The sequence below is a fragment of the Athene noctua genome, chromosome 4, assembly GCF_965140245.1.
Source record: "Athene noctua chromosome 4, bAthNoc1.hap1.1, whole genome shotgun sequence".
Classification (NCBI taxonomy): Eukaryota; Metazoa; Chordata; class Aves; order Strigiformes; family Strigidae; genus Athene; species Athene noctua.
In genome coordinates this window covers 75,120,571-75,192,659 of record NC_134040.1, presented here as the reverse complement: position 1 = coordinate 75,192,659, position 72,089 = coordinate 75,120,571, and the positions used below count along the sequence as shown (strand labels likewise).

General features: G+C 36.5%; 1 protein-coding gene across 3 annotated transcripts; it reads left to right on the top strand.

The window, feature by feature from the left end:
• Positions 1–38,033: 38,033 nt before the first annotated feature.
• Positions 38,034–64,628, top strand: HPGD (15-hydroxyprostaglandin dehydrogenase). Of its 3 annotated transcripts, none has more exons than XM_074904079.1 (7): positions 38,034–38,160; positions 38,516–38,639; positions 42,603–42,709; positions 53,262–53,358; positions 60,601–60,677; positions 62,679–62,842; positions 63,924–64,628. In XM_074904079.1, the coding sequence occupies exons 1-7, from the start codon at positions 38,068–38,070 to the stop codon at positions 64,057–64,059; spliced, it is 798 nt and encodes a 265-aa protein (XP_074760180.1). In that variant the 5' UTR covers positions 38,034–38,067; the 3' UTR covers positions 64,060–64,628. The 3 variants fall into 3 exon arrangements, with proteins under 3 accessions (XP_074760180.1, XP_074760181.1, XP_074760182.1); XM_074904080.1 differs by having other exon boundaries at positions 60,601–60,681; positions 62,683–62,842; XM_074904081.1 differs by lacking the exons at positions 42,603–42,709; positions 53,262–53,358.
• The last annotated feature ends 7,461 nt before the right edge of the window (positions 64,629–72,089 follow it).

Here is a 72,089-nt window from a genome sequence, read left to right as displayed (position 1 = left end):
TCCAGTATATATGTACATGGAGTTTATTCATATTCCTTATTAATCACATGAATAGCTTTCTCTGACACTTTTCTTCTCTGAAACATGTTAATCGGAGGTTGGCAGACTGCTTGTATGTAACAGCACCAGATTTAGACAAATTTGTTAAGAATGCCAGTGTAAATTAATCAGTTTCAATAAAGTGACTACTGAAATGTACTATTTACAATAATAAATATAAATAAGTAATAAGTAGACAATATAAAGAAATAATGAACTGGAACTGAAATACAGAATCTATAAGACCATGGGTTCAGAGTAATGTTAATATCCCAGTATCCTGATTTTAAAAGACAAAGGAAGTAGCTAGGGAAAGCAAGCATGGGGCAAGCGCAGACTGTATTTTCTCTAAAACTTTCCTGGTCTCAACTATATATACAGTTGTCTACTTCAGCCCATGTTAAATGTTTTAATATAAAACATTCTTTGGCAAAAAGCTCAAAAGATATACAACTCCACTGCATGATCAGCCACCTCCTTATGTTTTAAACTAGATTTATACTAGCTTTATTCATTAGCCCCTAGTTCTTGTCCTATAAGATACAGCAAAGAGGTCTCTCCCACCTCTCCACAATTCTCTCCCTCCTGCCTCGCCACAACTATCTCCAGATAATTATGATTCTGTAAAGCTTTACCATATGGCTATCCAGTCATCTCTCTTTCAGTCCAAAATCATTCAGTTTAATCATCACTCATGCTGAAGCTATTCTATATCTTTGATCATCCTTGTCGTTCTTTGAATCTTTACGATTTCTGCTGTAGGCCTATATTCTGCTGTAGCAAGATGGGGAAAAAAAAAAAAATAAAAAAAAAATAAAAAGAGGACAGTATTCTAGAAGATGAAGAGTATATTTACAAAGTAGCATAAACATTTATTTAGCGTTTGTTCTTTCTTCCTTATTCTTAACATTCCTTTTTGTCCACTGCAGAATGTTAAGCTGATTTTTGACAGAACTGTTTATCATAGCACCAGTTCACTTGTGAGTGGTAATGGCAAAGTTGCAGACTGCCAGTTCACATGTGAAGTTAGGATTGTTTTTCCTCATGTGCATCATGTTGTATATATTTACACCCCTTCATCGCGTAACCACTTAGACTTCTAAGGTCCTTTAGCTGTCTTCAAATGCTCTAGTAAATGATATCATTTAAAAACTCTCTCACCCTCTCATAACATCATCTTCTAAATCATTTATAAATATGTTGATGAGCACAACTGCAGTGGAACTACAATGGTAATCCTCTCTCTATTGTAAGAAAGATAAACATATTCTTTTTCTGGTTGTCTTTTAACCAGTGATTTATCAGTAGGACCTTCCCTTTTATTCTGTGTCTACCTAGTTACCTTAAAAGCCTTTGCACAAATACAGGTAAACTATCAGCCAGATCACCTTTAGTGACAGGTTTCTTTGAAGATCTTCAAGGCTTTGCAATACAGAAGTTCCCTTTAGTGAAGCATACAAGGATTGTATTTATCCAGGTATCTACCCTCAATTAATTTAATACACACTAAGATTCTGGTCCCCTAGGTACGTAAATGTTTAAGTGTTTTGCTCACCTGAGTCATCTATTCAACAGCATGAGGCTTAAATGAGTGAAGTGACATGTATGCTATATCTTTTTCAAGAATGTGCTGCACTCTGATATGAACAGGGGATCTGTTTCTTTCTCCTCTATACTAAATACTGAGGTATAAATGCACCTACAAAAAACCTAAGTTAACACAAGTGTACTGTGCTGTCATGATGCTGCATTACAATGAGTCATTTCTAATAACTAAGCTTCTGTTAGAAAAAGTCAGAATCAGCTCTCATATGAAACATACTTAGTCTCAAGGACTGGAGGTAGAGTACAGTATTGGTAAGAAAGACAACAGTTGGGAAACATTGTGTCAGAAGTGACTCCAGTTGGGTTAAAGCAAGAAGAGGTTATCTTGCCTGAGACTACAGATATATGACAAAATAAAATGAAAAAATAACACAAACTTAAAACCAATATTAAAAAAAAATACACTAGAAAAACTGTAAGCCATTCCCAGCCTAATTTCATCTTGGCAGTTTTGCAGAACAGTGGAGATGATTGGACCAGCACTCCTCATATAGCTCAAGGCTCCAGGAAACAATAAAGTAGTAAGGGATTTAAAAGCTCTATTTTAATTCCCATAGAAGCAAAGAGTCTCAAAGCTCATAACAGCCTTACATTATGTGTAATACTTATGAATATGCTTTGATTCTCCTAAAGTCTTCAGAGTAATTACAGACTATCAGTTTTACATATAGGAAAAAAGCTGTAACATGAGTTTGTAATACAGCAGAGGTAAGAGGCAAGAAATTATGTATTTGGAAATACCAAAAAAGATGTAGTCAGGATGAAGCAGGAGACAGAAATAGGAGACTTTAGAAAAGACTGTCACGGATATTGATTTGGAATGTAAAAAAATGATAGTCGTTAGCAGGATCTTACAAGACATAGGCATAGAAATAGAAATCTTGTCCCATCCTTACAATTCTTGCCAGCTCAAAGCATCCTAGAGAGTATCACAACATTTGAGAGTCAGAAGTTACCTCTAAGGTAGCATTCTGTTTCAGACCACAATACCCTTCGGAGGCAAGTTCCCCCAGTTGTCTCCAATTACTCCTCACTGGTTTGCATTGCAGGGCAGTCTCAGAGTATATTAATTGATTTTCTTTTGTGTGAGACTGAGATACAGTGCAGGACTTTACCTAATGCACTTCTACCTAATAAATACACTTCAGCTGGTAACAGACATTCAGTTTATGCAAGCCTAGAGCTAACATGAAGTAACCTCTCCCCACTGCAAACACATATTGTGTGGGTGCCCTCAGTCACTTGCTACTGGCCAAGGTACACATAGCCAGAATGAGACATCAATAGCTCACACGGAGGAACAGTATGCTATAGCATACAAGTACTATGTTTTACTCAGCCTTTAGAGTAACATACTGCAAAAATATAAAATTAAATAATTACACTTCCATATGCACAGTTGAAGTTTACCTGTATGGTAATACTCAAAATGCATGGATCGAGTTTAATCTGATTAAACCTGCACCCAGAACGAAATAATGCTGAGCTGGGAAAGTAGTTCGGTATGTGCAGCAAATCTCAGTTTTCCACATTTTAATAATCAAATATGATACTGGGCTTGAAGTTAAATTCTTCTCAGTTCAACTTTTGGGTTAGATGAAAGGGTCCCACCTACTTTGGAGCTGAACTTAGATGACAGTTTCAAGCTAAGTCCCTTGAACACCATTTAAGGTTGAGTTTTCAGCTCTTAGTCTCTCATGTTAGACTGAGAAACCACGATACCTTAATACAAGTGTATAGTATTAGGTCAACTAGCACACACCAAAAAAATCTGATTGTATGATCCAGGAAGCCCTCGCAGACCTATAAGTATGCCAGCAGAGTACATCTATCACTCATCCACTATTAGCAAGCTTGGCCAGAAAAATAGCTTCAAAGACAGATTCAAAATTGTACCCAAGCATCTTGTAAATGAAGGTCAAGGCCAAAATGAACATATCCATGAAGGTTTATAATTTAGTCACAGCTAAAAAAACCCTGTAATTTGACATTTTAACAGGTCTTTTCTAAGTATTATTCTGTTTGGTGAACAGATGTTCAGCATAGACTATTTGGTGAAAACATATTTACTCCTTTCAACAAAAAAAAAAAAAAAAAAGACTAATATGGGCAAGTCTGTTTAAATAAGGAATCATCTAGACTATGGAACTCCTGAGGCATCTACAAGATAGATAACATCTAGCTTTTGAATTAAGGGCAATGAGGAAATTGTTTCCACAAAGCAACAGTGAAACATATGGAGTTATTATAGACATCCACATAATAGCTGGGGACATGATAATTACAGTGTCAATCAAGGTGGAACATGATCAGAAACAGAAGAAAGAGAAGGCAAAGATCCAAGTAGAAAATATTAATTTAATTCAAGTGAAGGCTGAAAGAGAGTAAATACAAAAGGAATCTAGATGGACGACAGCAAAGATGAATACTTCAGCAGTAGCAAAAATGAAAATTTTATAGTACAAGAAAGAAGCTCTACAAAAGATCCTGCAGATAATTAGACTAACCACAGAGGGCACCCAAGGGAAGACAGCTCTGCTGACACAACAGGATAACTTGGCAGTGGTCAGAGAAATATGACGTAGCTCTGCACCAACTAGATACTGTGCTCTCTTATGTGTGACGGCGGTGCCTGCGGTCCAATAAATGGACATACATTCAACGCTTTCACTCCCCTGTTTTCTGACTTTCCAATCATCATATTGCTTTTCATGTGCTCTATACTTTTCTAGACTAATCGCCTGGCCTGGTCATCATGCAGTTGGACATGTGAAGGTAGCTTAGGAGCTTCTTTACTACAAGTAAAATGAGCTCTCACTGAAACAGAATGAAATTTTAGAGAAAACGAGAAGGAAAACCTGGCTGCCATGTTTGCTGGTAGGAACTATATCACACAAAGCTTCAGTAGCAGAAAATAGGACAGATGTAATAACAAGGTCTTGTGCTGCTACATTACCATGAATGGCACTTAATGGATTACTGCACAGGATGCTAAAAACATTGATCTCTGTTATGAACTTCAACTCTCCCATGAGCACAAATTAGGTGAATATGTATAAGGATGCACACATAAAAATCCTGCAATGCAAACCTTACAGAAAACTGAGGCCAGATTGAGCAGATTACCAGAGGAGCCCAAATTGCCTGGGCCTGTGGAAAATAACTGTTTTATTACAATACAGACTGTAGGTAGCAGATGAATATGTGCTTTACCGTTTTCATAGTTATAGTAAGACTTCCAAAGAACAAGATCTTGTACTGAGCAGATGATTTATTGATTAGGTAGGTATACCTCAATAAGCAAATCAATTTATTGATGTATCAGACAATTGTTAGAGCACAGATAAATCAGAAATATGTTCTTTTATGATGAAATCTCTAATTAACAACTGTATAAAGCAGTATGCTTTTCCAACATAAGCAACTCTTGTGATTAGTTTTTTCAGAGAAGCTTGGAAAGCTGTTCCACATTATGGGGGGTCCATTTTCTGTTGAACAAGTGAATACATTCCATCATTGTTGAAAAGAATGTTTAAAAGACAAGGGATTCCTATGAGTTACAAAATACCCACAGCTCAATTTTGAACTGATATATTCTTGAAGTCATAGGGAATGAAACGTATTCATTCCAGGTCTGGATACTGATAGTTCCCAAAAAAACTGTTCAGATGCCAGAGCCAATGCTTCTTGAGACTGATACACAACATAAACATTTTTGAAGCAGAGGAATGCATCACTGAGAAGTATTTATTGCTTTCCTAAAAATCTGTTCACATGTAGGACATGAAGAATGACTTTTTCTATGTGACATACATTGCTGTGATTCACAAGGTCTCAGTAAATTTACATGAGAGTAGAATATCCAGAGGTATAAAGAGGGTACTATGCCAAAAGAAGCAGCCAAATGGTTTATACCACACAATATAAAGACCTTCATGACAATCTGAGGCAGGTATTCACAACCAGACTGAGCCAGTGATAAAGACTGAGCTCAGATGAGTGAAGTGGTAACAATCTCTAACCTACACAGGTATAATCAGCAGGTTGTCAGAAGTATGCCTCAGGCCTGATGATGACATTATTTGTCTGAGATATTTTTAATGGGAAATGGCAGAGGTACTGTATTGTGATACTATCTTTTAAAATTAGTCATGTATAATCATCAGAAAACTTCCATTTGGGAGAGGTCTCATACATGAGGCAGAAACTGGCTCAGTCTGCAACACTGGCACATCTGTACAAGCTGTCAACCAAAATCTTGTTAGAAGACCTCTGTCTGGAATGCTACATTCTTAGTCTCACTGCATGTCTGGTGGTGCAACAGCTAGGAAAAGCAATTAGAAAGTATGGAAACCAATGTATCACATCCTATTACCTATGAAGCTTAATTACAAAATGCAGTGGACAGACAAAAGAGCAAGCCATGACAGCTGGAATGGGAGCAGAGGTAAATCAAAAGCAATCCACAGCAATACTGATCCAAGGCTAGGATCTAAAGTGGCATTACAATTAAGAGCTGTCCTTGTGCAGGACTGCCACTTAGCATCACAAAATGCTGACAAATTTCTTGTGCTTTCCCTTCACAATTACTTCTGACAATGAAAGCACAGCGGTGTAGATAAGATAAGCATTATGGACCTGTTATGGTCTCTTTGCTGTGTTTGGCACTGCTTGTATATATTTTAGTTTGCAATGGTTTTGATTCTGTGAAAACAGGTTTTTATTTGCTACGATATGAATTTCTCATAGCTGCATTTAATTGACCTCATAATAGGGAGAAAGAAGATAGTTTTATGTTATTCCTTTTATGTTCTTTTATATGAAAAAGGGAGAAGGGAAGAGGCATAAACACTATTTCACATCTCAGGAAACAAGCTGCTTCCGAGGTCTTACTGAGATCTGGAAATTTTCCATGCCAATAGAACACTTTATAGCACTGAAAGAATATCTGTGATTTCTATGCCTAATGCAATAGTTTAACTGAGTCCACCCCTCCAAAATAGGTTTAATTTTGCCATTTCAGATAAATTTGTAACATTAGGTGGATTCTTCATTAAAATATGTTCTATAAAGAAATAAAACAGATCTTAAAAGAACTGTGATAGTCTTCCTGACATACAAATTCATACGATTTTCTGTCAGTAAACTAAAGAGACAAAGTGCAGTACTTTTATGCTGTGCTTTCATTTTTTTCATGTTGTCACAGCTATCTTAGACTAAACAAAACTGTTCTATTTTAAAGTAAGAGACCTTGTATATTTAAAGAAATAACAGAGATTTTAGAATATTTGCTTTTAAGGAGATACAAATATTAAATAAATATAATAAAAGATAAATACTTACTTAATTTTTTAAAAAATCCTATGTTGGCTATATGTTTATTTAAACACTCATACACAGCAAAGTTGTTAACTATTTTAAATAATTAATGCCCCCATTATTTTATTGTCCAACATAGTGTTTTATTTTGTTTCCAGTTCCACATATTATTTATGAGGAATAAGGGCATACTCTTTATGCATCTACATTTCCCCTTCAGTGACACAAATTTAATAAATCATAACATGAGGGATAAATACATTTTTAACCACTGCAGTGAACTGAAGGTCTATACTTTGAAGTACCAATGTCAAACTCCACATTGGTGTCCTGGTTCAGCTAGGACAGGGTTAAGTTTCTCCCAAGCAGGGGAAAGGGATCTCCAGCCAGGTTATTCATACCATGCTGACATCAGGTCCAGCGTGGCAGCGTGGGAAGCTTTCCTTTGTGGCTTTTGTCGTGGGAAGCATGCGTGGTGGTCTGGCTGTGTTCACTGCGGTATTTCTCTGTATATCTTTTGTCTTGTTTACTGTTATTACTGTTTATTGTTGTTCTTATTGCTATTGTTGTTGTTCAGATTGTTTTATTACACTGTTGTATTAAATCTTTCCTTATTTCAATCCCAGGGTTTGTGCTTAACTTCCAACCCTGACCAGCTGTGTGTGGGGGAGGGACAATGGCAACGTGGTCTCCGGTCCCCGCAGGGCCTAAACTACCACAATTGGCTTTAGTGAGATTCCAAAAAATGGATTCAGGAAATCTAGTGAAGTGTGTTGATTGGTTTTGTATTAGCTGGTCTCAATTCTACAATCTGTCTTAACATGAAATTGCAAACAGGTATCAGCAGGTCTCTTCCTCAGTGGTGTTTGTGTCACCTTTCTTGGGAGGACCATGATCATACAAATATCTAGTAAATTACTTCTGCTGAATCAAGAGTACATAAACTAAATATCATTACCACACGTGTACATCCAACTGTCTATTTATGGTGCAGAATATTGACACATACAGGAAAGTTAACCTTTTCTAACAATGAATGACTGCAAACATTAAGAAGAATTATTTTATATCAATTAACCTAGGCAATTCTACTATTGTTCATAGCTTTTGTCTCTCCCTTCTATCCTCACATTCAAAACATTTCCCTGCAAGTTCATCTCCCTGTTTTAACTTCAAAATAGTTTATATCTTACTGTATATTCTGTAGCGGTTTAGACCATGCTCCTGTATTTTCTTCATCATCATCAATACCATCATCACTATTATGCATAAGGCTAGATTAGTTACAGATCAGAATACACATATGAAAATGGCATTAATTCAGATACTATGACTGCAAATAATGGTATAATATACATATATGTTCCCAAAGGACTTCAATTTATAAGTAAACATTATACAAGAGTAGTTTCATTCAACTGAACAGAAACTGCTTACCTACTTTAAAAACATCTAAATGTTTGCAAGATCTGATTTTTAGAAGATTTCTCTGAAAGAGGAAAAGCTTTGTGTACTAACTATATATTAAGAGTTTTGTTTTTCAGGCAAAAAAGTTTCTGACCCGCTAGGATTACTTGACAAACCAATCACAGTTTTCCAGTTTATAAATAAAACTGATTTCCAAGTTGTTTGAGATTTGGAGACAAAATAAGCACTAAGTCCTACATTTCCCTAATATTCTCATAGCACTTTAGGCATGTGTAATGAGTGTTTGACAAGAGTCAACATAAGAACAAAAGATTTGCTTCAGAATTTATTGTACCACATGCATTTTAAATGTCAATACCCTGTGAAAAAAATTTTACCATAAGGGTTTAAGCCAAATTCTACCTAAAGAAGTGTAAATCTGGTATCTCTTTATTGAACTCAATGGATATGTTCTAGATTTAAACAACTGCAAATAGTAATAGAGTTCAGCTTCATATCTCCAGTCACAATCAGACATTTTAAGGAGCAGAGTAGGATATTCTGCAGACTATTTATATATAGTTTTCCTTTGGAAGGAAATATTTATGGCAGTTACACTGTCAGCTGGAAAAAGAACGGTCATTTATTCTTACCTTGCAAAATTAGGCCGATAGCTTTGCTGCAGAGGATGAACACAGGACTGAGTCACGTTTACAGTATGCTGGGTGTGGCTGCAAAAGAATGAAATATTCTTTACCTTCACAATATTTGTTGTTACTTGGGGGGGGGGGGGGGGGAGGGGGGAGGGAATATGGGTGATTTTATCAGTGAATGGGTGTGTTCCCAGCAAATTAGGTGGGTAAGCCAGATGAATAGTTCTATATGAACTTTTGGTACCAGAATGGTAGGTAGTAGCAAAGACAAACAAATAGTCTGATAAGGAATCACTGTAAAATTTGAAGTTATAGAAAACCCCTTAGAATATACACTAATTTTGAAAGTCCCTAAAACATCCCAGGGAGGTACGTGATTTTCACAACAAGCATTTTTTCCAGGTTCCTGACAACCTAGTTGCTGAGTGCAAGGACAGGTAGATCACATACTTACAGTTACCATATTTGTCCATCTATAACTTCCAGGTTACCCAGTAATATCCAGTGCAGTTCAGCAGCCATGTGGATTAAACATGCATCTCTATAGCATATGTGAAAGCTTACAGCAGAGCATTTTTGCTCTTGCCTCTGATCTACAACAGCGTTGGGCTTTTCCTTCCCAGCATCTGCTGGCCCCTGTTTTCATACAGCCTGCCCCTTCCACCTCAACCTTCCCACTCCCCGATTTCCACGTCTTACTTTCCCTGTGACTACAGACGTGCTTCTGTCAGTACCCCACCACTTCTTTCCCCTTAGAGAACTTACTTGAACTATGTGGCTTCTCAAAGATCAGAACTTTCAAATGCATGGATTACTAAACACAATTATTTACTCATGAAAATAACACCCTGTGCTTGTGCATGTTAAGAACAGTTATCCTTACCACCTTCAAAGTCAATTCCTGCATCTCAGCTTGGAGCCACAGGGGCTCCCCCAGCGTCCATCAGGGCAGGGCCTGGCAGGCAGGGCCCCCCCGCTGCCCCAGCCCCCGGCATCAGGCAGGGCCTGGTGGGCAGGAAGGCAGCCGCTGGGTCAGGCCTCAGTCCCAGGCCCACGGATGCGCTGGCTTTGGCAGTGGCAATCACTTAGGCTGGGCCCTGTGGCAGGCACAGGCCCAAAGTGGCTCCTGAGGCCCTGTCATGGCCTCCCCACAGACCCCTGGGGCCACCTCTCCCCACATGCCTGGCAGGACAGGGCTTCTGGTTACACACGCAGGGGTGAGGCACTCCCAAAAAGGGGATCATGGTGAGCTGAAGAACCATTCTCATTTAGCCCCAGTGCCACCGGGTCTGGTAAGTGGTGAAGGTCTCCCCTGTCAAGACAACATACAAACACAGCCCCTCAGTGGGAAAGCAGCATCGGGCAGGGATGGAAGTCTCCAGAGGCATATGGAAGCCACAAGGCAGTTACAGAAAGTGACTCCTACCTTGAAAACAAATATATATATTTTTTTAAAAGTAATATCAGTGTTAGGTCTATTCCTTATTCCTCCCGGAAGTCTCCAGAGGCTTATGGAAGCCACAAGACAGTTACAGAAAGTGACTCCTACCTTGAAAACAAATATATATGTATTTTTTTAAGTAATATCAGTGTTAGGTCTATTCCTTATTCCTCCCGCAACCTCCAGTGGCTGTGGTGTACTGGTGAGGTGGGACCTGCTTTGCAGTCTCAGAGAAGTCCTAGCAGCAAGTAATCCAGTTGCTGGTGACTACTTGGGCTTCTGGGAGTTTTTGGTCTAAATATCACTACTGATCTGTCTAACCTACCCTAAACTGAAATACTATTGATACTAAGATACTAAGAATACTAAGATACTAAGAAATGTTTAATGTATCTTGTGCATGTATCTGAACAGAGCCTTCTCCATCAATCTGCCTTTTAAAAATCTGTTCAAAATCGTAAACTGCTAAGCAACTCTCTAAACGTGTTGTGGACCTGAAAAGAGCTTTTTCTCTGTGTCAGGATTTAACAGCAGGCACATTTGTGAAATTGATACACAGAGCACAAGGTGCTGGAGTTACAGCTTGTTCTTCCAGATCTCAGGGAAGAACAGGAAGCTCTTAAAAGTTTGTCTCTCTAACATTTCCCTTATTAGCACACTTGTTCTATATTTGGTTTGTATTAGACTCTGCCAGTAAACACCTTTCAGCATGATTCCTAGCAATAAATTACCTTGTGAATTGGAATACTTAGGATGGATTTTAAAGTGGAGGCTGCCTTTTACTGATTCAACTGAAGGTAATTTTCAGCCCACATAGTGAACATGGCCCAGAGAAATGCCTGCATGTCAAAATTCAGACCTGATGCTTTTCAGCTGAAGTTCTGTAATTTAGTTCCGCTGTGAAGCTTCTCACTTCTCATGTGAGGAAGTATAAGGGCACATGTGAGGGGAAACTCAGGCTACTACAGCTTCAAGACTCTCTTATTTACATTAAGCTCTCACTTCCAACAAACACTGCCAGGACACATGAATCCCTCAGAGCTCTTCCCAGAGGATTCTAGCCACACATTGCAGCAGAATCGCAAATTTTCAGTTCTCTTCTTATTAATTCTATTTAATCACACTCTCTCACCCACACACAAAAAAAGACAGACAAAACATTGTGCACCAGTCAACTTTGATGCAATGAAAAATTTCTTCTAGAGACCAAAAAAATTATTTCCAGGAACGCAGTTCACAATCTATTTCCATGGCACATTCAGGAATATAAGACAGCAAGCACCACAATATGTGCTGAATATTTAACCTACTGTCAGTGAAGGAACAGGAGCTATTCTGGACGAGTTCCTCCTTCTGCTTAAGACTGTGTTTCCCTCAGGTTCTCCTTGATTTCTTTTCTGCCTTCAATATCCCTCCTTGTCCCATTTTAAGAGCAGAATTGTAATTCCATCATTAAAGTAGTACATTTTCTAAAAAAGCAACTCCATTAAGGTCTGTGAGAAAACTTTCTGTATCTTCATGATGTGTGATAAATGCTGAATGTACTGCAGTTAACCGGAAGTTCCTTTGGGTAATCATCTGCATTTTTAAAAAAGCATATAAAATTTTCAAAAGTACAGTAATAAAATGAACTTCTAGAAAGCATTTATGGCTTCAAGGACATCTGCAACCCTGAAATAAAGAGTGGAAGGAGGTACATGACTAGAGACTCTTCCCTCATTTGTGTTGGATGATGCTAGCCAGTCTACAGTAGAGAAAAGACAAACATTACTTACATGCTGTCAACATCCCACCTTTGCTTCATTTATCTTTGTGGACTGTCAAGTGTCAGACAGAAGTCACAGTGTAGCACTGGGATTACATGAGGTGTCATCTCAGCAGCTGGAGAATTGGTGGCTTCATGTCTTGGGGAAATGGTCTTCCTTCACCTCTGTAAATTCACATCTGTACCTATGTGTACTAGAAACTCCAAATCCCCAGAGGAGTTGTACACTGTCTTTCAATTTACTGCTCAACAAATGCTCATTCAATGAAGACTGAGCAATTCAAACTGATTTTCACCTCCCATCTTTCCTTTGCTACCTTTCTTCTGCTCTCCCACTCTCCCACTCTGCTCCCAGTTTCTCTAAGAACGAGATTTAGTCAGGTGATAAAGCAAAGCATTTTAAATTAAAAGCATTTAAACTTCTAAGGTTTTCCATTTCAAAAGATTACAGGTAACTTTTGCTGTTGAGTTTATTTTTACATGTTCAAAATATGTGTACAAAGCTATCAAAACAACTATCAATATGACTAACAAGTTGTCAGAAAAAAAGCAGGACAACATGCAATACTGTCAATGCATTTCTTTTTATTTTTGACATGAAGTTCCATGGAAACAAGACAATATGAATGTGTTGTCAGGGTATATTTTTCTGACTGTTTAGTTTCTCCTAATAGCTCTTGAACACTTTGGCAGATTTTAAACAAATCTGGTGGTGGTTTCCATGAAAATAGATGGCCAGGGAGAAAATCCAGATCACGCAGTTTTAAAACACTGAGAAAAGATGAAGAGTCAGTTCAGACATTATTAAACACAAACAAATCTGCATGGGAGAGACATCTTATAAATATGCCTGTCATAGAAAAAGTTGTTCTCATTTTTAGAAACCAAGACAAGTCAAATGTGTCAAATGTGCACACATTTCTAGCAAAACAGGCTAGTCCTTGTGATCGTTGAGCTATCTGGACCAAGGAACCACAATATATTTGAAAGTCAAAAAAAAAATACCACTTCTTTGTGAAAACAAGCTTTTTGAAAATAAGTTATTCCTTGCTGGACAAATCAAGCATTTTTACTTGCTGTCACTCTAAAAATTATGTTGATCCTTGTAAGAATTTAAATTTATTTTGCTTCTTTAACCATTTGTTTATGCCCAACCTAATGTTTGCTGGATTGATTCACTGGACTGTAAATTATCTAGGGCAACACAATTAAAATTTTAGAAAGTGCTAGTCAGCTCCGAGTTACAAAAAAATAACCAAGACCTCAGTGTTATGTTGATTCAGGAAAAGCTAGTAACTAAAAGGCTTTAACCTTTATTTTCTTCCAGGAAGACATTTTATTTTATCTAACTATACTGTTCTTAATAGACCTTATCTTAGCTTTATGTCAGGTGTTTGCCCCTACATCTCTGTTCTCTGCAAAAGTAAAGACATCTTAGAAAATCTTCAACAGCTGGGTTTATTTTTCCTCAGGATAATGCTGTCAGCAGAGCAGAGGTTTACCTGCAGGGAAAATGTTACAACATATGGCAATACATCTCATATGAGTCTACTACATAAAAGTCAGGTGCTCTTAAGATCATATCCCCTAATGTTCTTCTACAATATAACTTGGGCAGAGCTCTAAATGTTTCATTAGTGACAGCCAGTAAATAATCTACTATAAGGGATGTAATTTTCAAAGTTTCTTTACTTTCTCTTTGCAAATATCATAACAAATCTTGATGACAGTTTTTATAGCTGACACCTCACAAAATCCGTATTGCAAAAATAATTTGCTGGTTTAAAAAAAAAATCTACTTATTATCTATAAATACCAATGAAACCCTGGGTTCCGGTGAATTTATGGTCAGGTCACCCACAGATTAATGGGCTTTAAGACTAGAAGGGACTATTAAGATCATTTGTTATGACCTGATACATACGGCAGATCGGTAGCAGTTCAGCAAGTAAATGCTGCATCAAGTCAGCAACTTGCATCAAGTCAGCAACTTGCTCTTCAATCAGAATATATCATTGTACAGAAGAAATCAACTTGTACCAGTAAAATTTTAGGGGTTAATGGGAACATGTGCTGGAAAGAGAGCCTGGAAGACAACCTTTATGCCTGGATCCTTGCTAATAAAAGCAATACAACATCAAACTCATTCAGTAAATCACATTTTTTAAAAAAAAAAAAAAAAAGAAGCTGGTTCTAGATAAATACACCTACAGGGCTAGCCTTTTTGCTTCTTTTGGGCTATCCATGCTCACTCAGAGATGCAAATCCCTTTGCTTCAGGTGCAGGTGTATGCTGGTCATCTTTGCAGGATGAATACTTGAAGAACACTTTATTAATAGTTAGCAATATTCTTTTAACATCCAGTCCAAGATTTTTCAGGGTCAGCCTATATCTGTTTGTTCTTATGCCATCATTGTTCTTTAACTTAAACAGATCTGTTCCCTTGTGGTGTTTATCCCTGAGGAGAGCAATCTTATCCCCTCTCAGCCTTCCTTTTGCAAAGTTAAACAAGTCACACCCTTCCACCTCCTCTCATTAGTCGGTTCTCCATTTCTCCTGTCACCCTAGTAGCCTCTCTGTAAATGAAGTAGTTTCAGTTCATTTTTTTACATGTCTGTGAGTGGAGTTTTGACTGCCCCAGATGACTGCACACCAAGGCCTAGCACCATCGACACATTCCTTCGCTCTCCTCCTGTAATTCTCCTGGTGGGAAATTTTTCAAAGTCACATTTGCCTTTTTTCATGGCTCCATCTCATTAGCAATTTACACCCGTTACATAATCATCAATAATGCCGTATATTTCTCCTCCTTAACTACTTCCAACTAAGATGCAAACTTACAGCAAATCTTTTTGCTATCAGCCCCTAGATCATGTGCTCATAATCTTGATGAAACTCCATATAGATGATATTCTGGACCAAATTTCTTCTGGACAGATCAAACAGTAGCAAGAGACACACATGCATGGGTAAGAACAGTTAAAGATGAAAGCATGGAATTAAATTACTAAATCTTCTAATTTAACCACAACAGGATTAAGCGTAATGCTTGCTCATACAATAATAAGCATTTAGAGAAAGAGAAAGAAAGAAAGAAAGAAAGAAAGAAAGAAAGAAAGAGAAAGAAAGAAAACAACTTAGCAACATTCAAGTGCAGAGAAATATAAACAAATATTGTAAATCAATCTACAGTGGCTAGATTCTTTTTTTCTGGTAAAATGTTTTAGGTTTTGTAGGGTTTTTGTTAAATACCAAAATACTGAATAGAGTGAATTTATTAAAACTCTCTGTGCTTTCATACCTTAGAAATAAGGAAAGGATATAAAGAAATACAATTTTTACTTCCCCAAATTTGAACATATGAATAGCAAACACCAGCCTGTGTAGAGAAGGCTGTTTGAGATTAAAGGTGTGAAAGTTATGTCACAACTTGCTGAGTATTTGTATCTCCCACCTCTTAAGTGAACATCCTTAGCAGTGGAAGATGCGCTCAACTTATCCTTGCCAACAGTGCAGTGAAATGGGAATCAAGGATAGTATTCTATCCAAAACTGCAGTGAAATGGGAATCAAGGCACCTCATTCTATAGTGAATGTCCCAGTGACCAAATAGAGTCACTCTTCTCCTTCCTGTTTTTTGTGTCTCACAGTTTTTTTCTGCAGTCTGTAACAGAAGTAGTTAAGACAACCAGCTGTCACACAGGTAGTCAGGGTGCTCTTTCAGGAGGCAAAGGACATGATTTCAAAATCTCTCAGACAGAACAGAACACCAAAGCCCTGAGTCTATGTCTGAACAGTCTAGCTGCCTGGCAAAAGGAAACATGAACTTTCACTGGTTTTGTGAATACACTCCTTCTTTTCTTTTACTTTTCTGACAAAACCTGAAAAGCATTCCTTTTGAGCAGTGCTTTGCTGAGAAATGGGGGAAGCTCATTGCAGTACAGCAAACAACAAAACATATTTTGATTCAATAGAAAACATATTTTTCTTTGAGTTTTCTGGTTCAGCAGCCAAAAGAGAAAACTTATTTTTTGTTTCCTTTTCCATATCTTAGTCACCACAACTTCTTGCAGCTGCATATTTTGACACTTTGACAAAAACTTCCAGGTCTGCCCAATGGCCGAGGAATGACTCTCTCACTTGGAAGCACTCTGAGGCATGGTGACACATAGCTGCTTTTTAAAGGGGAACTCCAAGCTTGAGTCTGAGCTAAGTTTTCCCTTAATTTTTAGATCCTTATGTGTATAACAGGGAAAGAAGCATTCTGCAGTGCCTTGTTTCTTATATTAAAATGCTCACTGCTATCACCAGGGAATACTGGCCTCTGATTATGCCTGGAATTTTGTTATTATGCTATTACCTATTATGGAGTTATACCTCAGGCACAGCCTTCAGCTCTTTCAAAAACTGCAGCTGATCAGCTAGAATTTGCCCAACAGCAATTTAAAAACAAGAAGATGTTTACTTGTACATTCATGCAAATTTAAGGGCAAAATACATACCACATAAAGATGACTGCTTTTGCTAGCTTATACTAGCTGAAGTTTACACATTCAGTCTCCCAGATCAAATCCTGAATGTTTTCTTCAGTTTATTCACATCACTGAAGAAACATTTTGCATTTACATCAACCACACCATCTGTGTCACCATGGCTTTTTGTTCAAAGCCTTTTTGTTTAGAACTGTCACATCAATGTGTCTGGCTTGTTTAATATGCAACTTTTCAGTCCCTTTGGCTGTGGTCTGGGATGCCTTCAACCCAAAATATATCTTCTAGCATCAGACATGCCCCAAAGAAACACACTCCTAACTTCCTCAAAGAGGGACACTGCTTTCTTTTTTGAAATATTCATTATGAACATTTTCTCAAGCAGCACGAACTGTGTTTTCAATATTAGACAGTTTAGTTCCTGTTATTTTCTGTACAGTTCTTCAAGGTCTTGGAGGTTATCTGCCCTTTGTCCTAATTAAGAGAATGTGCTTTTGCAAGCAAATAGATTTGGCTAGAGATGTAAAGCTGAAGTCAGTTCAGTCTTTTTTTAAGAACTTGGGGTATATATGATTTTTAAATTCTTATCCATTGCATATTAAATCTGAATTCTCAGCAGAGTAATGCCAGCCTGTCAAAGTAGTGACTAAATTTTTATTAACAGAAAGTTTAAATTTCCTAAAGAATGTTTCACGAGGTAAATTTTTTTCAGACCAAATAATTCCTTTGATTTATGTAAGAACAGTGCAGGCCTGAAGAAGAGTTTTCAATTACACTATTCCGCAGTGATTTTGTAGTTGGCTTTTAATGATAATATTCTTTATTTAGGACTTCTATTTCCTGAAACATTTTTATAATTGTGGTTGTTATTTTCATTTTCACAATGAGAGGGTATGTATGAATTTACTTTGACTTGACAGCATGAAATTACATGATGCAGTGCATACAATCAAGTATATGATTGTGTCAAAACCAGAAAAAGAGCTACTAGGTTAGAGTTAGCGGAACACATCTTTTTAGGCCATTTTCATGGTCTCATCCACAGGATTAAAAAGAAGAGGCATATGTTGCTTAATATACACCAAAAAAAAGTTCAGTATGGGTTTTGTAGCAAAATTCAAAGTCTATTTCTGTCTGATGCAGATACTGTCCTGAATACACATAGATTTCAGTGATGTCTGACAGGTTTTTTTTGACATTTTTTTCCCTCGCATTGCTGCTTCCTGATGAAAGAAAGGAAGTATCGACTGATGCATCAGTGTTTTGGCTCCTGAATGCACAGAAATGCCAGTTTGCTAGAAGACCACTTTGGATTTTAAAGCAATATCATCCACCTGGAAAACAGGTCTACAATACATCTTAGGAAACCTCTATTTTGTCATGCTAGAAGTTAACATTTTGCACTGCCTATTAAGTTTTATTGTTATGTTCAGAAACCTCATAGAAGCTTCTCAGGATCAATCATTCATGCCACTGTGCTTTTCCACAGACACTGCTGAGAGCATGTTGCTCATCTGCTGCAAACGCACCACCTGGTAAACTGTTCTTTTAGGACCTATTCTTCTTACCATACATTTTATTTATTTGATTCAAGAGGCAGTACCATCCTACGTACAGTTGTTGGCATGGTAGGTGGTAAGTTGTACTCTGCCAACATCATCTCTGTACAGTAGTGCTTTTCTCATGGCACCACATAGCCAAAAGAGATTATGGGGAACCTGTCACTGGAGGCAGCAGCAGCAGCAACAACAAAGCATCTAATGTCTCTGCTACTCCCAAGAAGAAAGCATAACTGTGGTCAGCATCCACACGCATTACAAGGCCAAGATCATGGCTCCGGGGTGTTTGCAATGATACTTTTGCTGCCTCTGAAAAGACTTGCTAAGGTCTGTTGAGCCACGCTGCTGGAATGAGCTGATGAAATCATAAGAAGCAGCAGTAAGTGTTATATTCAGATTGGCTAGCAGACACAGTTCTTGCCTCTGTTTCACCTGAAGTAACCTTCAGGGCATATTTGTTCTGTGATTGTTTTTAATTTGTTTTAGCATGTCTAATGTCCCCACCCTTTTGGATCACAATCAAAACATCTGCACAGCTGGCAAATGGCCATTGTGCCATTTGATAGTGTTGGTTTCAAAAGCTGCCAGACTTTAACAAGTGGAGATGGTCTCTACCAAGTAATATGTCATTTGATCTCCTAGTAGGAAACTCTTCCGGCTAGGTGCTGTGAAAAAAACCCCCACATTCTTGCCAGAACTGAAAGCAGACTGCTGTTACAGAATTAACTGGTAATCTCTGGGAAATGGCCAGCAACTGTTGAGACTTTGGAGAAGTTATCTCAGGTGATCCTAGACTGAGATGCTTTTCTTCTTCCACATCTTTAACGTTCTCAAGGTGACAGAATGTGCCTCAAGGTCAGCATTTGGCTTAGGCTAATTCATATCCACTGATTCTTGGGATTCATGTTGCAAAACTTCCAGATTAGCTGTTCCACTTAGCAAGCTTCCAGAAGTAAAGGACTTCTTTCTTTTTCTCCTCCTGAAGTACTTACTGCTCAGAGGAACGCTGCCTGTGAACAGCTTGTACTGCCATTCCTAGAACCATAAACACAGCTCGTGGCTTTGGGAACTGTCAAGTTGCCAAATCAAGCAGCAATATTGCATTATCAGAGGTAGTTCTTTTTCTTTCTTGAGACTAGGAAAATTAATAAGTCCCAATCCTCTTTTTCATCGTTCAAAAAGTAGACTTATGTATGCTATCAGCCTGCTCTTCCAGAGAATCCTCTTCAGTGACTGTTGCTTCTACTTCTGTTCCTCTGGGCAGTCCCTTCCCTGCACAACTGTAAACAGGCAGAGTTTCAAGTGGACAAACTTACAATTACAGTAAGGGGCAGATTTCAAGCATATCTCAGTTTGCTACAGTTGAACCATGTGTATCATCAGTGTGAACTCACACAGTCGACAGACACATGCAATAACATGTAACAGAAGCAGAACTTGCTGAAATCAAACCAGAATGAACTAGGAAAGCCACAATGGTACCAAATAGGCAACATGCTTTTCACTTAGCTTGAGCATGCTACTGGAAATTTTTCTGAAGCCAATACAAAATATGTGGCTTTAGTTTACCAGTATTTTCTGTGGAAAAATGCCGTTTATGAAAACTTTGGACCAACTTTAGTGAAAGCTTCTTGCAATGTGCAGAATAGAGTCATAAAAACTGAGGTATCTGACCTTCACAGTATTCTCTGCCTGCCTGAAAAATCTATCCTCTATTCAGGGGTGATACAACGATGTTAGCATTTAGGAACAAACTGAAGAGCTAAAATCATCCTAAAAACACATAGAAGAATAGTCACTTGATTGTACTTGTACAGTAAAAAATCTATATAGCAACTATTGGCATATAGTCACCACAGCTAAATTAAATGCTAGTTAATGAATCCATTAAGTAAACTGAAATGAGTAACAGACTCTCATGTGCCAGAGGCAACATTTTTTCAAATATTTCATCTTCCAAATACAAATATATCTTCTTGGAGTTATCCTGAGGTAGTAATTCATTTCATACTCCGTAGCTGTAAACATCCTGGTATGACAGACAAAATATTTAAATTATTTTTGATTTATCACCTTATCTTATTCCATGGCTAGGATGCCTTTAGCATGAGTTGCTCTGAGGTGAGAGAGCACTAGGCTTAATCTATGATTACTTCACAATGGATTGAGAATTAATCATTTATGTGATCTCAAACATTTCACACTACCATGAACTCATTAACTCCTTGTCTCCACCTATACATTTGTATGACACACATTCACATGCACATATGTGCTCTGTCACCTCAGCATACTTCTTGGATTGTTAAGACTATCAACAGAATGTGACAGTCTTCATGTCACACAGAAACTCATTTACTTGCAGGAAATCTCCATTTGTTGCATTAAGGCAGACTTGTTATGTTTTCACTGCTGCTCCAGAAAATCTGGGTTTCTTAAATGCCCTATATCATATCTGTCAATGGGTGTCCGAGATTCCTTAAAGCATCTATAATGATGTAGATGCCTATGTTTAAGCAGAAGAATCCTTCATATTATTTCTAAACTGAAGTAAAGGGTATATTACAGAGTAGAGTAAGGGTCAAATTTTTAGTTCAGTACTTGACCTTTGAGCAATAACTATTTTGATGGTTTTTGTCAAGAAGTGTTAGGGAACAGAACATAACCAGAAGAGCCACTGTTCAAAAGTCAGGGTAGTGGCCTTCTTTATTAGTACATGTAGACGAAACCCATGAAATACTTTCTGTCATCTCTGAACAAAAGAAAAAAAAAGAGTCATAAGGGGCAAATCTGATTTTTGTTTGCCAGTGACTGTACTAAAGACAATTTATAAACATACAAAGTTCTTACAATTTGAATATGAAGGTGATATTTTCTGACGTTTTTGGACAGTATAGTTTCTTAAAACATCTGGGCATAAGGCACAAATATATTTCTCTTTGGAAATTTGGAAGAAATGGACATTTAGTTGTAACTTTTCCATCACATGATACTCCACCTGTATTTCACCTTTATGATTTACTAAATTGTGGCTACGCATACTGTTTGTTTATTTTCTCATTTTCTATATTGTTGTCTCTAGTTCTGATTTTCTTATTCTAGATTAATTCTGGCTCCATGTGCCTTTCATAATTACAGCGTTGAAAATTCAGTTGGATTCTCTGACAAAAAAATGCTGTCTGATTCCAGAAAAACAGGGAGAACAGCTGTCTCAAAGTAGGCTGAAATTCAGCTGTATTTATTTACCTCATTTTTTCAAAAAAAACACCCTTTTTAAACACTAGTCACAACTAGTTAATATCATGATAACTGACATCTCCTGCTGATACAACTTATTGGTTGAATGAAAACAATCCCAAATAATAATTCAATGGACTCTCAGTTCTTTCTACTTTACTTCTGCATCTATCCCTCTTATTTAATTCTGTGCTCTTCCTGAAGACTGTTTTAGCAATATCTAGATGGAATAATTAATCCCCAGTTATGACAAGATGGATTTTCTAATTGGAGTTGATAATTTCAGGATTTGTTTTATTCCCCACATGGTGAGAAAGCAGCCTTTGAAAGGAATTACTTAGTTTAGAGTTTAAATGAACCATGTTGGTATATAGTTTAACTTAAAAGCTTAAAAACAAATAAACAAAAATACCTCACATAAGCCTGGCCACTTCTGCAGCTACATAAAATGGTCATTTCGTTTGAAATACCCAGGCACACATCAGGAAGCACTATTTAAAGTGCCCTAGTTCCAAAAGAAGGGCAGTCCCCCATACCAAAACAGTATCACCATACAGCCTCACAACTTTGAGATTAAGACACTTTCTAGGGAGATGTGGATTTCAGTTCATTCATTTTGTGGAAAGTCTTGAACACCTTAGCCCCATATTCTGTGGGAATGCTCTAATCATTCAGGTATTCCACTAAACAGAAGACAGCTCATCTCTCCTACCTACCCTGTAAATTTAAAGAAAATGGCCAAAATAACCATATTTTGTCTGAAGTTAATGCGAAGCAGGACAGGTAAATACTTGGGCAGAGAAATGTCAATTTTCAGACCATCGATTAGATTTATGTTTCCAACTGCTATCAATCTTAATCCTAACAAGATGGCAGTCACTGAAAAGACTAGAATCTTCTGCATTAGAGTTTTACTGCCAAAAATACAGTCCCTAACACTGTCCAGCAGGGCTTTTGAGAATTACAGTCTTGGATTTAGATGTTTAAACCATCTACAGGTCCACTTTTGGTACTTTAATATTTTTGTGGATCTTGAAGTGAAACTCCCTGAGCCTTGATTTGGACTAGAATGATTCTAATACTACGAGAAACCACAGAGCTCTACTATGGGAAAGTTTCCACTACCTTTGACCCCCATGTTATCTACGGTCAGGCATGCCAAGAGTTACTGGTGCTAGTAGTACTGTATCAGCTACGATGAGGACTGCTTCCTCACTAACAGTGGTTAAAAGATGTAGGGCAAAAGGCTAGTATAGACACATCTCTGATTGCTTAGGCTGATTATTTGTTCTCAGAGCAGTAGAAGGAATCTATACAATGAATTTGTGCAATAATTTAAAAGTGTTAAGCAAAATGTTTTCCCAATTACTGATATTTTTTCAAACTTTGCTGATTTTTCCAGTGCTCTCTGCCTTTTCAGTTTGCTTTCTTGTGTTAGCTCTGCCTGATTAGTCGTATACCTAAGTCAATCAGCATGAAATAATTCATATGTGTCTTAGCTTCATTGGATTACATTTAGTCATGCAGTATTTGATTTGTCTTGATTCCTAGATTCCTAGTGTATGATTTTGAATTTGCACATAGTTACTCTCTAAATTTTTGACATCTTTGCTGGCTGTTGAGACATCCTGCCTTGAACTGTCTCTGCCCCAGATGCCAGATGTGGTTAGTAACTTAGAGCTAGAGCCCAGAAACTAAAAAAAGGCCAAAACAGATATGGAAAAAGAACCTACAGTGGTGCCAAGATCCAGCCTCACTTTTCATTTGTAGAAGGTACTCTGAAAACTTTGAGTAAACAAATGCTCCATCCACAGGCCCAGCACTGAAAAAAAAATCACCTCAGAAAAACTGCCAAAAGGAAACCTGAAGGCTCCAGACTAGCAGTACAATTTGCACTTACTAGCCACCTTTGATTCAACAAATAGAGTCGACTTTTGTGCCTTACACCTGGGAAGCCCCTACATAACCAATATCAAGAGAACATATTTCTACCCTACAGAAGATAGACATGAATTAAATGAAAAGGAATAACCAGGTTTACTTGTAAAAGCAAAAAGTCCAAAATAAAATAAATAAATATATTCAGGAATAGACTATCCAATGACAATAAGAGGCATTGCACTATTCTCCTTCTTCTTTATGAAGAATATTCATTCTTTTACATAATTCAAGTAGGTCAATATGCATTACAGAGGCAGAGAATATTTTTAGCATATTCTTAATGTCTTGTGATATTTTCACAAAATATAAAGTTACATTTATGAAAGTCTGTTCCAACCAATGCTATTCTCTTCCTTCATCCCCTATAAAATATTGGTTGTCTGTTGTTTTAAACCATTCTATAAACTCTGGTTGAATTGTCTTTAGTGTGGGATCATGATCATACAAGATTCTCAGTCCTTAAAAGCATAAGAGCCACTAAATACCTCCAGCTTGTCTGAAATTAATTTAGAATCACACAGAAACTGAATTTATAGGCTCGATCTTAATCTCAGGAAATCCAGGAGGAGAAAAAACAAAAACTCTTACTGTAAAAGTGCTAAAAGTATCACATATCAAAATTCTTTCTTCTCATTTAAACAAGAATAATTTTATTTAAGGTATAGAATCAGATAAGTTCATTAAAATGCACTTTGAGATACACATATATGCTTTTCTTGGCACTGAACTCTATCAGCCCCACCTAATGTCACCTAAGCCAGGAAGAAAAACATAAATTCACTCTGTAAATACTGTTGCCCTTTTGCCAGGTTGTACCAGTTTGGGGAGTTTGTAATGGGATAATTTATCTTTCAAATTTAAATTAGTGACATGAAGAACCGGACTATTTCCTAGGTATAGAAAGGTATGCAGGCTATGTATATGTGTACACACACACAAAAATATTTTGATTGTTAAATGAGAGAAGGACAGAATAGCATATACCTAAATTAGGTGAAAAAAATTCAGGCATTCTTCAAAAATAATCTGTTTTCTCTTGAAAAATGTTCTGAAAAATGTGTGGAATAGTTTTAGTTAACTTAGTAGTCCTTATAGTACTGCCATAATACCAAAAACATGACTGTACTCATTCTGAACAAAGATCCATATATTCTAAAATCCTGCCTTTGATGGTAACCAGAACAGAACAGAACACATATACATTGTAATTTTTCCACATTTTGCTCTCACCTTCAGTGATGGTAATTTGGAGTCTAATTAACATAAATTTGATCAATCATTTTTTGAACCCTTGTAAAATTACCATGACATCCTATGTCAATGGGTTCCACATTGTGCATGTTGTAATGATTCCACCACCATTAACATCTGTCTTTTAAATAACCAAATATTCCCTTCCAGTTAGGCACTGATGCTGAGAAGGGGTGCTGGAGCCAAATGGACACCCAAAGCACAGGGCTCAGCCCTATGTGGTGCTTAGCACTCTTACTCAAAAGCTCTAGCAGAAAAGTTTCCCCTTTAGAAAACACACACCTCATTCTCTCCATGAACTGTATAGAAAGTTTATGTATAGAATGCCTCACTTAAGTGATCTGAACCAACCAGCTGGGACTAGGTGCCTCATATCTTGGCAATGCTTCCCTTACTTGGAGGTGGTTGAACAACCATTCTGTATATTGGTCACTAACTGTAGATTTATACACGATAGATATATATATGCATGACAATGCCAATTGGCATCATGAGCCTGAGAAAGAAGTTCTGTTGTTGTGGATTTCTTTCATTTCAGTGCTGGATTATGAATATCTTCAGATCACCAGAACACTTTAATTAAACTCTGTTGAAGACTTCTGCTGCAATACTGTAAATTACCTTATTGATTTTGCTGTCTCAGCTGCTTAGAAATGGATTACGTAGTTCTTTACACCTAGATTGTGTTTCACAAGCCAACATAAAATTTGCTTCCAAAGCTGGAAGGATGATGCTTTTGTCATCCTGGTATATCTAATAAATGTTTGTACAGCACACACTTCAGTTTCTTGTGTGAGCTTCATGATTTAAAGAAAAAGAAAAAGCAATAATTGGAAGACATTAAAAATTATGGGGGGATTGAATAGGTGGTTTCACTCGTAGGAATGCAGCCTAGTAATATTATCTCTATTTGTTCTCCAGGCAGAAAATCTGCCTAATTGCATTTGTCTTACAAGACTGAAAAAACCCTGACTAGAATGGCTGAGAATTTGAGGTTGAATTTTATGGCAAATTCTCACATTTCACAATGACTTTTATCACTACAAAGGAATTCATAGTCACAATTATTCATGGAATATGAAATTGGAAATTCTAGGAAAAAAACTTCCAGGAAACCAAATTATATCACTAAATACTATATATAACAGAAACTACACTACAGCATAACACAACTAATAGAATATAAAAGCCCAAATAAACAATAACAAAGCAAATTCACATTCATTTTGCCAAAAAAAAAAAATCTTATTATTACTAATGAATTAAGAACAGTCTTGTTCTAACGATTCTTTTCTTTGAAACTTGTCAAAATAAATATGGTTCCATAAGAGATTTGGGCTTTCGTAATACTGAAACATTGAACATCCCTACTTATAGAGAAGAGTCACTTGAAACATGGTGTGGTATAGGGAACTAGAAAGGTGGAATGATCCAGTATGATTCACTTCACATTTAAAAAATACTTAGGTTGTCACCAGCACTCATTCTAGTCTTACATGGTTGACAGATTTTTGGTGCAATATTTCCCTGTTTTCATTATCATATTCTTATTTTGGATTTTTAACTTCCCAGTTTCCTGGATTTTTTTTTCACTTGTCTGTTGAAAAAACTAAGTGATCCTTAATGTCTCAAACTGTTGTTTGAATAACTGCTGTTATTCAGTAATGTTACAGAGCATGAAGTAATACAAATAGTAGCAATATTTCTCTAAACTGATAAAGCATTTCACATATTTAGACAATTTTGTTTAATAGTATAATGCTAAGGTATTGACAATCACCATTTCGAGAAATTAACTTCAGTCACATAAGGATGAAGGTCTAGATCCATAAAAAAGATGTTTGTATCTCGGTAGTTATGTATATGTTTCATTTCTATAGAACTATTAACTCTGTCAACAACAGTGCATTATAAAATTCAGGGGGAAAATTAGGTACCCCAATAAAGAGTCTGCCTAGCTTGATACAAGATTGTTTAACTTATTCACTGTACACATTTCTAAATAAGTTCAAAGGCAGTAAGTAGGAAACAATAGGAGGAAGGTATTTTCTGTATCCCTGCCTTTATACTTCACTTTTTATCTCGCCTAATGAAATTTCATTGTTGCCCTGTGTCACAAGAACGCTAGAAGCTATTAAGCTCTAAAATAGCTTAAATTTAGGAGGGCAAACAACACCTCTCAAAAGAAGGATTTGAACCTTCCCCTCTCTCCGATAGGAAAAAGAAAAGAACCACAGATAAGGCAAATATTTTGTCATGGAATTATTTTGAAAATAGGAGTTGCACAACAACAAAATCTGGCAAGAGAGGTGTTGCCATAGTAGTATGAACAAAGCCCAAATCCGTATCTGTGCCCGCTGTTCATGTCACAGCATATAGGACCAGTTGGGAGACTGGAAGCTTTAATACTTGTACTAGATAGACAAAGTTTAACACAGTTTATGCTTTACACATTAACACTGTCAGTGAGATTATTTTCCTGGTAAAAACAAAAACATCCAAAGGGTGCAGCAACTGAGCACTTGTTTGAAAACTACTGAAGTCCTCTTGCACGTGTAGCTCTGCATGACACGGCCAAAGTACACAAGGCATGCAGCTGGGGGAGAAATACACTCTATCTGTGTTTAAATCTACAAAAGGTCACAAGAATTAGGAACTGGTCCTATAGTTCATTAACTCTTTGAATATATCAGATAACATATTTAATCCATATAAGCATGACTAACAATGTCCTTACCTGTTCATATATGTTCATCTTCTCCAAGGCAACCACTGCTTCATAATCTCAATGTCGATATATTCCTTACTTACCACCATCAAAACCAATGTTCCTGGGTTTAAATGGAATATCCATGTTAAACTAACTTTCATTCAAATGTCTTTATGTACATTAGTTCCATTTTCATGTTATCTTGATTTATTTTAATTTTTAAAATTTTAATCCTCATCCTTCTAAGACACTCTTACATACACTTTTAGCATTAAACATCATCTTCAGAATGTTGAATTAAATTAAATGTTTAGGAAATGTAATACTATTACGTCATGCATTTTATCCCCAAAAGAGTTTCTTGATTTATTTGTTCAGACTCATCCAGACTTCTCAGTGCTGCAGTGAAATATTAACCAACACAAAGAAGAACTGGAAAGTAAAAAATAATTATCAATGATGTATTAAAAAATAAACATTTTTATCATCTTTAATACATATGAAAATTGAGTTAGCTGTCATAAAACACATGTTGGTGTCATGGAGAAAAATATCCTTTGTAAGATGTTATTTATAGTCACTGCAGAGCCCTTTCACACAGTTCCTGTGTGAAATCATAGGACATAGTATTGGGGCTCAGAAGTAGAAATGAACAGGAAAGTGGAGCATCTTCTTTGCAGGACAAGGTAATGACTCTTTAATTGTTCCAAACCAATGGAACAATGTGGACTATGAACTTCCAACGCTTCCTTTCCCTTCTTGTGGGAACTCCATGACAGAGCAGAGCTAATTGAAATTCCTGACTACCATTCAATGGACAACCAAATAAACCTTACTAGTCTCAGTTCTTACTTAACTTGTCTTTACCTGCAGTTTTCTAACTTGAAGAAAACATATGATATAAAATTTCTTACTTTTGATATGGGATAATTATAAAAAATTTTAACTGGACTAATTCTAAGGAGAAAGATGAGACGTCTTAGATTGTGCTACCAACTCTGTTTATAGTTACCCAGATAATAATTTCTAAACAAATGGTTTATGTTATCTTTCATGAAGATCTATAATTGTGAAAGTTAAAAATAAAATAATCTTTTTTAGAAACACTAAATTTGAAGAAAATAGTTTGTGCACTGCAGTAATTTCAGTGCATGAATAAAATCAAATCTTTTCTGGAAATCTTTTTTATTGTCCCCAGTTCATAGACCTACATGACCTTAATCTTTTCATACCATTTGTTTTATGAATGTGCATATATGAGATGAAATAAGGTTAAACTGTTTTTGCTGCCAGTTGCTATCTGATTTACCTCAAGATGGAAATAATCCAATAATTGTTGAAGTTTTTATAATTCTGTACTGTAACTACTAATTGGAAAACATGAAAACATTAAAACCAGAATATCAGTTACTCTTCTGTCAGAAACTGTCTGATTCGACTTGCATGGAGGTGCACAGTATGCAGTAGGGACATAACTGGACAATATGCACATTGCAAATCAAAGCAGATTTCTAAGTGAGGAAACCTCATAGGGAGTTTTCATGTAATCCAGCATATCTTGTTATTAGTGGGGTTTCTTCACCATTATAATCAATTACTTTTCTAGTTTCAAGTAAGGGCATTGATCTGTTGAACACCTTTTAGTTGCTGTGATGCATATTCAAAGGTTCCTTGTGCAGTTGTATTACTTCAGTAAAAGCCGTTTTCTGAAAAGGGGGCGAAGTGATCTGCTTTCCTTCTTTGTTTCTGCAAAGTGATCCTAGGTTGCTCTGCAAATATAAATGCATAATGTTACATTAATGGGCTGTAGGGATAAATTGTGCCTGTTTATAGAATTATTTATGGCTTTAACTCTTTTGTAACCTGGAAGTATTTATAGCCTACCCATACCTGTATTCATATTAAACATTAAACAAAAAGTATTTACATGTATTTTAATCTACTGTGTGGTGATTTAGCTTGATAACATTACAAGTGGATATTCACAGAATCACAAAATGTTAGGTTGGCAGGGACCTCTGGAGATCATCAAGTCCAACCACCCCGCTCAAAGCTTCATCCATTTAAATTTTTGCCATATTCAAGGATGGAGACTCCAACAAGCTCTTGGGGCAACACGTTTCAGTGTTCACACTCACAGGAAAGAAGTGGGTTTTTTGGTGTTTAAGTGGGATATCCTGAATTCCAATGTTTGCCCACTGCCAACTGTTCTGTCACTGGGCACAGCCGACTTTGGCTGTTTCTTCTTTACACCCTCCTATCAGGTACTTGCACATATTGATGAGATCTCCCTCCTCAGCCTTCTCTTCTCCAGGCTGAACAGTCCCAGCTCTTGCAGCATCTCCTCATATGTTCGTTGCTCCAGTCCCTTAATTGTCGTAGTGGCTCTTTGCTGAACATGATCCAGTACATCCATGTCTTTCTTGCAGCAGGGAATCCAGAACTGGACCTAGCACATCAGATGCATCTCACCAGGGCTGAGCAAAGGGGCAGGACCACCCCCCTTGACAGGTGATGCTCTGCCTAATGTAGCCGAGGAGGCTGTTTGCCTTCTCTGTTGCAAGGGCACAGTGCTGGCACATGTTCAGCTTTTTGTCCACCATTATTAAAATCACTGTGAAAAAACAGCTTCATAGTCAACTGCAATGGAACTTTATGTTAGACTGAACCTGTTCTTAACATGGTGTGTTATGTGTCTCCCTTTGAATAGGACATTCTAAAATTCCAGGTCCTCATTTATTCCACACTAATTCCTTATTAGGTTTTCTGTGTTATTCAAATTGACATAATGGTGACCTTATTGAATATCTAAGTATGTTACCGTATTTGATGTGGCTGTGGATTCTGGTTTTATATGATTTCTGAAATGTCTTGGAAGACTTATTTATATGACTGCACATAAAAATTTTTGCAACACATTATAGGTTTACTGTCCCAACAAAACTATGCCAGAAGGTTTCAAGTTTCATAACATAGTCAAAGATATAATTTTTCCAGTAGCAAAAAAGGCTTTCAGATGCCTTTAATTCTGAAAATAGATACGTTTATTTCTGTTTGCATAGCAGAAATACAAAATGAAAGAGAAAGATCTAGTTATTTATATTATCTCAGAGGAATGTACTTACTAGCAAGATTTCCAGATATCCTAGAATGTAATGGCCAATTTGAACTTAGCTTAATAATTACACTGAGGATTTCAGTCTCTTCCAAATGGTAATATGAAGTAAACACTATTATATAAACAGGAACTAATTTGTAGGTCTCAGCAAATGAACTCAGCATGTGCAGATGATGCCTCTACATAGATTTGTACCAAATATTTTGGTTAGAACTTTTAATATGGACAGAAGAACAAATGTGGCTGCATTCATAAAAAATAAAGGTGCCTATACCAGCATAACATGCTCCTTTTACCAAGCTGCATAGGTGAGTATATGAAAATCCTGAATGTGCCTTTGTAAGTCAAGATTCATCTAAGGATCTCAACTAGAAAGCCTGTAATACATTATTCTCAATTGACTAGCAAATTCAGTTTATTCTGTTGTTGTAAGATTTTAAATTATCAGAAATATTATCCAGTAATTGACTGTAAACGTCTAGTAGTTAAAATAATTCACAAACAGATTTTAGGTATTAGCTATTGTCTTCCCTTTGACATAGAACTATATTATACAATTTTACAGATTTTTTTAAATAGCTTCTGTTATTTGTAATATCTACATTTAAGGTTTGACCATGCCTGAAATATGTGTTGTTCTTGTATTTTCACCAACTAGTATCAGCAGTTACATTTTCTTAAGAAACTGAGAAATTGATTCTTGTAGTTTTATATAAATATTTTTGTTGCTGTTACTCAGTCTCTGATTCAATTTCATATATTCCATAACACTAAGTTTAAAAAATAATTTTAAACCAGGAAATTCTTGTAAACAAAAATGCCATGGTGTTGACATTTGAGATTTTCAACTCATTTCTTAATTTCATCTTAAGTGATAAGTGTCATTTCTAGTAAGTGCATCACTTATCAGCTCTTTTTTTCCTTTTTCATACCTTTTATTTGAGTTTTGGTTCACTTTCCCTTATTATTTCTAAACGTCACCGCATCATTCCTCTGACCAGATGGTCATCTATAGTACCTTACAAGTATTCTGTAGCACTTCCAGGTTTTTGCACACAAGACAATTGTGGAAGTTCTCTGACTTCCCTAAAACATACATATAACAATCACTCTGCAGCACAAAATACTCTGCCTGACCTCAGAAAATCTCTGTGTGTGGTATTTTTTTCCTAAAACAGAACACACAGAAACTGATACACCTAGGCAGTGATTATGTGTAGAGAAAAAGAAAGGAGGGAGCCAAAACATTAGCTTGAAAGATAACCATCATCTTCAGAATCACCTATAGAAATCTGAAGAGCAGAATAAGGAGGATTCACTGGAATCTTGGCTTCTTGCTAATTCATTATTTTTCAAAGTTGAAATGAGGGTTTTCTGGGATTTCTCTCTCTTTTTTTAGGTTTTTACTTTTAAAAAGTTAAAACATAATCAAAACCGTATTCCTTCTTTCTTCAACTGGATATTAGTCAAAGAAAGCACATTAGTAGTATTTATCAAATGACATAATGAATAAGACCCCAGAATTTCAACAAATATCAAAAGGCATGAGTTTTATCTATGTGGTTATAATCCTTTAAAGAAGTAGGCAATCCAGCTGCACTAGAATTACACAGTTCTAAGAAATACAAGTTACTTTAATGGGTGTCTGGTCTGATTTTAATTGATCAGACTAGCTTTTTAAGCAGCCTTCTACAGTTTGAATTTAAGCTTACGACAATTTCTTTCCAAATATATAGATACTTGCACTGCTTGATGAGTTGATAATCAAATGAATAGGGTAGCCAGTCAGTCCTTCATAGAGTGTGTTGCCAAAGTTGCAAGAGGCATGGGAGGGGTTCACATATTTTTGTTTTGTTTTTACTGCCAGCTGCCATACTGCTGTGGTGTTTAAAGACAGTGCCAAATACAGGGTTTTAAAGGTTCTCCTATAATTATATCAGATAGAGAAAGGGCAGGGCATGCTTTAACACTGAATCCTTCCTTATTCATTTAGAGCCTGGCTCAAGCCTTGAGAAGTTTAACACCTTGCAGAACTGCCTTCCTAGCAAGGCCTTTACTGCCCTGGCCATGCATACTTGTGCTCATGTTCTCATTCTTCCAATAGACTATAATTTTTCAAAATGTGATACTGGTTCTGAGGCATAGAATTAACCCTATATTCCATAAATTATCTAGTAACTTTTAAAAAGTGATTTAAGTAATAATATTTATATCCTCAGTGAACACTGCGTTACCTTCATTGCTCTGAGTTTGTTTTTTCTTTTAAAGCATTAAGTATCTAGGGTGAAATACTAACAGCTTATTATTCCCCAGTTATTTGACCTATATGCAAGACAATGGATTGAAAAATTTACCAATGTGATGCCTAAGATACAGCTTGTGGTAATGCTGAGCATGGCAGTAGGAATTTGATCAAGGAAAGTCATGTGGAAAGCTAGAAAGACTCTCTGAATAGGTATACAAAACCAGATTCCTAAATCCCCTCATCCTTAGATACCAAGGCAGCAATTTCCTACCCCTCTTCAGTAGATATTTTTGAGTAGATAATTTTATTTACTCCAAAATTACTACTCTTTCAGTCATAGTAGATGTTTCCAAAGTGACAGGAAGCTCTCTAATTCTTAGCATTCCTTCTTCTCTAATGCCAGTGAAAGGCAATCTAAAAACCAGTCATCACCTTTCTTGCCTCTCCTTTACTGTAACATCCTCCCACACGCTCTGACAAATCTTTTGACAAAAACTGCATACTTTCTAGGCATTCTTAGAAATCTGGAAATTGCACTGTAATAGTTTCTCATTCCGTTTTTGAAAGTCTCCACTGAATTCCCTTTTCTACTTCATAAAGCAAAGTGATCTAGTCTTCACTTTATGATCCTACTTAAGCTACTAAACCAAGCCTTTTTATTCTCATATAGTGCTAAGGCATTAATTTCAATTTCTATTCTGACAATACTACTGACCTCAATTGGTATTTCTCATCTTTTCAAAAAACACATTATGCTTTCTCCTATACTACCTGCTATTTTTTAAAAAGACACACAACCACAAGGCTGTTTGTTTTAGTGGCTTCCTCCAAATCTCACCATGGAACTCCTGACTTCTCAAACAGCTCATATAGTATGAGCTCTGGTAATAGTTGTTTCATAACTATTTTCTTATACGTTGCCTTGATGTATCCTGTGTTCTCTTATTTTCCTCAAGTACATGACACTTTTGCACATGCATTGCTGTTGTCCTGGTGAGCGAAATAATCTAGCCACTGACCTAGCATGAGCTGATATGATGTTGTGTTATAAAAATGCATTTTGGCAAATCTCTGAGCCTGTTGTTCATTCAGTTTCTTGTCCTCTAAGTTAGTTTGACATTTCTGGCAGCCAGTCTTTCTGTCTTGAATTATCTTGTATACACAGCTAGGTATAGTATCTGAAATAAAGCATAGCTCCATAACCTCATCTTCTTATGCAGTAATTCCTGCCTTTCTAACTTAGTACATACAGAGAGATCATACAGACATTGCATTATGAAAAAAACCTCTTGGACATGGAAAACGGTCTTATACTTGATGAATACTTACATTTCTTGTTGAGGAAGGTTTGGTCACAGCACGTTAAGTACGTGACCTGAAATCAGTCTTTTAATTACCCCATGCAAAGCTAGACATTTGGGTCATTTCTCTCGCTTTGTTTTCCACCCACTCTTCTCACTTGAAGTTGGAGATATGCACTAAACCACATACCAAAGTACACATGCTGCATAACTGTGTTTGGATGCCCTCCTAAATGTGTTGCCTGATAATCCATTCACAGGTGTGATATCACTTATTTAGCTTCCACAACAACTTGAATAACACCTTGTAGAGTATGAAGAGATGGTAACAAAAATGAGGCAATGGGTTACTTTTTGAAAAACTATTTTTGAATGAACAGGGTAACCTATGTCTGTGAGAGATCATATTCCTGTCTCCTTTTCAAAAACAGATTAAAACCACCTGGAGTCTCTTCATGCTTTGATTGCACTGTGCTCTTTGTGGAACAGTGAAGCATAAGCCATGTGCTGTGCAAAAGAATAAATGTAAGTAACTGGAGGGAAATGGAAGAGAAAGCACTACAGCCATAAAAGGAAAACAAAAAAGACATTGTATTGCTAGCCAGAAGGTCTACTAGAAAACAGTCAAGGAAATCACATTCTGAACACAAATAACATGCAAATATTAATATGCATTTGGCATTGCACTGTTAGCAGGGGGGTGTGAGTGAAAGATTTAATCTGCTTCAGCATCTAAACCATTATTTAGTATTACTGTTATTTCTTAACTTTGAACAGAAAGTGCAGATTACCTGTATGGAACTACTTGTCTCTCAAAGCACCCAAATCGTAAATTCATAAAACATAAATTTATGGAGTCATTTAATGTCTTTTCACACATGTGATTTAAGGTAATATTTGTTTGTGATATTTTTGAGCCTAGTTAACATACTGGATAACCCCTAGGGTGTTAGTGCACCTTTCAGTGAAAAAATCATAAATGTGATATGAATTGGTTTGACTCTACCATTCAATAATGCAACATCATTTTTAACTATCTCACATTTGCTTAAATGAGCGTATCAGCTTCTCTCATAGACACAATAAGGTCCCCAAGGAATATGCTCAGTCTTCTGTAAGCTGGCCACTTAGGAAGATAGATCCTTTATAGTATGTTATTGCCTACAGTGACAGCTCTTCTAAGTTTTATGTGGAGTACTGCTTTTTCTTAAGAATAGATTATGTGAAAAGGTAGACCACTGAAACATTAAAAAGTGGAATTTCTCATGCTTCTATGAAAACTTTCATGAAAATTGAAGGCAAGGTTCAAAAACCATCAATTTCTGAATCACAGGGAAAAAATATTTCATAACTACACACCCTCACCCCTCCCACCCCCACCCCCCCAAAGTTTCAGCAAGAAGTCTGAGATGCTAACTCTAGATTTCTAACATCATCTACAAAGAGCTTTCTCCAGTGGGCAACACTTTATCTTTTATGCAGCTGGTCATATTACAGACTTGGGGTGGTAAAAGACTATTTTGCAACAAAGTTCATAAGAGTACCTCTAGTGAGTTTAGCAAATCCAGTGCGGTTTGAAGGAGCAGAGCACACACATCCCTTACAGCCAAGCCATCTTTGCTGGCCCCAGGGGGAAGTCACAGAGCCATCTTTCTATTACTTCCTCCTGGATTTGGAGGATTGGCACATACTGTTCTAGCTAGGAACACTGTCTCTAATATCAAATATATTTTGCCAAGGTTATGGGTATTGACATGGAGACTTTTTTTTGCCATCTTGCAAGACGTGTTATTTAGCTTCTTGAAACGAATAATGGAAAGAGAGCATTTGGTCAATAAAAACCGAGTTAGAAATCCTGGGTTAGTTTATCGCAGTACTTTTAAATTATTTCAACCTGTGATACCGAGGATTCTATTCAACCGAGCTGAATTTTGGGACACAGATTTATAAGATTTGTTTTACGGAAACAGCGTGTGCACTCAGATCTTAAAGCATTCCAGTGTCTCTGAAGAGTCCAGATTGTTCTTAACATTCACGCCAAGTTATCAACAGTTTAGAAAACCGTTGCCAAAGGTCATTCCAACTACAGCTGTTTGGAACTACGGAGGGGTTTATTGATCTTTGCCTTTGCATAGCACTTTAAAAATAAAGACCATGACAGATGTTGATCATGACTTGGCCAAAGGTTGTGGGGACGGAGTGGGGGAGTGGTGTTGAGTTTATCAGGGTTGGGTTGAGGGTGAAAGACTTCACTGTAATGCTATTGTTAGGTCCCTGTGTGGTAATATTGTTCTCATGATGTGCCTTTGACCTGGCACTGTACTTATCTCTCAACAAATTAGGGAAGCTGGCTCAGCTGATTGAGAAAGAGCTCGTTAGGCATGGCAGATTAGGTGGCACAAATTTCACAGCTCCAAAGCAATCTGGAGCCCTCCCAGAAATACAGGTATCACAGTCAAACAAATCACTAATCCCAGAGGCCAGCTCTGACTGCTTTTATGAAGCACTGTGAATCATGATCTTTAGGAATACTAAATGGCTGCTATCCAATTTAGCAGCTGGATTATATTAGTTCACATTTTTAAGGACAAAGGTTATAATAACAAGATCTTGTGTTACTCAATTAGGTAACATAGTTACCTTAATGGTTCTGTAACAGTTTGCTGGTGTTAGGAGTGATATAATTTGTTTCTTCTAGGTAATACAAAAGAAAGGAATTCCATACATGAAGGCAGTCTAGTAGAGAACAAGCAGCTGGGATAAGAAGACAGCGCAAAATAGGCACACTGTTTCTGAGAAGCAAGGCAAAATGGCAACAGACATTGATAGAGACGAAGTCTGAGTCAGAGTACTTCAGGGCCCTGAAAGCACAAGCAAAAAGTTTAAACCTGATGTACCAGGCAAAAGAAAACAGAGAACCCAGAAGAGAAGTGTGTGTGTCAATACACACACTCGCATACATGACGTACATATGTTTATAGATCTTAGGGCTGGAACGATGGATTTTTCTTATCTACCCAACACCCCGCAATGTCATGTTTTGTATAGGATAACGTTTGTGAATCTGGTAACAGGTCAATGAAGAAGAAAATTTATTTTAGCTTTTAGATCATTAAGGTTGCACTTTTTTTTCTACTGTATGGTGATACATCTGAGTACTGATAAATTTTAGTTGCATATAATTCACATTACGTAGCAGAATTTGGCTTATAAGCTGTAAAAGCAGTTACAAGTATTTTGAAACACAAACTACAGTGTCTACAGACCTGAAGATTTCTAGAAAGCACTTATCTTGATATATCTAAAGCTCACAATGTTTGTAAGTTCATAAAGTTCATAATGGCTGCTTTTTCATGCAAACACGTTCTACTTACTGGCAGAATGAGAGAGAGGAGGCTGGTGGGGGATTTTGCAGCGTGAAAAAAGGCTTTATGTTTGTTTTTTTCGAGGCTGAACTTTCCTTCAATTCCTCACGCTGCTGCTCACGCAACTGGGGCCAACCAAAACGCACACAGCCTCAGGAGCTGCCAAGAGCCCTTATCAAAGCTTATAGCAGCTTCTCACGCGATTTGTGGAGGCGCAGAGGCTCGTCGCCCCTCCGAGGGGAGCCGTAGCTGTCCCGGGACCCCTTCCCGGGGGCTGCCGGGCGGGGCCCGGTCTTCGCCGGACTGTCCGGGAGGCTGACAAGGGGCTGAAGCTGGGCTCCCCTCTGGCCCTCGGTCTCTGGGGTTCACCCAGGCACTCGGGAGAAGGCTTTAATGACCTGCTCCACCCCTGCTCCCCCCGCCCAGGCTCCGGGAGGCTCTAGGTCACACGAGAGGGGAGCGGGGGGGAATGAGCCGCAGCGGCGGCGGCAGGAGGAGGAGGAGGAGGGAAAGAGGGAGGGCAGGAGGGAGGGAGCGAAGGAGGGAGGGAACCGGGCAGGTGACACCGCACTAGGTTGCTCCGGCTCGGCGGGCGCGGAGCCGGCGGCGGCAGCGCGGCGACATGCACGTCAATGGCAAGGTGGCTCTGGTCACCGGCGGGGCGCAGGGCATCGGCAGAGCTTTCGTCCAGGCGCTGCTGGGCAAGGGCGCCAAGGTGAGCCCCGGGGGGAGCCACCTCCCCTCCCCTCCGCCTCCCGTCGCTCCCCTCCGGCCGGCACCGCGGGTGCGGGGGGGCCGCGGTCCCCCGGGCTCGGCTCGGCTGGGCTCGGCTGACCGTCGGGCCGGCCGGCCGTCTGTCTGTGTCTGTCTGTCCGTCCGGCCGCCTGTCTGTGTCTGTCTGTGTCTGTCTGTGTCTGTCTGTGTCTGTCTGTCCGTCCGGCCGCCTGTCTGTGTCTGTCTGTGTCTGTCTGTGTCTGTCTGTCCGGCCGGCCGCCTGTCTGTGTCTGTCTGTGTCTGTCTGTGTCTGTCTGTCCGGCCGGCGCTCAGGCTCTCCCTCCCTCCCCGCTCAGGTAGCGCTGCTGGACCGCAACTCCGAGGCTGGGCAGGAGAGCAAGGCGGCCCTAGACGAGCAGTTCGAAGCGCAGCGGGCGGTGTTCATCCAGTGCGACGTTACGGACCAGGAGCAGCTGAAAGGTAAGAGGGAAACTGTCAGCGCTGTGCTCCGGCTTAACATGCAGCAACCTGAAAGAGCCCGGGCTGCTGCCCCAATAAGTGTGCAATTAAGGTTTCTGGAGGACAGCCTACTCCCAATCGCTTCTGACAGTGACTCAAAAAGGGTTTGTTTCTGAACCTGCAGATGTGAAATGTTACTACCAGCATGTGTGTATTTCACCGTATTACTTGGCACGTTGTAAAGAAAAGCCAAAGAAATCATTTCCATTGAGTGCTGTATGTTATATTTTTGCATGAAAGCTTCTGCAGAAGATAATTGTTATTTTATGAGTAATATATATAAACTTTAAAGCACGGACTTGCTTTTTATGAGGCTTCAGTACAGACTCCAAGCTGCATTCCCTCATCACAGGAGTAATAAATTCTGCTCAGGGTTGCAGTGCTCTTTCCATACAGCACACTGACTTTCAGCATGTGCTGCTGTAGCTGAAAGCAGAATTGGCAAAAGATGGCACACTGCTTTATCGTGGTGTTCAATATGGGTTGATAACACCTCACTCACATTTTGCAGATACAGGGAATGGCAAGGAGCTTCTCTCATGTTTTCACTTAGTGAATAAATCGCGTTCCCTACTGAGTTCTTAGAGTATCGTATAATGTTGACGTACCCATCACAATATTTCACAACAGGCACATCACTTCATCAAAGTTTAATTATTAAGTGATACATTCATAGGTAGTTACTCAGATTCAGATTTTGACATCACTTTTATCAGTACCCTTTCCCCAGATTCATTTGTGTCAGGCTAGATGTGAACATTTTTAGTTCTGCTTTTATTCGCTACACTTCACTGGCAGCTTTCTCAACAGCAGTAACAGAGCATATCCATTCCTGGTTTACAAAACATTGCAGCTCATCCAGAATTCAGCAATATTGTGCACTGCTCCAAGCTAGCATGATTATGCCTAATTCCAAAGCTTTGCATTGGTCTGTATGTAAGAAAGATGCTGGACTTCAAATTTGAGATTGCTCTAATCAGCAACGTTTTTATCAGCTAGGCAGATTATTGACTTTTTCTCCAAGTGGGAGGAGTAAGCAGCAAGAAAAAGCATCCTAGGGGTAGGAATTGCATGTGCTGCAGTATGGGTGTTACCCTAGTGTGCTTTCACTCCCATGATTCCTCCTATTTCTAGTGCCAGGCTAGTGCAGGACCAACAGGGTGTGCACTGGGAGCTGGAGGAAGCAAGACAGGTCAGCAAGGGAGGTTTTGGAACCAAGTTAGTAGGAAAAGAGCAATCAGGATAGGATAGGAATGGGCTTTCACAAGGTACAAGAGCAACAGCGTGCAGCTGCTGCTTATGCTTCTCTGATACCGCATTATTCCCACTACAGCTTTCTTAGCATAAATTTTCAATCACGTCTTACAATCCTTTGGTGTTTCTGGGGGCATTTTACTGTCTTATTTTCCTATTTTTTCATTTGTAATTGCAAGCCACCTCTTAATAAAGTTAGATGAATTTCACTCCTAGTGTTTAAAGTTTTTAGTGGATGCATCAAGTCCTGTACTTGCTTATTATGTTAAAGGTCATGCGCATGAATGAAGTTCCTTCTCATTTTAACTTTAGCCCTTTCGGTATGGAACAAGTCACAGCACTGGAACTAGTATCTGTAGGTACATAATGCTTATGGGTGGGAACTCAGCTGCTTCATCTACATTCAAGTCTTGCTCGTGCTTTTTTCTCTGGTGGCTCTTTCACGTAGACTCACACAAAAATCTATCTTGTTCCCCTTTTGAAAAACTACCATACATTTATTTTTGCTTTCTATGAATATTTAGGAAGCTCACATATAACTGGTGTTTGTACTTACTTTCAACTGGTTTTCTTACCTCTCCTTTAAAATGAATCCTCCTCTTAACTTTTCATTTTTCTTCATTTATCTGCTTTTAATTTTTATGATTCCATAAGCACTAACTAGTGTGCAATGTAAAGACAGAATTATTCTACAATTTGAAAAGAGAACAAGTCATTTTACACTGATGTGTGGGTGATAACTTTATTAAGAATTTATAATGAGATTCTTCTTTTTGTGGATAAGTAATAGATGGGATTACTGTGGGCAGGTAAACTTTTACCAGAAATATTCCAAATTTTATAATCTTTATTTTAACACAGATATGCAAACAGCTATAAAAAAATAGAAAATTACAATTAGTCAGGACTGTGCATATTTAATAAATAATTGCAAAAGTACTATAATCAATGGTGGTTTTTGAAGGCAAAAGATTCTATTAAGACTGGGGTTTATGAAAGATGCTATTCAAAGAAAGCTTACAAGGGAATCAGAGAGACAGTTTCCAAAATTTAGAAGCTAATTGAGAACCCCAGTCGTATTTATTTTCCTCATTGAAACTAAGTTAAATAATCAGTTCTGCTCCTAATAAAGCCAAAGATTTTCATTTGCCCTTGCTGCTGCAGCACTGGAAAGATGAGAAGTGATTGAAGAGTTAAGTTGTGAAACCTAAGAATGAATTAGCAACAAACATTTAAAAAGCCAAAAAGGCAGACAGCCAAAAATAGAGGCTTTAGTAATATTAAAATATTCTCGTGTAGAATAAGATTATTAGAAAAATCTATACAATAAAGGCAGTTGGACAAATTAAACCTTTCCCATCAGCTGCCCAGTTCTTGTTCTGATGACAAGATGATGACTGTGATGGACCTGCAGCATTCAAGTGAAGAAAAGGCTGTAAGAGTACTGACCACCTGGTGCAGGAAAAAAACTTTGTAAACTCCTGCAACTGCTGCAAAAAGAGGTAGATGTCTTAAAGCTGCCGCTATGCTCCTGACTGACACTAATAGCTAAAGATTAAAGATCAGAGAATTAAGATGGTCCTGGGATCACCTTTTAGTGAAGTGGTTTCATTAAGGTCTGTCAAGCATAATTTCAGTATACCTGAAATACTCTAGAATTTTTGTCAGTCACCAAATGATGTTTTTTAAAACAATATGGGGAGGGGGTGGTGGTGGTGGTGTCTTACCTAATAATAAATATTTAGTGACGAGCAACAATATTTGGAGGTTAAAACAAACAAGCTATATATACATGTTAGATAATGTCTGCAGTCATGGAAAATCTTAATCTGGAATGAGCAGCTGGAGGTCATCTCATCCAACTATGCTGTCAAAGCAGGGCCAGCCTAAATGAGTTTCCTCATCACTATGACGTCATCATGTTTTTTGATACACATCAAACTGAGTTGAACACTGTCACCTGGGAGAACACAATGTCATTGTAGAAGTTTCCCAGTTCTTTATTTTGAAATTCTTCGGAAGACGGGTCATTATTTTCATCAACAGAAGGAGGAAGATTTTAATTTGAGAACACATTATTAAAGATACCTGATGAGTAGGATGTATAACAGTTTATTCATAAATGGAAAAATTTAAACAAGAACTATGATGAATTATTTGTAGTTGAAAGGTTCCTATTAGTTATATCACTGAATAAGAATTGTGTTCTTAGGTTAAATTCAGACTCAACAAAGAAAATTGTTGTGAACACATGAAGCTTTTTTTAATTTATTTAAAATAGATGGTGCTAAATCTTGAATTCACTAGCTGTATCAAACTGTTTCAAATCAAGATGTAAATGCTTAATTTATATAATTAGAGTGCCAAACATCCCATCTTATACAAAATGTATGGGTGCTAAGAACTTTCATTCGCTCCTGTTATCAGGTGTTCTAAAACTGAATGAAAATGCAACTATGGTATCTTAATCCTTCCAGTTTTCCTGAATATGTTTAATACTGGTGAATAGTTAGATAAAGAATTTAATTGCGTGTTGCTCATTAATGGTTAAGAAAACACTGAAGACATTTTGGTAGACTAATAAAGCGTTTGTTTGTATGTACGCATTATATTTTTTATATCTTACTCTCCACAAGTACTAAGAAATTTCACCTTTGGATCTTACCATAGGTGCTTTCAAAAAAGTAATTGAACATTTTGGACGGCTGGATATTGTGGTTAATAATGCTGGAGTGAACAATGAGAAAGACTGGGAAAGCACTATACAAATTAACTTGGTAAGCATTATCTCCTTTCAGTATGTAATGCTGGAATACACATACCCTTGACTTTTACAGATTGTGCCACATGACAGAACATTAATTACTGTATTGGTAAGTACAGCTATTGAAACAATAACCACGTAACTGCATATATACTAACCAATAAACGTAGAGGTACTCAGGTTAACACCAGACAACATTCTCTTTCTATAAAACCCGGTGAAATCCCAGGTAGGTATAACAATTTGGTACCCAAAGCAGTAGAGCTGCATCTATAGGAGGGCAGTCTGTTTGTATGAATGTTTTAGATTTTGGTTATTGTGAGACTCAGCTGGCCTGTGCTAGAGAATAAGTTGGCATTTGTTGATATTACAAGAAAACGTGTTCAACCAAGAGCTCCACATTTTCTTCACCAATAAAGCAAGCATACAATCTGAGCTTCTAATATATGCTGTTTCACCATCATCACTGATAGGAGCACACCACTTAAGAGTACTTACTTGCTAAAACCCAGTACATTCAACAAGCTTGTAAAATTTATTTTCAAACAGACTATTACCATTTCTTTGATACTTTCTGGTATCTCATCAGGTGAGACCACAACATCTGTTTCCCAGTTGAATTATTTTTCTTTTAAACTCCACTGGAAAGACTGACTTCCTAGGTTAATAAAATTCTGACCAGCTTGTATTCTACCACCTGTAAAGTTCTAATTTGACAGTGATTCAGCAAGTCACCCCTATGACCAAAATGTGACAAAGTGTTATAACCTAGATCTGCAAAGAAGTAGCAGAAGAAAGACTGGAAGAGTGCAATATGGAGTTTTTTCCAGTCAGTCATTTGGAATTTGTCAACACAACAAGAAAGCTCAGGATAAGAAAGTTAGAACTTTGTTCTTGTCATAAGTTTTAAGGACAAAGATACCCTAGTCTTTGAATAATAATGCCTCCATGAGAACAAACTAACAAAAAAACAGCCAGGGCAAGTAATACAAGCTGCATATGAGACAAGTTATAGAAAAATTAATGGGAAAATATGTATTTTGGAAAAAAAGAAGTTAGATTTATTAATACTTTTTATTGACCTTTTATATCTATCCAAGGTCAAACTTGCTTATTCTTGGAAAGGATTTGACTGAGATCACTGACAAATTTTCACAATAAGAGTTATACATTTGTTCAACTTCCTTTGGCTTTTCTTCACATCATCTTCAAGATTTAACTACACATATTTCTTCCTTCTTTAATTTCTAAAATATTCTGACAAATTAAATATCAGAAAACTTCATATTGTGAAGTAACAGGCATGTGACATCCTCAGCGTTATGCAGCATCTGTATCTATTAGTACAGATCCCTTGAATTAAAAAGAAGACTTTATCTGTGTTCTAGATTACTTATTCATCTTTATATTTGTGTCTGGTTTAACACAGGGTATAAATTACTGTAGGCAGCATCCACCTGTCAAATTTGCAAGCACAGAGAATTAGTCATCACTAGAAAATTGAAGTCCATTTGAGAAATACATTTGTCTGTGATTCATCTTTACATTTAGCTCAAAAAATGAAGACACATCTGATCAGCAAATCTTGAAAATATTTAATGTCCAGATAAATATCGTGACAAGAGTGATGTCCAAACAATTTTTCAAGGCCAAGAGCTTCAAACAGTAGGCATTGAGAACCTACTTCTACCATTATTTTTGTCTTATCACTAGTGATTGAGCTGAAGCAGACCATAGGCGGGTTTGAAGCATCTCAAGTAACAGGAAAACTGGAATCAAAGTCTTAGAAATCTATATGCTTAACTATCAAGCTACTGTCCCTAAAAATTGGGAAGGCGAAAAAAAAAAAAAGGAAGATTATATAGTTTATATATTGCTGTATAGGTAAGTTCACCATAAATGTCCTAATGACTTATTCATAGTTGAAAATTTAAAATTTTCATTAATACATAATGGTGACTAGAATAAGAGTAGAAGTACAGCCATGTGGATTAAATCAAAGACATGCTAAGATCCAGATATCCTCATTTATCTTTTGATTTGAATATTCTTACCCTGTCTAACCTTGAGTCAAATAACTAGCTTATTTCTATAGGGAATTTCTATTTAGTTACTATAATTTCCATAAAACAAGATATAACATGTTGTATTTTTTGCTTTTTAATTAGAACGGTGGAAGAATGATGGCTGCTGAATGTAATATGTTATATTGATCGGTTTCATAAAATAGTTTTTACTTCTTGTAGATAAACAGGCAAAATATGTAAGAAATACATGATTGTAAAAGGTCTCTATTTCCTCGATATAAGACATTTTAAGTATCCTTTGTATTATCAATAAGAACAGGAATAACTTATATGGCCATCCATTTTGATACATACTACGCACATATTTTCTATTTTTAAAAAAGGGGAAAAACCCCCTCTATTCCAGTCTTCATCTTAGTGATATCATTTATATATTGATACAACAAATATTCCCTGCCCCAGTTTAAAGTACAAAGTACAAAAGTAGAGCAGTACAGAGCAAGATAAATCAGAACAAACACATACGGGGTGTGTTCTTTATGGCTGAAACAGTTCACGGAACCAGTTGGTCTTCAGGAAAGTTTTTAAAGGAGTGCAAGGAAGTTCCCTGGTAGCACTGCTTGAGAAAGCAGGAGGAACAGAAAAGAAGAAGCAGGTTTAAAGAGCTGGACTTCATTTAGAAGTAAAAACAGTTCCTACCTCTATCCATTACAGTTTCCTGAGAGCAAGAAAAGACAGCTTGATAAAGATGGGTGGGAAAAAGAGGAGTATCAAACACTAAAAAGAGATTTCTGTTGTAGTGCGTTCCCCTGGTTTGCTGTATTTTGTGCTAACATCGTCCACCTTTTCATTACTTTATTAATATTTCTACTAACTTTTTTTTAGTTAATTCCATCCATTCCTCACCTCAAAACTCCAAAGCTGATAGTGCTGACTTGGTCAATATCAGCTTGATCAATGACAGCTTCAACCACTCATATTCCTACAAATGTACACTCTCATTATTTCGGTATACAAAAAAAGATCTTGTCAATCATACAGGAATTCCATTTTAAATGGATATTATCAATGTAGTTGCAACAGTCCATCACACACACCCATACCCATGCACAGAATAGCACAAGGACATATGACACATACGTTCTTATCAAGAGTTCTACTTACAGTCCTCCAGCATAACAAGAACAGTGTTTCTTGTATTAAACTTCATCAGAACTTATGCCTAAGGAATCCAGAAATTTTATAATCTGACTTTTTTCTCTTCAAGTCCCTAAAGAAAGAAAAGTGCCCACATTTTTACGAGCCTTGAACATATACATTAATTAAACACAATCTGGTGTTCTAAGAAGCTTCCCTAATTTTATCTTGTGTTGATGATATGGGCTTTCTGAAACCACTGTAATTACAGTGGGTGTTGTAATTACAATATCTTTTGTAATTACAATATCTTTTCTCTTTACTTAGCACATTTTATACTAAGACAATCCCAAAATTTACTTGGAGGTTCCTTTTTTTTACTCGTATCAGAGGTTTCTGAAAACTGACATAGATTGCAGTAGACAGTTATATGTAGCATTCCTGGTACTGCATGTAATTACATTTTAATTATTACCTGAATCAAAAGTACAGAAGCACTTCACATAACATTTTGACTATCATACTGTTTTCTTATTTCAACAAATTATTTATTTTGTAGGTATACTTAAACCAATTCCTGAAATGAAACTTGACAGGAAAATCACAATTATCTCCTGTTTATGTGATGGCTTTGCACATTTTAATACATTATTCTGACAAAACTTTAAATTGCAGGCCATAACGTGAGCATGCCAAAAAACAAAACCCCAGCCATATGGGATCCAATTATTTAAGTGTATTTAAGAGCAAAGTAGAATTCAAATACACATGTAAAATGTGTTCAGGTGCATGACAGTCTCATCCTTCATTACTAGACAAAATGTGACAATACCAAACAATTCGAAGTTTTTACATTTTTCATGGGTTTCGTAATTTATTTCCAAAAATTACAAAGGTAACAATTTTCTGTGAATTTAGAAAAGTCTTTTTAAAAAATGAAGTCTACATAACTTAGGGTTTGCCCCTGCAAAATATTTTGATTGGTACTACAGAGAAGAGAATACAACACCGTGTGTATATGCATAGCTCCGTTCAGTAGAGCTCATGGTGAAATAAAGGTTCCAGCAACTAACAAACTTTGCAAAATCAATTCATTTTCTCATCAGTAAGGAACTATTCTTCAAAAGGCCAATTAATATCTCAGGAGAAACCAGAAGGGCAACTAGGCAAACTTCAGAAGTGATTAATTTTATTTTGGGGGGGGGGATAAAGACTTCATGATCATCACAAGGCTGTTTCATTGTGCAAGCCATAAAAGGGATCCCTTGGAAGTATGCTGGAACCTCCTATTCCATGCACCTTGCTCTTCTTTCCCAGTGTACCACAAGAAATGATAAGGACTGAACTTTCATCCCAAAATAATGTGACCAGGACACATGGATAGTTTCAGCAGCTGGGAGTTACCACCAGGTCCCACAGTACAAACTGAGGCAAGTACTGTTCCTTAATGTTACCAACATAGAAACAAAACCAAACAAATGGTGCTATCTGCAGAAGATAAAATGGCAAGGTAACTAGTTTACCCAGATTGCATTCTAAGACAACCAGAAATACACTACCTCTATTGTTCAGTGGCTTAGTTGCTTATTCTTCAGCATAATTTGATGTCAGAAAGAGGATTAAGTGCCTAAGGACAGATGTGGCCATCAAAAAGTGAGAAGTACCACTTACCTTGAAATCAGTGGCATGAGGGTCAATCCTCCAAGTGTATAAAGCAGACTGTAAGTATAATTACTTTTGTTGTTCATATTGCACTAGGAAGGACACAGACTTGCCTTAATCGCACAGTAAGTCAGTGAACTTACTAGCTTACAGTTTTAAGGTATGTTTACAGTAAGCAGTGTTGAAGTACGATGAAAAGCAAATTTCTTTGAACTAAGAACTACTTAAGCCCAGCTACTCACTATTCCTATGTCCTTCAGAAATGGGGGGGGGGGGGGGGGGGAGTAAAGAAAAGTGCAGAGTGAAAAACTAAAACCTAGTATCTCGCTCCCGCATTGTACAAAAGCTTCTGATTTCTAGCAGATGATCAAATCCTGCTGCACATTCCTTTCTCCTTTCTTCCACTCCCTCGCTAGGCTTTTTGTTTTCCACTGGAAATTCAAACTCAGGAGCCTGAAATTTCATTTCATATAGCAAGTAAACTGACCTATACATAGGAATACCAAGGAACTTGCATGCTTGCTACAACCAGTCTGCTTCCTAGAAAATCTACATTAAAGACAAAATCAGTCCCACCTCCCTGTCTAGCAACAAATTTTTATTTTTTTTTTTACTTGTCTTACGCAGTTCGTAAATTACTTTGAAATGTTTCCTTATAGATAGCCATCAATTTACAACATCACAGTATGAAAGTCAAATGGTCTTGGGTCAAATTCCAGCTCTGTGCTAACCTGCATTTATGAAACCACAAGTCAATGGCTCTTTCATTTCTCTTTTTGTTTGGTATTCCTAGCACTGAACTAGATTAGCTCAGAAACCTACATAAAGTGCTAGAACTGATTACTGATTGCCATTTTGTTCTCTTGGAAGGATTAATATTGCCTTTTCACCTTGATAAAAATAGGGTAGTATTCTTCAGCGCTGAAGAAATGCAGACATGGTTTCTCAGCATAAGGAGATATCAGAAGTATCAGACAAGAGGTGGCAAGGGAAACCTTATCAAATGCATATAAGAAACTGTCAGTTGGAACACCTGCCTTGAAACACTAGAAAAAAAGCACTGTGTACTAAATTACTTTCAAAGCAATTGTCACTTGCAAAGGATGATGATTAATGATGTTCTGGGCACCATCACTGAAGAACACTTCTTTTTTTTTTAATAGATCAAGCTAAAATGAAACACAGAATATGAAAATTGAATTACAGTGTAATGTCGGGATACAAGAACATTGTATAACGCTGGTTCCTAACACTAGAAAAAAATTAATTAAGTCTCTATGAAGACTTGGAGTCTTACTAGAATCAGAGTATCAATATATGATTTCTTTTAGAACAATAAAATTAAAACTATACAGCCGTGGGATGTATAGAAGTGTCAAGAATCATAGATTTTGTAAGTTTTGTTTCTGCTTTTGACACTGATAGCTACATTGCCATTTAACGATTTGTTATATAAGTTACTGCTAACTGATAGGATACTTACAAAAGCAACTGTAAATGTTTTGAGTATTTGTACAATTATTTTGCTGTCAGACACTAAGTTTTGGGTGTATTACTGTATGGTACTTCAGAATGTCTGATCTCCTCTAATTCAAATCTGTAATTTATGGAAGCTAATGCTAGGAGATATTCCCATACTCACCATTATAACTTCATTGGAAAGATTCCTAAATTTTCTACTGACAGTTGAAGAGTAAAATTGCCTTTTCGGGGAGCACAGTCAGACCTGCAGTGCACCTTGATGGTCCATCTTCATTATGTGCTATAATAAAACACCATGTTTTGGTAAGAAAACAAACAGCAGTATCACTAAGATCATCATTTTTTCAACAGCTAGGAGGACAACTGTTTAGATTACTTTCTGATTTTAATGATACTAGTTTTCAATAGCCAGGAACAAAAAAAAAATAGGTGAGAGTCAGCTGTCCCAGTTTTCCCTTTACCTGCATTTAATTGCTAATTTGAGTACTTTCCTACTGTTTGTTCTCGACATGTTTATGGACAACATCCATGCAGCTAAATGCAGTTGTAAACAAAGGAACTGCAAAGAATTCAATTCTAAAATGCAACATGCTTTCATGCAAGTTAAGTCTCTCAGTATATTTTCATCTTAAAACAAGTCAGATGATTTTCTTAATTAGGTATTTTTAACTTGCCTAGAATTTCTATTTGCGATAGACAAACTATGAAATATTGTTGGTCAAAAGCATGAAATTAAATCATTATTATTATTAAAAATATACATGCAGAACTATATAATCTGAAGACACCTTTAGTTTCTGTCAGTTTATTGAAAGGCAAATTACAGGCATTTTTCATCATATCCCAAAACCAGGAAACCAGGCTGCACAAATTGCAGCATTCTTGGCCTGTCTTACTTTCTATTATGTATTTCATGGTATAGTGAAGTAACAGCTGATAAGCTTTCTTCTAGAGTTCAGACTAAGTATACTGATGTCAACAAATAGGAATCCCAAGCCACATTTCATATGAGGGATGCAATTAATGCACCTGCAAAGCTGGATTTCATAACAAAACCAAAACCCACTATGCTATTGTTGTTTGGAAAACAATAGTTGAAAGACTATTGCTCTTTGGAAAATCTCTTTCCCGTTTGAGTGTTTGGCACCCAGATATGATAGCCAGCTTTGCTTTATCAGCTCAGCTAGATAAACAGGCTCAACTGGAAAGTGCCACTAAGACTTCTAATCACACACCATATGACTTTTGTACTACAGTAAGTTCAGTCATTGCCGTTTTTCCTTGAAGAACTATGGAGACAACCTTTTCTCCTGAAGAGAGGGGAATTCTGGCAAGAGAATGGGAGATCTATCACACGATGCCTTTCATTTGAAGTACCACCTGCTGAGTGTGCAGACAGCTAGGTTCTTCTCACCCTGTATATCTGGTTCAGAGTTTATCTCTAGAATAATTATGTTATCAGCCCAAACATCATAAATAGCCATGTCACCCGAGATCAGCTACACTCAATGAGAAGATTTTTGCAAGGATAACCGCAGGTGTAAGGGCAATATCTGAATGAAAGTCTGCATTTATTCTGAAGAACTCTCACAGTATCTACATAAAGGAGAAGGCTTCCCCACTTGAAAAAATGCTCAGTTAATGGAGTCTAGACGTAAAAAAGAGCAGTACCGTGACTTTGATAGGAGAGTCAAGCTATCCGCTTTTTCCTTGTCTTATAATTGTGGTTTGGCCAAGGACTCATCTAGCTCTATTGTCTCTTCAAACTGGAGGAATAGAAAAATCCTCAAGGAGCCCCAAGCTACTTCATTCTCCAACTGATTTCCTCTAATCATCCTATGTGAAATTTTCTGTTCAGTGGGCTGGAGCCACTGCTCCAGATCATGACAGGACCTGCACCTGCTCCCACAGACAGCATTAACCCCTTCCTTTCTAGATGTCTTTTGTACAGACAATCATATGTATATATTGAAAAAACACCACCCACCCTTAAGCACAAGTCTAGTTTCAGTTCAGTTGCTGATGAGTTTATGTTCAGAAAGAGCATACACACAGCAACACTACCAGGCATTAACAATCTTGTTTTTCAATAAATCCTTTAAAATTTACATGTGACAATCAACATTAAACAGCACTAGATAACATTTATAACAGCTCTGCTACTTTCTAGGACATGCAAGAGAAATCATATTTAGTTTTGTATTTTTCAAACCACTGAAGATAGTTCTTTGGAAACTTTCTGTTAAAATGTTTAATCAATAACATTCTTTTGATATTAATCCAAATATTTTTTAAAAGCATGTTACCTGAAACAAAATTTCCTAAGAGAGAAACAGAAATTTTTTTTAATGAGAATTTTAAAAGAAAAATTTAAAATATTATTTCAGAATTTTAAAATATTCATATTTTATTATTTTTACACTATTCCAGGAAATATGTATATTGAAAACATATTAATAGTGAAAATATCACATAAAATGCAACTATAGAAAATTTTAAAAGCTGATTCATTATCAAAATTTGGAAACAAACTTGGTAATGATGTCTCAGGTTGTTTTATCTGTCAATGGGCAGCTTAACTTCATGTTACTTGGAAAATGAACAAGCAATATTAATAAAGCAAAACATCCAGTCTTCCAAATCTAATTCCCGTTAAAACCACCAAGCCTGAAGGGTAACTGAAACTGAATTAGAAGTTTTACTCTATGTTTTTAACATGTATGTCTAAAAAAATCAGCTAATAAAAGTGAAATGTAATACTCATCTTAAAATTATTCCAATTTTGGTTTGGGAATTTAGAAAAATACTTAATCTTCTGATTTTACATACTTTTTCTATCCAGGACAACTAGACATTATCCATTAGGTTTTAGGCTTATACAGCATTTCCACTGTGGTTTTTTATTACTTTGGGAAATTTCCGTCTCCATGATTCACAGTTTTGTAGACCTTCCCTGGTCAAAAATCTCAGTGAAATAATTACACACAGATGTGGGAATATTTGTAGAACCACTTGATCTTTGGAACTTTAAAATTTATTTGTGTCAAATAAACAGCATTAAACAGTAACAAAATACAAATGGAGTTCTCATTTAAAAGCTGAAATACTATTTTCCTAAGAATAAAAATGACTCAGTAAATTTGTTCATTTTAAGTAAAAAACTGTAAACCGAATGTGAACTGATTATGGGGAGATCTAAAAAAAATCAGTAAATAATTATGAAACTCATCACTAATGCAGTAATATTGCAACATTTTGCTAAAGTTAGTATCTTCCACTAGGAGCATTTTCTGCTGCCTTTCTGTTATAACTTGTTAAAATCACAGGTAAAGTGACTTACTCTTTGGGAGAGCCTCTCTGGATTGATTCAGGAGGCTGGTAACCGCAGGCTTGCTGTACCTTTAGGCATCTTAATTTAAATGTCTGAAGTTCAGTGACAGGAATCCCAGCAGAACTTCTGACTGCAATAGGCTTCAAAAACAGATCTTAAGGAATCAAGATTGTAGAGGTCTCAATAAAATTTCTTCCTCAAAGTTATTTCTTTTTTTAAAAAAAATAATAAATAAAAAAAAGAAAATCACTTGTTGCAGCTAATATTATGCAAACAACATTTCACATCTCATAGAATGCTCTTCTATCTTATCTGTATTTGTCTGTTTGGGCTAACTTTCATTTGAGAGGAATGGTAACACTCCAGTAGCTTCAGTCAGAAAAGAATACAAATATTTAATATCCTGGGATCAGAAATATGTCACATAACTTAATCCTAAAAAGTGTGAATTTCTCGTGCCTTGAGCCAAAAGGAGTTATAAGTATTAGCATTATCTTCAGATTCAGTCTGTACATTTTTTATAACGTAAAGCAGTGTGTCTCAGCAAAAATGCTGGGACTTGGATGAGTTAATCTACCACTTATACCCTTAAACTATGTGTTTCATCTATAAATTATTTATTTATTTTATATTTGATTTCCTTCACAGCTCATATTTTACATTGTAACATTTCAGTTTGATTATTGATATCTTAATAATAACAATAATTAAGCTGCTTTTATTTCTATCCATTGCAGTTGTGCTTCTGAAGTTATTGAGCTGTATTACTGTGGAGTGTCCTCTGTGTTTGTAATCTTCAAAGTGTAAATAAGATCACTGGCAAAACAATACAGTTCTAGGCAACACAAGAAAAGCAAGTTTCAGTTTTTAGGAGATCAAAAGAAAGATATTTTTAATATAATTATCCCTTTCCCTCCCTATATCAGACATCTGTGATTAGAGGAACCTACCTCGGCCTAGAATACATGAGAAAAGGAAATGGAGGTGATGGAGGAGTAATCATTAATATCTCATCCTTGGCAGGTGAGAATATAAACACTTTCTACTCACTGGTTTGTTTCTAAAATAAATGAATCACACTGATCAGTCATACTTTTTATCCTTTCTTATGGCTCTTCCCTGTTTATTCCCACTTTGACCTGGTTTTCATCGTAGCAACAGAAATAATATCACAGGACAACTGTCATTTGCTTTTTTAAACTCAGTTCAGTGACAAATTCAGTTATTTTCCTATCAGTCTCATATTTAATAATCTTGAGCATTATGTCAGTAGGTTTTTTTCAGGTTTCAATACTGCCCACATCGAAGAAAACTTAACTAGCCTCAATTCATTATGCTTATTCAACACTATTCAATAACACTGCTGAACTAAAATATTACATACACTGCACTGTATGTAAAAAAACAAGTCTAATGTATAGACCTAATCTGAATTCAGGTTTACTTTAAATCTGATTATTTGTATATTATAGAGTATTTATCGGGTATCAAATTTGGAAAAGCAGATCATCTTTTTTCGCAGAAAGTGAGGAAGCAGTAGCAGGTCCTCCATTCAACTCCTTAGGAGCACAGCTGTAGGAATATTTAAGATTAGACTACACCTACTTTATTAATGAAGATTGTCACACACCAAGTCCTCTCAGATGTGATCCACCTCTGCTTGAGAAGCCATAAAATTAACGCTCATGTTTCACTGAGGTCAAGCAAACATGTTCACATACTTATCTATGTTATAACTCTATTTCAATTTACTGGCATAAAAATAGAATTATATGGCCTCTAATTCAGGGTTATTGCTGCTCAGTTGTAAGACAGAATTCTATACCCTTTCCTGTAGGTACGCTTAATGTTGCGGTGGCTGGGCTTAGAGCAAAAAAGCATAGGTGAAGGAGAACTGGTAAATAATGTCACCTGACACCCTTCCTCAAAAAAATTGGAAGGGTTTGTTCTCTCTTACTACTGTCATCGTCTGAGAAAAATAAAACACATGCTAGCTTACATTTGGATTGTCAGTAATTTCTTTCATACAGCATACCAAATTATACTAATTTTATTCCAGGGTATTCCTATGTGTTTTAACAATGAAAAGCCAGTAAAACAGCAGTGGCCATAGTTCCTGATTATGGATAGGGGTGAACGTTCTGACTATTAAGTTCTCTTGTGAACTTTGGCTTTTGTGATGAGAAGTCCACCCCGTTGATATAATGCGTGTGGATCTTGAGGATCTGACTTAATACATGCACATATCCCATACTGGTGAGGGGTTCTATTAAAAGTCTCCACGTGCCTTTAAGTCAGCACTTGCAATACTGCCTACTGATGCTAGTAAGTTTATCTCTGTTGGCTCAGATGGACATTGTATCGGGACCAAATTAACCCAAACGAAACTGCTATTGCAGGACAAGAGTTCATCAACCCAAGTAAAAGATTAAACATTTTCACAGAACTGCTGATGCCCATGCAGTGCTTAAGAAAGGGCAGAGGTAGCAAGTGGTTTGATTCCTTTGCTAACTAGTCTCAGATGAACACAAAATTATTTTATGACCTAACAGCTTGGCTGTTCTCAGTTTGTTACGAGCTTATAAGTGACATTTTAATTATTTGATTAAAATTTGCATTTATTTACTTTTTTAACATTAACATTTTGCCATAATATCTGTCAAAACCAAAGTGTTCTTTGCTTTGTTTGCTTTTACGTGGCTTGTATTTAGCAATTGCTTCCAAGGTCATAAGGAAAAACACATTATAAAAACTGACATACGCTAATTTATATTGTTTATTTATTTACTACTATTTGTGCTTTGTAACTCTAACTCTCCTTTCCAGTCTGAAGGTCCAAGTCCTGCGGTTTGTTCCATATATAACAGATAAACTACCATTGACTTGTTTAACATCCTCTTCTAGTGTTTTCTCAGAGCTAGCTTCTGTTGATCATTAAACTTCTGAGTGGTTTTGATCTCCCTGTCCAAGTGCTCTATAAGATTTTATCAGATACACTCTTCAGATAGCATATAATCTTGTGTCTTGCTGAACAGCAAGATTAATTATATTTAGTTCTTACATAATATTCAATAATATTTGCTTTACATATTGATTAGTTTCCAGTTCTTTACCATGGAAATTTTGTCAATTATTTGAGGTAGGGACAGAACCAAGCCTTACTGGTTTATATTTCCAAACACCTGTGGAACTTTTTAAATGCTTCCTATGAAGTGGATGCTTAAAGTGTTCAGCCAGCTGGATGAAAGCCAGTGTCCACCCTGTCTTTCCAGTATTGAATCTTCCTTTCTTTAGGGTCTTCACCTGACAGGACTAAGTAAGAAAAAGAAAGAACTATGTGAGTGCATGCAGCAAGTACCCAACTCCTAATCCACTATGTCTCCAAGCTATAAAACTTCCTTAATTTTAAGGGATTTCTGCATTCATAATAAGAGGAATAATGTCGCTAAGCAACTGAGATAATGGGAAATGTGTTTTACTGCAAATTTTTCCCCATGAAAAATAATGCCAATGAGTGCAGGTTGTTACACTGTAATAAACTTCATTTCACATTTAGAGTAAAATATTCAAAAATTTATTCTGTGGGAAGCTATGTACATTAGTTTAATTTCTGTTTAACAGAATAGATACAAGCAACTAAAAAAGCATACAAAATTACATTTAACTCCTGAGACCATTTACATAATTAAATTTAACATTCTCTCTTACCTTTTGGTGGATGCTACCTATACACTTTCATTAAGTAAAGGGGGAAAAGGGAATTCATATTTGTTCATGCACTTTTGTTTTGATAGCCTTCATACTTTCAAAAAGGTGTTCCGTAAAACAGAATTTGCATCTGTCTATTCTAGCAGATTAAAAAAAAAAAATAAATCAAAGTATTCATAGAGGGTTTAAAAACTAGTAAAATATTTAGCATCAGATCATGCTAGCTTTTTATGAGAGATTGCTCAATGTGTAGTTTATCTGGATACTTTTCTGTTGTACAGTCATATCGGCAGTTTGATTGCACTCAACTTCAGGCACTCCGGCTTCACACTCAAGCAACCACTTTGTCCTCCTCCTAGAAAAAGCTGCAGCCAAAATAAATACTTAAAGTACCCCTCACAGTAAAGAAGCTTCTTTAGGACCTGATCCTATGTATATTACAAGAACAAAGCTAAGCACATGGTAACATCACTGAGTAAAGGCAAGAATTTATCTCAGTGATACAGGGGAGCAAAGGTGTAAATGGCTGCACAACTGTGGCCTTCAGTTCAGCATCTTGAAAGAGCTTCTGGTCCCTCCCCTTTGGAAAATGGAGGATGCTGAGCAGTACCCACAGGAATGAAGTTAGAAAACTTAGAAACTATTCCCCTGAGACTTCAGTTCGCTGTTAAAAAATTTCCTAGAAATGACACAGCTTAGAATTTTTTGGTAGGATTTCTGTGTCTCCTTTGTTTTGATACAGATCAGAACAGTATAAGTGACATAATGAAGGCGATCTTGTATCCCTCCCTATTCTTAAGAATAGGGTATTATATAAATCCCTTTAATCGGTTCTCTCATCACTCTGTAGAACCATCATACCTCTAGCTTGTTTCTCTAGTTACATATATCCGCTTTTCAAAAGAGACTTTGGCCTTCAAAGAACATTGTAAGCATATTTGATACATTTATCCAAACTTTTGCTTAAGGGCAACAAAGGAGATTTCTATAATGTGGTTTGGAAATATATTTAATTTAAATAAAGATAGCTAAATCTTGTGATGTAACTTATTTATAAGTATGCTATGATTTGCAAGAGGCTTTGATAAGCATATTTTATAAAACAAACATTATACTGAAAGGAAAACACATTACTTCAGCAATATTTTCCAGCGCATACAGAAGCACACTTTTGATTTGCTTTTAAATAGGTTCTGTCAGTTTGCCAAAACTTACCTTTCAGCATTTTCACATATGTCCATAAACGATGAAAAATTTAAAATTTTAGGATGCCACATAATACTGTGATTATCATATTATTGACCGAAAATTTAAATGTTTTAATGGGATGTTTAAATGTTTTAACAGTGAATATATTTGTCTAAAGTATAACTGGGAATAGACCTTAATCACCGCATAATCATAGTGTAGAAGCGGCGCTTTCTGATGAACCCAAAGCCCCTGTGAGATGAACAGCCATGTTAGAAAACAGACTATGGTTCTTTATTCTCTGTGCCACACTCAATCAAACATGAAGTACGCTCTTTCAACAATTATTGAAACTTAAAGATACTATCAAACAGAAATTACATTTGTCTCAAGCTGCCTAATAGTGCACACATAGAGCAAATAGAGGGCAGAAAGGTCATCTCAAAGCTAATCTATTGTGATTCAAAGAAAAGACTTCTTCAAATCTCTTGAGGGCAACGTGTTTAGTGGGAAAACATATCAGGGGGAAAATGCTTAATTCTGTATTCATCAAAGCTCTTCAGCAGACTGAAAGGAAATACTGGTTTCAACAAAGCTCACTGATACAACTCAAGCTTATTGATACAAACCTCCACCTTCAATACTAATTTCTCAAAATGTGGATATTAAAACTATTAACCATGACAAAGAAGTTGTAGTGAGAAGTCTGACACCATGTCTCAAATGGTAGACTGTTCTTGATCTTGTAATGACAAGGGAACGAGGGTACAACCAAGGGCAAGAGCCGTCTTTGTCAGCCTGCCAGGAACTGAGAAAAATTAAAAAGAGCAGTTAACACTGATGCACAATGTTGGTCTGCTTAAATTGGTTTTCATAAACCAAAGAGCACCTTCAGTCATCATGAAATCATTTGCAATTCACCAACTAGTTCTCAATGAAGATTGTTTGAGGGGAGAAGCAAGTTCCCTGTCCCCTTTCATGTAGCAGTTCAGTGATGCAACAACATCCAGAGAGAGGAAAATCTAGGCATAGTTGCCTTCCCTTGCAAAGAGAGATCGAGAACCACACGTATCACTTTCCAGGAGTACATTGCCCCATCACCACCCATTTCAACACCCTCCCCTTCCTTCCCCAATTATTTTGTGCATAATGTTCTCCAGTCTGTTTCACTGCAGTACCACTTTGGAAAAGATAAATAAATATTCATAGAAGCAGCAATTCCAATCTGGATTTTCTAACAAATGAATGCCCTAACTAATATGCTATGAAAACATATTTTTTCACTGGTCAAAGATATACACAAAGAATATATAACACAAAAAAACATTTTTCATAAAGCAAGTTCTCAATCAGAAGCATAACACCTTAATCCAAGCTAAACTGATAAATACACATTTAAGAGAACAACTAAAGTTCTTCATTTCCCACCACTGAACAGTGCTAATACCAGTGTTGCTTTCATTGGATCACCAAACCCAACATAAAACCTTGAAGGTGTCAGGGTTGTAATTAGAGCTTTGTGCCATCGTAGAAAGTTTTTTCCTTCAGACAAAATGGATTTCAGAGCAGAGAGTCCATGCAAGTCTCTGGCATACATAATTTTTCTGGTAAATCCATACTTAAAGAGGGTAGTGGGTTCTTCATCTCCATTGAGAGAAGTCACACCCTTTATTGATTATATCACTTAAAGATATGAAATATAAAGAATGAAAACCACATCTGAGATATTAATTGGGATGACTTCCGTTAGAATCAAACATTAAGGCATCAAAATAGGCATCCGGTTTTATAATACCACATTCAGGAACACATACAAATTTATCCCCTAGCTTTAGAACAAGCTGTGGTTTGCTATTCACAGGACCCTGGCTTTCAGGTGGAACTACAGCATCCATGTGGTCCAGTTTAGCTGTCATTGTCTAATGGAAATTGTTAGTATAATGGGCAGAAATGTATATACACTCATTGTCCGTCATCCCTTCTTGACCAGCTTTTTACCATCAAACAGTCCTACTAGAATTCTTAGTTTTCCTCCAAAACTTCTGTTCTCTTTTCTTTCTCTACTATAAATAACGATTTTATGCTCTCCCACTCCCACCATGAAGGTTCACAGTGTTAGGAGTCATTTTTTATTTTGCTTCTCCTTTTCCTTACAGAAAATAGCAATGATACTACCCAGGACTGTTACCTCTTTTTCCTATTCCCTTCTAAAAATCTTCATCTTGGCTTTTCATTCCAGAACAGGGCCCACTGTAGGAGGCACCATACCATGAAATCATTTTCAGGCAAACTAATTCAATCTAGAAAATGCTTCAAAAATCTTCCCTGTCCACATCTCTGCTTTCATTTCTTTTTGATCACTATCTGAGGTCTTCTTATTCCACTCATAGTGTTTACTCACTTATCTCTATGCTCTGTCTGCACTGAGGTCTTGTGTTCACTTCTCAGGACTTTTTCCATTTGCTTATTGCAGAATGCCTTCCCTATTTCATTTAAATATCTTCTAAAAAAATATCACCTATGAAATATTACCAGAATAGTATTGTAAGTAAAATAAATTTTACAATGTCTCAGATGGTGCATCAAGTCTGAATTATTTTGTTTATAGTTGCTCCTTTAAGCAAAAACTACTATGCAAAAGTGTATGTAGTCATTATAGTACTAACCACATTGTCAAATAAATAAGCAGTTAACAATATTGCATGGGCAGATGTATTGGCTGACTGCTTCAGTCAGCTGTGCAGCACACTCATCTCTCACATTAGGGCTAGAGAAAAAGTTTTATCTGAGGATGAGTTTTGTTACTATTCCTTCTGTAACATCAGCAAGGGATTTAAGTCAGACATTATATTTATGTTTTGAAATATTACAAATATAATATTCAATCAGTTACAGTACTCACAATAGATTTTGCTTTTTCCCCTACCTTTTCCCATACTTCATCCCTGAAAACACTAAATGATCACAGGTGTCCAGTTTACATATCAGCAACTAGGGTGTCAGCAAAGTTTATCTAAAATACTTCACATACCTTAAACACTTCACAGATTCATCATAAGCTCAAAAGTTTCATCACTGAGTGTTTTCTGTTTTCTTCCAGATCCTGTCCTCTATTTTAAGTCATACTTCATAAATACAACTTTTCCTCTTAAAAGTTCTACTCTTTTATTACTTTTATTTTGCCTCCTCATGTTTTTATCCTTTTCCCAGCCTACCTCAGATTACAAAATTTGCGAAATTTACTGATCTATTTTCGTGCATCTCTATACATCCATCACAATTTTTACATTATAGACCTATATGTGTGTTTAAGGTAATCACAAAGAGGAGTACTCAACATCTTTATTCAGCTACCTTTTTATTTTAAAGGACTCATGCCTGCTGCATTCCAACCTGTGTACTGTGCTACAAAGCATGGTGTAATTGGATTCACACGGTCAATAGCAGTAAGTATGTGTTTTTGAAAACAGTATCAGCAGCTCCTTGGGAACATGTCAAGTTTCTTGTGTTCCCTCATTATTGTCACACAACTGGGACTAATTTTCATAAAGCAAACAAAGTGTCCGAAGCAGTGGAGGTTCCCTCCTTTTGTAAAGGGAATCCAAAGATTTGGATCCATGGATCCGTGTGTTTATGGCTGATTTGAAGTTTTGGGAGCATGAAAGAAAGATGTTGTAAAGCAAAATGAACAGTAGGAAGAGCCCAAAAGTCAAATTCTCATCCAAGCTTTAAAACTATTTTTCATAACTCCATCCCATTCATTTAACATTTTGGTTTCCTTATTTGTACGTCAGATCGATGACTTTTTTATCATAAATAGGTACTAAAGTGTACAACAAGGGACTTGAATGCAAAAATGTCTGCCATTATTTATTCAAACCAGCCCTTAATATGCTGAAAATGTAAAATGTCACATTCAGGATGGGAAACATTACATGTTATATAACCATATAGTAAGTCTTAGACTCTGACTCCAAAACTGCCTGGTTAAATTGAACAAGTAGTATGATAAAATAACTTGGAGGGAGCAAATATGATTACACTTTCACAGACTAAGCTTAAAGATAGTCTACTCATAAGATTTACAATATAATTTCCAGAATAAAGCACCTGCAATGACCATTTGGATAGTTTACCTATATGTTACATCCCTACCTTTAACTTCTTTTTTAGATTAACCTAAACAGATTAGTATGAATAAGTGTTGCATATAACATATTAGCCACAGCACGAACCTGGCACCTGGTTTTCCATTTTTGTTTTCTCATTATAATATAAACATCACCATCTAAATTCAAAAATAAAGGGTCTGCTAGAAAATTAGAGGAAATTCTGTCTCTATGGAACATGAGAATGACAAGGAGAAAAAGAGTAATAAATATATTGAATCACTGTATTCACCAGGAAAGGCAGTACAGCCTAACATTGGGCAGGTATGAAACAAAACATCAAGGACTTCAGTTTCTTTTCTTCTCCAGACCAAAAGGGCAGGCTACCATATCATGAAAATGACATAGGATTTACATAATACCAGAAAGAATTGCTATTAAGTATTAAAATAAATAGAACTCAGTGTTGAACAGTTATGGTTATTCTTGGATATATCATGTATAGTTTGTAAGTTCTGTGCCATCGCTAAGGAAGTTCATCAGGCATTCAACATATGCCTGAATGCTGATCGGACTTCTCTGCTACACACGTGCATTGGTAGCACCACAAAGGAAGGGTCCTACCACTCCCAGAACAATTTGTGCTGCTTGCTTTCATTATGCTTTGGAACTGCTTCCTGAAAAAACTCCCGCCTCTTTCCTGGAGTTCCCAGGGACATTCCTGTGGAGATGCTCAGTGACAGATTCATCCCTTAGCAGGGTCAAAACAGCAGCTGGAAAGGTTTAGCATTACATTTCTAGCAGCAGAGACCAAATCCTATTTCTTTTTTGTTGTGAGGAAGGTAAATACATTCTTAGAGTTAAATCTTGATTTGACTTCAGATAGTTTTCTTTTAATAAGAAAGTTTTTATAAGATTGGAAGCATACATTTGAGAGAATTTTTTTACTTGGCTTTGCTTATAATAGTTACATCATCACCCTAGAACACTGTTAATGACATGCCAAGAGCACTAATAACAAAAATATTAGAAAAAACCAGCTGCATGGAAAGAAGAGTGTTGATTCCTTGTAGAATTGTTCTCTCAGCAAACCAGATGTTTTTTCCTAGTAATATATAGTATGGTTAGTGAAACAAATATAGTGAATATATAAATATAAAAAATATAGTGAATAAAAATATAGTGAAACAAAATATAGTGAAACAAATCAGTATTAACAAAATTTGCTTACTAGGCAAGGCTGGAAAGTACTTAGTAAATCTCATTCTTTGAAAAACTACTTATACAATGCTGTTTTAAAAAGCTGATGATGAATGCCTAACTTTTTCTCTTTTCCAGTTAGCGGCTAATATGGAAAACTATGGTGTGAGGCTCAACACAATCTGTCCAGGATTTGTCAACACACCAATTCTTCAGTCAATAGATAAAGAGGAGAATATGGGACAATTTTATTCATATAAGGATGAGATCAAAAATATGATGCAGTTCTATGGCGTGATGGAGTAAGTCAAGTCAGATACGGTGATTTTTTGCCTTTTGCTAATGAAGAACAAGCACACCCACAATAGAGCTTTCAGGAAAATTCAGGAAATGCTGCCTCAGATAAAAGTCTATCAAATGTGTTATCCTATATACAAGGAACAAATGGCACATAACTAATGCTATTTTAAGAGTATCACCCACTTGGTGATATTTCCATTTTCCCAGCAAAGTGCAAATCAAATTCTCAAGTTAGAGAGCGTAGGTTTAGTTTTTAATGGCCATTGGTGTTCTTCCATAAATTTGTTTAATCAACCTTGCTGTGAGATACAGGATATATGATTTGTATTATATTTCCACAAAGTTTACAAGTGAACCAAGATAGAAATCAGACCAAGAACTGACAAAAGCAGACTAAGTTCATAAGAGCACAGTAACGACAGTGGTGGATCAGACCAAAGAGTTACCAAGACCATTATGGTATTGCCAACAAAGGCTAAAAGCAGGCAGCTGGGAAAGAGTGTGAGAACAAAGACAAGCATAAAGTGATATTTTCTTAACATTTTCTCAGTCTCATAACAATTAACTGGTCAGATACTTCCGCACAAAAGAAATTCTATGTGTTGTCTCACCAATGCTTTTTCATATGTAAAATTTATTGCACCTATTGACCACAGCAAACTGCATGTGACAATATTCTCCTTACGCTGATTTGTGTGTCAGTCCTGCTGCAGAAACAGGATAAATTAACAGCAAAGAGCTGCAGAGGATTGTGTAAAGATTCCTTCTGTCCATTGCCCTGACAGAGAAAATTTTGATAGGAAGCCCAGTGGCACCTGGATGTCCACAGGGATTTAGCAGTAGCCAGAGCAAACAAATGATGATCTGTAAAGTTGCTGCTTTACGTTGTATGTCCTGAGTGAGGAGACCGAATTTCTCTCCTGAAACACACATATCGCTTTTGATTTTCTTGAACATATATTTGTTCAAATACCAGTTTGGTTAATTTTCAGGGTGTATAGATTTACATCAGATTCTTTACTTGTCCTTTTCACATGTTCTATTACATTATGATTCTGAAATTATTTTTTTTTTTTTTCCCAGCCCATCAATAATTGCTGAGGGACTGATAACAATAATTGAAGATGATACTCTAAATGGAGAAGTTATGAAGATTACGGCATCCCAAGGGATTCATTTTCAACAATACAGCCAAACACCTTTTACATCAAAGAGATAAATAACTGGTTTATGCTAATTATTTTTGGCTTTTCTTAAATTTTAAAAACTTTTGAAGAGAGTAATTTTTGGAAAAAAAAAAAAAAAGTTAGTGTTGTATTTAGAGCATGTATGAGAGTGTCCAAACATTCACATCCTGATACCAAAAAGATGGACAAGAAAATCTGGTGTGGGAAGATGTTACCATCCTATTTTAATTCTATAAGCACTAGTAATAGTATTTATTCAGTAGAATATACACAATGCTCTGAAGATTTTTTATTATGTAGTAATAGGGGCCTGATTGTTCCTTCTAGTAGTTCTGATCTACATACTCCAAGGGTATTTGGTGGACTTTGTATAATTCTTTTCACTGTCATAAGTGTCTGCTTATTCACATCTTGAATTCTTCAGACCAGGAATTCAGTTCAGGAATCTAGAAGACAAATATACCATTAAGGAGTTAAGAATTTACTTTTTATTATGAAAAGTAAAATAGAACAAAAGGCAAAATTCTCTTTCCTCATTTATATATGCAACTAAATATGTTGCATATCATACAAGAAAGTACAGATTTTTATCTTCTTAGATTTTAGCTATTTATAAAATAGTTAGAAATAATTTTGTTTTCTTTTCTAGATTATATATATGAATTTTCTCTCTGTATATACGAGGATGAATACTTTGGCATTGACTGAATTGTAGATTTACTCATTAAATCATTTTTTAAACCTTTAAATTTAATTTCTTGCCTTGATTAATTAAAACCTAAATTAAATTGTGAATAATCTGTTTTTTCATGTTTTACACATGTCCATTTTGGTATCATGACACATATTCTTAGATGAGGTATGTCACATAGTGTCAATGAAAAATGAGCTTTCTGCCTCCTGAGTGCCACTGGACCTTCTGAATCCAGGTCAATCCCCAGCTACATTTATAAAACAAACCTTGGTACTCCATGGGTTACATACCTGAAAAAAACATTTTTACATGATAATTTATTTAGGCTCATAGCATAAGAAGATTTAATAACTCCTTGGAAACCTGGGAAAAATTACTATTTACCCTCCTTAGTATTTACCCTCCTTATTTTTGGCTATGTTAACACTATTTTTAAAACCTATTTTGAATGCACACACGATGCTAGCCACACCAACAACGTTCCTGAAAGCATCTGTATATCCCTCTGGACTAACAACTACCATCTGATTTGATTGGATTAATTTCTACTTTTGCCTCATTAAAAATAGAGCATTTGCTGATATGTGACAAAGTAGTGCAAAAGACGTGATATAAACAAACTTAAAGTCAGCACGTTTCTTTAGTTAGGGTCCTAACGCTGATAATCATTTATCTTTGCCTCTCTCCTTGTTAAGCCATATATGAATGTAGTTTATAAACAAGGGAAGGTTTAATAATAATGATAGAATATGCAAACCATGTAACTAGAAAACACCACACTGTTAGACAGTAACTCAGCAGCTGCTCTTAATAACATATGTCAAATAATGATGGGAATATTTTAAATGTCCGTATGTATGCTGATGATATATTGTTGCCATTACTACTTTTGTTCATGTCTACTCCTTACTTCCCCAAAAGCAATACCTGTTAAACAGGGACAGTTGAGTTTTCCAAGGGATCAATGACAGAATATACAATTTAGGAATGTTAGTAATAAAAAGCCAGAATTCTGATGTATGCTCCCTGGAGGAAGAAAAACAGACAGAAATTTAAAGTTACTTAAAGCCAATCACTTCACACGTTGCACAATTAATTTGTGGAATTGCCCAGGTACAAAATTCTAATTCTGTGAACTGGCAATACTCTAAGCATGGATTCCATTTAGGTGGTATATCAACAGTCACACAAGACAAAATTAGATAAATAGAATATGCAATTAGACTTCAGGACACCAGGAAAATCTAAGACTATATCTGGGAAAGAATTAAAGCCATATCTTTCTTGTATGTATAGGTCTTTTCTTCTGAATTATTTTTGTAACTCAAAGACAGATGTTTTCAAATCAAAGCCATGCAGAAAACTTCATGAAAGGCAAATACTGCATTCATTTCCATCTGATAATCTGATAAGGAAGTCTCAGAACGCAATACATGCTCATTTGATCAAATAAACATTTATACTGAGATAAATCTCAAATTATTAGCACATCTGGAACTCACTGAAAGAGACAAGGAAGTAACAATGAAGTAAAACTCTTGATGCAAATTCTAATAGGAAAAATATCCATCATATTTCTACCTTTTAATTAAAAAAAGAATGCCCCAAACCAGATATTACAGTTTTCCAGTTTCAGTTAGTCTGTATTAAAAACACATCTGAGGGTTTTATCTGCACAGGAAGAACAAGCCCTAAATATGTTTTGGAAAGGTTTCCTGTAAGACTTCCCCCACAACCTTTGGAAGCCTTCCAGAAAGCAAGAAAAAGACCATATGTTTGATTTACAGACAGAAACACCCAAAAAAAAAGTAGGTAGAAAGATGAGTTAAAGGGAGAAAGTGAGTTTCATTTTTGCACAAAGATTGTTTTGAAACTGCATTTTCAGTTAAAAGTTTTGACATAATTCCAAGACTTAATTTATTTTGCCTGGGAGATCATAGTTTTTAAGATGTCTGTTCCAGTTTTTTAGGGAAACTCAGCCAGCAGTAAAAATAAATATTTTAAATGAGCTCCACTAATTGCCAAGAACATAAAATGACAAGCAATCATCTAGACTCATGTAATGATCATTATTTGTAATGAACACTCACTCTCATGTGACACAAGTTTACTTTTCAATGGGTCCTTACAGTTTCAATTAGGAATCTTTTAAGGGTAAAGAATAAATATTACTAGTGAACTCCATGTTTTCAGTGCTTATGATCCTACATAAAAGCCCAAATCATATGGCATTTCAACTGCTTTGTGATGTAGCAGTATTACTTCACTTGTATTATTTAACACCTTGATTCAAGGAAATATTTCTGAATATTTCTTTGAATACAGATAAAAAAATCACAGTCATCAACATATTTAGGTGAATAACACATTATATTCTCTACAGCTCAGAAGGACCTGGAACTGACTTGTATTATGTGTATCATAAAATGATGTGTATCAGTTTTATTATTGAGAGTAACAAAGCAGTAACAAGTCTTCCTTGTAGCTTCTTTAAATTAAGGGGAGTCCTGATATGCTAGGCTAGACCTCTTCTCTTCCTCTTGCTTAGAACATAAGCTTTGCAAACAGCAAACCAAAAATAAACTTTAATAAAACCAAAATCTGGTTTCTACTAAAATCTTGAATATGGTCCCAATCTTTAAAGGAACAGCATTAGATATTTAATGCTATGGCTTTTGGGCAGGATGGGGCTCTTCTGACAGATCATTATTTCCTTCCTCAGTGTTGAACTGCACTAAACTTTCTCCAGGATGATTCTCCAGCTTGAACTTCCCTTTTACCTAAGTCTTTTTGCTTTGCATCAAGAGATGTTGACAGTTTTCAGCTCTAGCTCCAGAAGTCCAGATGGTTCAATGGAAGTGAAGAATAATACCATATGACTTCGATTTTTTTTATTTATCCCCCCCCCCCCCCCCCCCTCCAGTACAAAAAGGAACAGCTTAAAGTCAGGTCAAATTTGTAATTCAAACTGAGAGGAACAGTAAGCAAGAAGGGTTATGTTTTTACTCTGAAGGGGACAGTAAACAGGTAGATACCAGGTCGGGTAAAAATACATAAGATGTAAAAAGGCTAAACCTAAAACATCTTTAAAATAAGTAACAATGCCATAGTTTATGTGGAAAGCCATTATTATGAACTGTGGACCAAATTTACACCCCAATGTTTTCTGACTTGTATGGAGACAGTCTAACACATTATTCTCAGGGATTCAGAGGATAAAATGAGGATTTTCACAGTAAAAATTAACCTTTTCCATTAAGGTTATTTCAAGGAATCATTTTTTAAGCAGTGAAGCATTTGCAACAGTTACACTTTCAGTTCTTTTTATTTTTCCACAAGCTCTGTGCTAATTCACTGCTGGCATCTGCTGGGCAAACCTTACAGAGATTATTACCACTGCAGAGGCAGAATTAATTTCTTGCCACAGAACTGCACTTTTTCAGCTTTCACTTTCATCAGAGGGTTCCTAGCCTTCCTGTTTTCACCCAGAAGAGAGGCCACACAGGACAGGATGATCACCTGGTGACAGGTCTAACATCTGCTCCAGGATTTCTGAATGGTTTAAGGCTCTAGATTCAGCCTCGTGAGATTTATTGTAATGACATCCAAGAAGAATGCAAAAGATCTATCCAAGCCTTATTTATCACCTTGACCTTGCCACCTCCTTCTCTGCATCTTTCCATTGGACTACCTTAAACACAAGCATCACAGCAGTGAACTTACCCTCCAGCTACACCAAAGCACAACTGTGACTCTTCAGCAGTCATCAAGAACATATTCACCGAAGACATCACTCATTTCACTGATTTCAGACAAACTGTAAGGCCAGTTTATTAGCTCACATGATGCTCACAGAAATGGCTCGAGGTATCTCAGCATCATTTTTCTCTTTGCAGTGTGAGCTTTCCTCAGCAGCCTCAATCCTGAGAAAGTAAAGAAGAATAGGAAATAAGGCTCTCAGTTACACAGCTTTGAACTCTATAGGACATGAGAATTAGCACACTTCGGCCTGCTTCCAGAAAAAAACACAGATAATCTGAGTGTACTCTCCCACAGCTGTAAACAAAACCCAAGAACAGAAGAGGAAATAAAGATATTTTTGGAACAAAGGAGTGTAAAACTCTTCAGAAAGTAGTTGTGTTTTAGTTCATCTAGCCATTCCTATTTACATAAATGACTAACACTTCAGAATCTTGTACAGTGTTTGACCTTGAAGATGTATTGCTGCAATTAACACTACAAACAGTTAATCTCACATACCCATGAATACTGCAGTTCGCAAGAAAGACCCACAGATGGGTAGAGAATGCTGAAATCTCTGCCACTTATTCTGGAACAGCTGTTACAGAAGTGAATCATCTTCCTTGTACGAAATCCTCCTGGCAATTTCACTTCAAACAGATATAGTGTTCCCTCTGTGGAGATTTTTTCTCCTCTGCATTTGTAAGGCTGTTTAAATACTGCCCTCAGCAATGCTTACAAATTATCTGACACTTATCAAAACTACCGCTGTTGTTTTAAGTGTTATTTTCCTTGGTATATATTAATGCAAGGCTAGAGAAAATGCAGCTAGATCTTCATACATGCCCAATGCTACACCAACACTTCATCTTATACTCACATTTTCCTAGAGGAACAGTACATATTGACTTCATACAGGGACTACTACACTTTAATTTTTACATGCTCTGTACATTACTTTATATATATACACACATACATACACACACACACAAATCTCCACATAAACGTATTTATATATCTCCGCACTCACAGAATACACATACAATAGAAATTATCTTTTGTTTTAGAGCAACATACACTATTTATGCAAGCATCTGAAGCTAGTAACTTTTCTAAAAGTTGTAATGCATTATTTTTCAGTGATGTTCATCTGCCAAATCTGTTCAGTGAAGTTCATTGAATATGCTTAAATCTATATAAACTACATTTCATTGAGCAGGTTTTACCTAGTCTAAGTCCAATTTGTGACTTTATTTTTCTTCAGTTCCTGAATTATATCAAAATTAGATTTGCTCTTAAACATTCACACATTAACTGAAGTATAATCTTTGACATATTATGTCTCTCTAAAATTCCACCTGCTGAGGAAAATCTATTGCCTTATGTTATACTATCTTCTATATTATTTTATATATTATCATAGATGCATCAGCGTCACAGTCATGGAAATACTTGTTATTCTATGCACTGGACATTTCCCAGATATTTCATGACAGAGTCTTTGTGGCTGGAGGAATTTACTTTTTTTCGCATGGGTTTTTCCTCTTCCTGGTGTCTGAAGTGCTAGTATTACTTTTTACTTATATAAGAGGAGAACAAAACAAAACAAAAAGCCAAATCCCTCCAAAAAAACAACTTCCATTTGAAAACTATCCATCCAAAGAATAATAGCAAGTAAAAAAGCAGAAGAGAGTATGTATTGCCATTGCATTTATTGAACAGAACTGTCCACTGAGTGCAACAGTGACTTCTGCCTAAAAAAAAAAAAATATTTATGTTACAGTGTGGCCAAAACCAAAAATGTGTTCAGCAGGCCCATCTCTAGGACTATGTTCCTTGAAAAATCATCAGATATATCTGAGTAGTCTCATTATTCCATGTCATTCCTCATTATGTCTAATATGTCAACCATTTAAAAAACCAAACACAGAACAAAACATTTCCGTAAGTTAAAGTTTGTGCTGCTAAGGTAAATTGAAAATAAGTAGCTATTTCTTCCAGTACAGATATTTGTCTAGGACATGTACATGGTGCAAACCCTGTGGCTAAAAGAACAAGATTCATTTGTTTGAGCAACAGTTTGTACACATATTGGTATGAACAGTAAGGTTGCTTTTGTCCACTAATTTTCCCTTGAGTTATTGTCATACCATAAACTGTTAGGAAAAAGGTATTTATATAGTTTAAGGAAGAAAAATGGTACAGAAATCACTCTATATGCTAGAATTAAATTCAAACTTATTTTCCAAGGAGAGTTTCTTAAAACATTTGACCTTGAAAATACACTGGTAGCATAAATTAATTTAATTTATATATATATAAAATACTACAGGGTGCTAACAAAGATCTGTGGGGTCAGTTTTACAGCCACAGGGACCGAAGACATATTAAACTTTGTTAATGGAATTTTCGATTAGTGATAGCTTGAAAAGCAATCACAGTTGTTTAAATAAATTAAATGTGTTTAATTTCTGTAAATTTCAAGCCTTGGTGCTGCATTTACAACAAAATATATTTGTTCTCAAATTAAATGGAACTTCAGCACTGAAACATCAGTCATTTTACAGAAACATCTGTATGTAAAGTAATACTTGAAAATGTATGCTCAGCTTCAGGAAAATGCTCAGATCTCATCCACTTCAGTGAGACTGAAACCAGCGTACTAGTTAACTGAATCAGAGTCTAGCTCTGTGCTACAGACAAAGAGTCATGAGATAACATATAGCACTGAGGCATTAACTGCATTCAGGTCCTGCAGGCGTGGAGCTTTCCCTCTTTCCCAAATCCTACTGCGAGGACTAAGAATTTTGGACAGCACTTGTAGTCAGGGAAGGCGGGAACTATACAAGAATCCCCCAAATAAATGAGTTGGAATTTTCTGCCTCACTCCAGTCATTACTCACTGCCTTCTGGAGAAAAGCAGGCTTCACTAGCTGTCTTAGTCTTAGCTCTTTGCCTCTAAGTTCCCTTAATTTCCAGCTATTCAAAGAAACATTCAGCCAAAAGTTATTTTTGGCCTATCCCAGAAAACTGAAGTTCATCTCCAATCATATTGGGTCACAACTTCTGAGCTGCACAATTCTGGAGAAAACGCAGAAGAAAGTGTCTGCCCACAGGACTTGGGCACTAACTAATTGTAAACGTTGCTCCAGAGCATGTGACAAACCGTGAAGATTTGCTAATAGTACTTATATGCATAAACTGAGAGCTCACATTTAATTTCTAAATGAAATGCAAACATCAAACCAAACTGACCACAAATACACATTCCCGCCTCTCCAGGGACAGGCGGCAGTCCTCAGTTCTGGAAGTCAACAAACAACATTCTAGAAGAAATGAAAAGAGAAAAGAGCTGTCATAAAATGAGACTTTACAGTCACAGGTGCAGATTAGCACAAATCCACGGATAAAGGCTCCACCATTATAGTATAGTACTCATTCTAAATTTTCAATATTTATAGAGATTTGCTTAAGGGGGCTTGCTAACAATTAAGTAGTCAATTTTAAGCTAGCAAAGGCATCCTCATAAATACGAATACTAAACCCTCATTGCTACTGACTTGCAGAATCATAGTTATGGTTTCTAATTATTTCCTTTTATTTTCCCCTTGCATGCTGTTATTT

Bases quoted from the DNA above. Each gene is read 5' to 3' on its own strand.
- HPGD (XM_074904079.1), top strand. From the start codon at position 38,068: ATGCACGTCAATGGCAAGGTGGCTCTGGTCACCGGCGGGGCGCAGGGC. The intron at 53,359-60,600 runs GTGAGAATATAA...TTTATTTTAAAG, and splicing joins TAATATCTCATCCTTGGCAG to GACTCATGCCTGCTGCATTC. The intron at 62,843-63,923 runs GTAAGTCAAGTC...TTTTTTTCCCAG, and splicing joins CAGTTCTATGGCGTGATGGA to CCCATCAATAATTGCTGAGG.